This window comes from Coturnix japonica, chromosome 1, assembly GCF_054131305.1.
Source record: "Coturnix japonica strain WE chromosome 1, WE-NBRP24, whole genome shotgun sequence".
NCBI classification, from domain to species: domain Eukaryota; kingdom Metazoa; phylum Chordata; class Aves; order Galliformes; family Phasianidae; genus Coturnix; species Coturnix japonica.
The window spans coordinates 8749228-8821316 of record NC_140663.1 but is presented as its reverse complement, the minus strand read 5'-3'; the positions used below and the strand labels follow the sequence as shown (position 1 = coordinate 8821316).

Sequence of the window (72089 nt, the reverse complement as noted above, 5' to 3'; positions counted from 1 at the left end):
ATTAGAACTGCATTAATATAACATGCTTCCCTGTTGACAATTTCTATTATCACGACTGGCAGTAAAGGTAAATTCTGAAGGGAAACAGCAAACACAGGCAGATGTGAAAAGTAATTTTAAATAGATATCAGCTAATGTAATGCTTAGAAGTGATCTGGAGTTCTATCTGAAATTACACAATCTTCTTTTTCTACAGTCTTTTTATTTCACGAGATTCTGTATTTCCCTCTCAAAATTAGGTAAACCTGTGCAGAAGATCAGGCATGGTTGGTTGTGTATGAAACACTTTGGCAATACAGAAAGAAACAGATACAGGAGCTCAAGCACAGGGAAAGCACTGATTTAAAACCCCGGCTTTAAATCTTACTTTTATACGGTATGTCTTTATAAATAGCAAAATATTATTTTTTTAAGATAATTTTCCCTTCGACGAAAGGCTATATATATTCTGTTTAGAAGACCCGAAGTGGTTATTTTACACTTATCTTCGTATTCCTGTGTAGCAGAACCGAAACTCAGAACCGAATCCAATTATAACAACCTACCAGCAGTACTAATTGGAGAAAATGCATTGCTGGTAATTGCTGTAAACTCATCTTTCTGCACGGAGTGAACGAGGGTAATAAATTCCACCCAGCGTTAAACAATGGGGAAGACTCCCATCAGCACTGTTTTTCTTATGTAAAATGCATTAAAGTGAGTCATTCGCTTAAAAGTTCCCTACTGATAGCTTCAGCCCAGATTAGGCACTAAGGTAAGTGCTTCAACATAATAATAATAAGGAAAGCAAAGAAGGAGTGGAGGAAAAAATAAATAAAAGGAAGAAAACACGGTCATTAGTTCATAGAGCTTATTTTAATATGTAGCTGAAGCTCAAAGATGATGAATTGGATTATTTTTGCCCTTGTATTGCCTGCCTTCATTATGTGATCCCACACGGCTCTGGGCAGCAGTTTCATGCTAATAAGTGCACGGTGCTTTAAAGATTCCTGCCTCCCAGGCATGCCAAAACGAGCTCTGTTCGCACCGAGTACCACTTCCCCTCGCAAAGGTGCTTTTGGGAAGCGCTATTTCCAAGGCCGGCTCTCCGGCTCGTGGAAGGAAACAGTATCTTAGTTGTGTGGCTTTAAGCTCGCTACAAAAGCCGGGCTTGTGCACATGCGTGCGCACACACGAAACCACACGAACAAACACATACATAAAACAAACCCCGGAGCTGTCAAAACACTCCCGGTGCGCACTGGCATGCGGCCAGTTGTGAGTGAGCGGAGCTCTGGGCAGCGCCGTCCTTCTTCCCAACGGCAGGCAATATCGCCCCGTCGTTCATTTGTTTCTAAAATCCCTCAAGTTCTGATTCTATTTATTTATTTATTTATTTTATGAGCTCCCGAACTCCTGCCAGACCGAAATAACCCCGGTGGGAGGAGGGGGCGGGCTCCTCGTAACTCGAAACTTTCCTCCCGGCGCGGCTCGGCCGCCGGGTTGTGTATATTTAGCGATGTCGGAGGCTGAGCCTTCTCCTCCAGAAGTCCGACTGCCACCGGGTGACGGTCCCCCCGACTCCCCTCTTTGCCCATCCGAACCCTTGCTGCTTTCCCTTGTCGCCGCTTCCCACGCAGAGTTACTTTTAGCAGCGCTCGGTACCGCTGTCCCCATCGCCAGGAATGCCCCCGGCCCGGCGCTGCCTCCCACCCCGCTCCCGGCGCTGTCTCGGAGGCACTTACGTGGTGGGCGAAGGGAACGGGCCCTCCGAGGAGTGGTTCATCACCAGAGACTGGAAAAGTGTCAGGCTAAAGACCAGCAGCCAGCCAGCAGCCATCTTCCTGATCGAAGATCGATCCCTCGTTTTTTTGTTGTTTTTTTTTTTTTCCCCCAAGTCGGCGAGACGATAATAATAATAAATTCAATTATTGTGCGCGCTGGGTGTGGGGGGGCTTCTGGTTTTTAAAGGCTCCTCTGCTGCCCCCGCCCGCCCCCTGGCACAGCCCAGCGATGTGCAGGGAGTGCGGCCGAGGGTGGGGAGGAGGAGGAGAAACGATGGAGATCGGTGGGTGGAGAGGGGGAAAGAGAGAAGCGAGAGATAGAGGCACTCCACTCTCTGTTACTCCGGCAGCAGCTCCAGCTTCATCCGATCCGCCGCCATCAGCGCTACTTTTGTAACGGATCCCCGCTCACTCCATGCGTGTGTCCGCTTCCCTGATTTATCCCCCGATTGCGGAGCAGCGGTAGCAACGGGGGAGGAGGGGAGGAGGAAGAGGAGGTGGAGAGGGAGGCGGGGTGGGGGCTCCTGAAGGGAGAGGAGGGAAGGGAGAGTTGGCGGCGGGCGGCTTTCTCCCGGCTGCTGCCTTCCTCCCGGCAGCGGGGGCGGGCGGCGGGCGCTGTGCGGCCGCGCTCCTTACATGGAGCGTGGAGCTCCGGGCCGGGCCGGGCCCCCGGGCGGCGTGCCGCACCTCCGAGCCTCCCGCGTGCTATTTTTAACGGCGCTTCGTGCCTCTTTTAATCCCTCTCCCTCCTTCTGGAGGAGCAGCAGCCGCACGCCCAGCAGTTCGCCCAGTCTGGGGTGCATTCATATAATCGTATATAAATGGCTTTCTGGTGGCTCCCAGCAGCACCTCCCAGTGCGGGTCCCCGGGGTTCCTGCAAGTGCCCAGGCTCCGTCCTCCTCAGTCTCATCTCTAAAGCGTGTATTGTTTGCAGAGCTCTCGGACAACTCATAGTGCTGGCTGTCTTTCCTTTATGCTCACATACGCCCTTCTCTGTGGCAGTCATATGTTCTCTATACAAAGTAAACCAGAGAAAGATTGCTTAGGTAATTTAATAAAGCAATTAAAAGTTCACTAACAGCTTTTCACTAAAATTTTGTTCTTTCCTTCTTTCTTTCTGCATTTTTGGTAATTAGTCCAACAGGTGGAAATAAAAGAGCAGGCACTATTCATGCGATTCTCACATCCATTGTATCAGAGAGTACCATAATCTTGAGTGTATTAACTCACAACAGCCTCTGTAAAACAGGAAAGTATTCATCTCTCTTTTAAAGGTGGCAGAAAGACCAAAGCTGAGATCCACAAATGGAGAATTGAGTGTTTGCATTGCCCGGGCTGCACGCCAGCACGATATTTCAATTGCAATCTGTAAACCATGCAGTCACTCATCCACATTGTTTCTGGATTGGAACTGGCACTTCAGAGCTGGTGGGAAGAACTCCCAGTTGTCGTCACCTATCCACCTACCTGTAGGTATGTAGGATTTAGGGTTTGGATGCAAATCTAAAGTAGCAATTTCTAAAACAGTGCTGCAGCCTGTAAGCTGATATAGTTGGAGTAGTATCTACAGTCCAGCCTCAGGTCTCCATAGGCCTTGCTGCTTTGCCACATCATGTAGCAACACTTCAGATTCAGCTATAACTTCTTATCCAAGCACCTCGGCTGTCTTAACAGGGTGCAGGGACACCAACAATCTCTGCTGTAAGGTGCAGTGGGCAACTACAGAGCCACAGATATGGGGTACTTTCTCTGACAGATGTACTGCTTCATAGGGTTCACTGAGGTTAAATCCAAGATAGGGAAGAGACTTCACAAGCAAAGGGTTGGAAAAATTCATGGGGGAAAGTGTCTTAAATGTGGTGTGGTTCAGGTCATATGAGGCCATGGCAATTTCTTTGAGTGTAATTTGAGGCATCTTCTCCCTCTTGTGGCCCCACTCTGTTTAAGGTTAGTATTAGCCAGTATATAAAGGGCATCAGTTCATTTCTGAACATGAATATTCCTCCAAAATTGCTGGTTCTGCTATTTGCTAGAATCCTCAAGGTCAACAGGAGTTCATACCTGAACTCTACTAGGATCTTCTATGTTATCCTATTAGAACACCTACAGCCTATTCAGTGATGGATTAACACTCTAACCTTACCCATTCAGAATAGGAAATGGAAATGCCCCACATGGCACCTTGCCCAACTGAAGGACACAACATTCTCTCAGGTCAGCTCTGTCCAGCAGGAAAAGTGCTCACATCAATTCTCAGCTCTGCTCCCCATGTAGGCCCATATGCTGCTGGCCAAGCCATGGTTACAGGGCTGGCAATGAGGTGCACTGTGCTCCTCCCACTGAAGTGGGCGTGGATAAAGGGTTTGTGGATTGGTCAGAGCTGAGAGGATGCAAATGGCTGTGCCAGACCACATGGGAAATGGTTTGGATAGATGAGAGAGTAAGCAAGAGTGCTCCCACTTAGACATACTGTTTCAATATAAAAATACAGGAGGCAAAGAAAAAATCAAAGAACAGTAAAATATAATAATAAATACAAATCTATAAGGTTACACAGAACTCCTTTTTTTTTTAATTTAATTTAATTTAATTTAATTTTATTTTATTTTATTTTATTTTATCAGTAGTGATATTGCATCCATCATTTATAGAGCTCCTTAGGGCAGTAAGTATTGTGATTCATAACTCTAACAAGTTCTTTACAGAGAGAGTGGTGAGGCTGCCCAGAGAGTCTGTGGATGCCCCATCCCTGGAGATGTTCAAGGCCAGGTTGGATGGGGCCCTGGGCATCCTGGTTTAGTATTAGATATGGAAGTTGGTGGCCCTGCATATGGTAGGGGTTGGAGCTTGAGGATCCTTGGGGTTCCTTCCAATCCAAACCACTCTATGATTCTATGAACAACAGTAACATGTGGCTAGCAATGCAGCAATGCAATGAATGGGCGAATTGGCACCCAAAGGGAGCTGGAGACAAATATTGCTGTTTTTATTGTAGCACTGTTGGAAACATCAAACCTACAGTGTTCTTTACTGCTGAATAACAAGACTCCCTGCAAGGTACTAACCTCACAATGAACTCCACATAGGTGTAGGCGAATGCCTCCCCAGAGTATACCAAAACTCAGGTAAGAAGAAGGGTGTAAATGTGTAGCTGCAACATGGGCGAGGAATGTTCAGGTTAGCTCTGAGCAAGCTGACTGAGGCACAAGAAGAGGACAGAGATGGAGCACAGAGCTCAGCACCTGTATCACCTCTGTGGTATTCATGGGAAGGCTCAGATTTGTGAGACACGACTCAAGTTCAGCCTGCAGGCCTTACAGGATTTACAGGCAAGTGTGGACTGGAGCCCAATTTTGAGAAAAGCTGGAGTCAAATAATTATTTTGCTTCAAAATGAAGAGAGGCTTGAAGCTGGCTTTTGAATTTTTGTCTTTATTTTAATTTGAAAATCTGGAAATCAATGTCATATACAGAGAATAAAAGGGTATAGGAACTTCAATAATGTATTATTTACTATTTTCTCTTTTGTTCCATGTTATGTTTAAAATGCTTAAAATACATTTATTTGCCAGGTATTTAATGAAGATGCATAATGTTTAGAAATGCTGACCTCATCATGACCTCACCATGACTCATGGATATGAATAAATGTGCTCCAATGAGTTCCCTCTGGCTTTGACAGGAAACTGTGACTGACTTCATACACAATACTAGCAGCATTAACATTCTTGGTATCTCTTCATTATCCCATAATCTAGGAAAATAAAAAAGCAATTTTGTCATGAAATTTTGAAGTCATTAAAATCTCCTAAGTGATCAATATCTTAACATTTGGTTGTTAGAATATTTCCATGTGCAGACACTTTTTAACAGTATTTCATGTGTATGGTTTCTGCTTCACAATAGTGTTGCACAGGAGTTATTATTATAATTCATCTGGTTAAGGTTCCTAAAGATCTATTATGACTGACAAGTCTTCATTTATAAGCACTTAAATATAGACTTGAATGACAAACCACAAAAGTAAATCTTTCTTCATTCTTACTTCACCTCATTCTAAATTTATTACCTGTCATATCTGACCGAGACCTTTCTTAGAAGGAGCATAGGAATGACAAAGATTGATATAATGACAGGAATCTAACAAAAATTTTTCTTTGCATCTACTGGAATTACTGAGAATCTTTCAGTTGACCTTGATGGTTCTTATCCCAGAAATAGAAATTCCTATGGCAAAAATATGAAATTTATTTTGTATCAAAGTCTTCTCAGTTGTGTATCAGTAATAAGAATTAATTCATAAGGAAGTCTTTTTATTTAATTTCAGTTTCTGGATATATTATATATATTTTCATAAATGATTTACATCGTTACATATCCAGCATAAAAGATGAAACAGGTTTTCTGTCTGTGGACCATTTAGAAAACAAAGAAGCGAACAGCAATAAGAACAATAAAAAAGCAGATTCTATATTAGAACCAGATTCAGAGTCTTATTAGTCTGGTTTTCTGCTTCTATGTCAACTCTCTCCAGTAATCAGCACTGTCATAAAACTTCTGGATAAAAGTGCTGTTTCAGTTATCATATATATGAAGCAGTTATAGCACACAGTGATTCAGTATATATTTTTTTAATATTATGTTGTTCAGATCCAGCAAAACAGTAGTGGTTGTTACAAAATAAGCACACTTTACCTTCATGGTTGGGATAAATGTTTTGGTAGTTGGGCCTTCAGCTCTCACTCAGCTGAGTCAAACTTTGCTCACTGAAGTACTTTAAAATATAACAAGGCCTTAATCCCTGCCACAGTATCACCAGAATATCATCTTATTGGCACATGGTATCTTCTTTATAAACGTATGTTATGTGGGGCAAGAAGGGCTAATCTTTCTGAATAATTCTTACTCTGTTTGACTATGTGGGTGTGACAAAGAGAGTGCAGGCTGTCTGATCAAAAATTCTAATTTAAAGGAAAAAAAAAAATACTCCTGTTTAAATCTGCAGCAGATGGAAATGCAAGATCTGGTCTATTGCAAATGAGTGGAGTTATTTTACATAACTGAATTGAATAGAGTTCTTTATTAGAAAAACTTTGTGAGTTATGTTGAGTTGAAAAGTATTTTTTTTGTTGTTGCTTGACATTACTGTTGAACCAACAATAACTTGGGGATAACTCTACTCAGATTTGTAGCCATGCATCAGAAATATTCTCTCTCTGAATACTGAAAAATACTATCATAGAGCAATGTGTCAGGCATGTAAAGCTTCATCAATTGTCATTGATCCTGCTACGTCATCACATGGCACTGTAGCATAATGTGGAGATAGCTGTTAGATTCTGAAATCCTCTCTGTTCATCCAGGTGTTACAATGCCACTGAGTTGGGAAGGAAAATTAAATTTTTTTTCAAGCATTGCTGTATTGCATTTTACACTGTAATGTAGAAACGCTCATTGTAAATCTCGTGGTGCTGTTGTGACACTATTCACAGAGAACCATAAGTGTCAGTAATCTTGCTGGGGAAAAACCCTTAATTATAAATGTTAAAGTATAGTACGTTCTGGGTGTAACTATAACTGTAAGAACAGTCTTATACAAATAATATTCATGCTTTATAAGGAAGTGATTGAGTGACAAAATATTTCTCTACAACCCTGTCTGCCTTTCTCATAGCCAATTCCATTGTCTTTGAGCAGATAGATTTTGGTTCTTTTTAAAATTAAAATGTATACATATATTTCTTATTTTACTTTCAAAAGAGATTATTTCCCCTCAGATTTACTCACATGCAGATTTTCACCCTGTGAAATTCAGTTTACCCCAGTAGAGGCATTTATAAATGTAGGAATGCCACTGTCCTGAAACTTGGTATATCACAACTTCATAGAACTAAAAAGTTCTATAATCCTAAATCATAGGTCTAAAAAAGTCCCATCATCCCACTTGAAAGGGAGGACACCTGCCTACTGAGGTGGCAAACCAAATAATCATACTAAATCACTTTTAGCTAAATGAGGGGAATCCACCTCAGTATCTCAGACCTGCTTACCCTCTCTTACTTAATTAGCCAGCAGGTTATGAATGTTGCATTCTGAAGAATGGCTGAGATTTTAACTAGAAATATTTCTGCAAAAGAAAACCTTTATTCCTTGTGTCTTGCAGTACATTTGGACTGTCTTTTTATAGTAAATGTCCTTGTCCTGTATACTCATCTTTCATTTGTTACTAATCTCCTAAATTTAATAGTGGAAATTTTGATATATTGTCATTTAATAAATGTTAAATCTTAAGCTTTCATTTATACACATATATATTTTAGAAATGGCAAATAATTATATTGAAAAGAACCTTAATTGACATCTGTACACAGCTATTACCTAGGTATTTAAGTACCTAACTCTTAGCTTTTACAAATGTGTACTTCTGTGAGATGCTGAGTTAAGGAGAAAATTCTAGCAGATTTAGCTTGATAAAGCTTGATTAGCTTGAAAGATGTAAGTCCTAATCAAAAAGTCTCATTAGGAGTCTGACTGCGAGAACAACTGAGATTAAGCTCCAGAAGTCTGGAAGAACAACTGGAACCCTTTTCTTTGTTTTTTGTTGGGTTTTTTTGTTTGTTTGTTTTGGTTTGGTTTGGTTTTTGTTTTTGTTTTTGTTTTTTTTTTTTCCATGGCTCTGATAACCAGTGGGACCAAACACTCCCTTGCTGTTGTACTTTCGTGCAGTTCAGGAACAGATGCTGCTTTTAGAAGTTCAGCAGGGAGAGTTAAGGCTTAGTAGGCAAGTGGAAGCTGACTCCCTGCTTTTGGCATCAGTGTTTTCATTCTGCACATGGTGGCAGAATGAACCTGTCATAAGGAAACAAAGTTTCTTTTGTCTCAACCAATAATTAACAACAGTAAGTAGTGTGCTTTTAGTTAAATGACTCTTATATGATATATCCTCCCAGCTGAGAATGATAGCCTGAGAGCATGTGAGCACTGGTGTCTCGGAACAACGTTTTGAGCATGATCAAATAATGATATCTCTCAGAATATTTGTCTCCAAGAACATTTTACTGAATGGAGCTTGCATTCACTATTGGATCACCAGCCTTTTGGTGTATTTAACTTAAGCTAGTTAAGCTAGCTCAGTTAAGCTAGTCTAAACTAGTGGTAGGAGCTCCATTCATAGTGCATGGATGTTGATGAGCACCTCTAGAGAATGATACATCTCATCCTAAAATAGGTGGTTTGAGATGGTGTCATGTAAACTGCTTGGTCACTGATAGTGATGCAAAAATAACTCAGAAGCCATATGGGGCAGGGAAGAGATGGAGAAAAAAAGTAAGAATGACAGATAAATGAGGAAAATAAGGAGTTAAGAACAGGAAAGCATAAATGAAACAGGAAAGTTATGCATGTAGAAATAAAGACAAAACAGTCAATTCATGTGTCATAAAAGGAAGACTGAAAAAAAAATGGAAGTGGGGAAAAGTAAAGTGAAACAAGGAATCAGAAGAGAGGGCAAAGAAATGAATAGCAAGATGAAATGTCAAAGGGAAGGAAACCAGTGAGTGAAAGGTAGAGATGCAGGTAAGTGAGAGGGATAACAAGGGAAAGGGAAAAGGGAACTCTGGTAGAAGTTTGGTCCACCAATACTGCTGTGCATGTCCCTTTATTTTAATTCTAAAAGATAGTAAATTTGGAATCCTAATGGATGAGAAGACAGGTGGCCCCATTATCTGGGATTGGGACCGATTTAATGTGCTGGTTCGGAGCACAGGTAACAGTAGCTTTGAGTTTAGGAGCACAAGACTTGCTGCTTGTTCTCAGGATGAAAACAGCTCATTCACTGTTGTATGCAATGCAGTGCACCTCAGTCTGACAATACAGTGCTTGCTAGACATTTTACACCACCTGCGAAACATGTTTGAGTTAAACTTATATCCCTTGTTCTGTGCAGGTGCACATAGTTTCTAATGAGAGAAGCTGGCTACAAAGACTGTAGACATTAAGCTGAGGACCCTTATGAATAGGACCCTTTAGAATAAGAAATAGATATTTGTCATGGTTTTGTAATTTTGTAATTTTGCTATCAGTATTCCACATCATAACATCATGTAAAGCATGGATAATTTTACCAAATGTACAGTTCACAGAAGAAGACTACATATCCCAGAGAACATCATAGTCAGAGATAAGTCACGGAACTAGGACACTAAATAATCTCACTCCTAGGCTGGAGTTCTCTCTCTCTCGGACTTCTTGGAGAGTGGGAAGCATTCCAGCCATGTCACCTAGAGTTCACAGTAGGTCTCTCAGTTTTCGGGGACTCTCTCTGCTTTGTTCGATTTATTAGCCTCAATAAATCATATTGTATTATATTGTGTTATCTTGTATTCTGATATCATATTTAGTAAAATATGTTTTCCTCCTTTGATTGCTGCCACTGTTCTTTTTTTTTCCCATTCCCCTTTTCCCTTCCTTTCCAGGCCAAGGGACCCTATGGGGTGGCTCCCCCCTGTAACGGGCATAGGTAAATCTAGGTAACCCGTGACAATATTTATAATATTCCTTCTTGTACAAAGTGTGATGGCAGAGAAGCTCTCTCATCTTATTAAAAATCTTTAATTGGCTGTTCTTAAAAATCAAATTCAGCTTTTAAAGTGAAAAGGCAAAAGATAAAAGCAGTTCTGGGTAAATATGCACATCTGTTCAACTCCAGTCTGTAACTGAAACAAAGGAAGTGATTTTAAAGTTATGTTTCAAGCTCCTGCTGTCACTCTAATAGTGACTAGTTTTATGTTGTCAGAAAATGTAAAGTAAAATTTTTGCATGTGTCCATAATACCTATGCAAGTCTAATTCTCTTCATAATCATACCCCATTAAGCTCTGTAATAACAATGTCAGTTATTCATATGGGTTAATACTCCCTTTATTTTCCACACTGTTTCACAACCCGTAATATATTGGAATGGTAATGTTAAGCTCCTGTGTTATAATTGGCTCTGCAGAGTCTATGGCTCCATGCAAAACAAAAAGGGCAGCTCTGCATATTCCACTCCAAATGCTGGGATTAATTATGTTTAGACTTTGTATTACACTTGCAGATGTTACTAATTACTGCCACTCCCAGTTTAATAGCTGTTTCTATAGTAACCATGAGAATTTAAAGAAGGTGTGTGTGTGGGGGGGGGGAATTAAGTTTAGTGGCTTTGTTCTAAAGGAGAAAGGCAATCTGACCCAAAAAAATCACCAGACCCAAAGATCATCAAAAAGTAATCATGCACAGGAATATACAAGTTCTCAGATGATACGTATGAATTTAAATGATTAAGGTAGTAATCTGTTTTCACTTGATCCTTTTAGGCTTAATCCTAGCTTGCACTTTTTGGTGCAGTTTAGAAAGCCCTGTGAGGTCAGAGTGCACACAGTACATGCACTGATGTAGCTGTGTCCATTTCTGCCATTCAGAGATTTACTAAATACACACACACTACCAATGGTGCTGGTTTAGAATGAAAATATTTAGAAACCTAGATCTCTATTGCTTGAGATAAGTGAGTATTTATTATAGAATATTTTTTATGATTGTTGGGTTTTTGTGTGTGTGTGAATTATAAATTATCAAGTTACACCGTGTCCTAAAATTGAAATTCAGCTTTTTAAAATGACTACCCATACATTTACAAGAACTCTTGCAAAGTGCATCAGCTAATACACCAAACATGTGGTATTATTTTTGAATCAGTTCTAGATGTTGCCTTTAGACAACTTTTGCTATTGGCTAAAATATATTCTAAAAGCATCTAGCTGGATTATGTTAGTTAGTGAAGATAAGTTTATAACTATAAGATAACTATAAGAATAGTCTATATCTACTCATTTCCAAATGAAAATAAAGGCAATTACTGATAAATTGCAAAGCATTGCAACTTGAAACTATTGTTTGGAATGAAAAAAAAAAAAAAAAAAAAAAAAGAGAGAGAGAGATTATTTGGGTATTTCAAAACAATACGCTGAAACAACATTTTGAAATATTTTCAAAGAGGTTTTCGAAGAGCTTCTCAGGTATTTATACACATTTCTAATTGTTGGTTCTTAAAAATAATTAAACATATAAAAGAAAGCAGAGGATGTATGATTATTGATAAAATCCGCATTTTCTTATGAGAGAACTCCATTTACTTTGTGATAAACTACTAGCATTCTATAATTGTCAAACTATGCCTCAGATTTTCTTCTGAAAATATAACAGAGTGGGCTGCATGCATCAATAGCTGTGACAGAAAATGTGTCTTTAAATGAGTACTTGTGTGTCCATTTCTCCCTCCTTGAACTACAGAAAACATTTCCCTTTTAAATTCAGGTGATATCCCCCCTTTCTTTAACTAAAAAAAGCCCATTGTTGAGCCCCATGTGTACCCATCTGTGTTCTGTGAGAAAAATAAAACCTTTAGAAGGAGATAAACAGTACTCCTTGTGTTGCTTAATTCCCGCTGAAATCTGGCTTCGGAGCTTGAGTAGATCAGAAATGGTGCCCAGTTTGTGTCTAAACTTCTTCATAAGGGCATAGAACGCTGCAAATGTTTGTGTGTATGAATAGTCCAATATTTAAAATTGTCATCACAACATATAGATAGATGGCAAAGCACATGGTAAGTAATAGTAACCCTGGGCATAATAAAATAAGGAAAAATATGAGAAATAAAAGCTGCAAAAAAAAAGGACTCAGTGCTTAAGAGAATAAATCTGGTCTGAGAATTTTGTTTTTATAACACAGACCAACATTTTTGCAATGAGCTGGGAAATTCCTTTAGGATCAAAGTGTGTTCTGCTTCCCACACTGCTCCTTGCAGTAGAAATACTCTTTGAGGAGATAAAGTTCATCTCTACAAGAAGCTACTGCTATTTTTTTTTATTTTTTTTCATTTGGCACCTTGGACTGGTTGCTTGTGCACACTACCTCTAGGCCAGCTGAAGCGAGATTTGCTCTAGGTCCTACAGATCAGTCTCTCTGGGGGGCTGTCTGTGAGCACACTGAGGTACCTGCTGAGAAAAAAGGGGCACCACTGGTAGGCAGGAACCACTGCTTGTTCCTTCTTGGAAACAGAACTCCTTTCTTTCATTTTGACCTTGGAAACCACTGCTGCCCTTGTCTAGCTTTTTCTTCTGGCCAATCTCCTGAGATCTGCTTTCTAGGCATAAAAAGAGATGAGAAGGAGATCATTTCTGAAAACATGAAAAGTCTGAGAAAAACACTGAAAGGAGAACATAACCTTGAAGTACATGGGTAGAGGAAACAGAAAACCTAATGCAGGGTCAGAAAAATGAAAGGGAAAAGATTAATTAAAATGTTCTATAGCAGTTCTGAAGATGAAAAAGGCATATAAGTGCTAAGTATTTTTCTTTGTAACAGAAGCCCTGCTCAAAATCAATGGGGAAAGCATAGCTTTTATTTGAGTGGCAATTTGCATATTAATATTGTGATAGCATTATGCAATAGTATATAAGACAGATTGAGTAAATAAAGACTGTGACCAAACATTTAAGCTTTTCCCCCACGTCTATTCAAAATAAAACTGGCAGAATGTCACACTGTAGGCTTGTCCTTGATTTGTTTCCAGGAGAACATTAATTGATGTGCTCCCATGTTTTGATATGTGATTTACAAACTGTGTAACTTGAGGGGTGATTACAGCCAGGCTAGCAATCTGTATGCCAAGCCTGATTTCAGTGAACTGTCCTGGGTATTTCTCTCAAGAAATCATGGTTTTCTTTATGTGTGGGAGACAATATTAAGCAATGGCAATCAGCAGAACAGTTTTCTGTTAGTGTAGCAGGAGGGAGTATTCTGAAATAGCTAGTGCATCTGCTTGGTAGCTATTTTTTTCTCAAGCTGGAAAAATCTCCAGTGTTTCAAACAACATACTCACAAAATACCCAAAAGTGTAGAAATTTTCACAAAGAACATTCTGTATTTTTGTTAAAATCTGTTTTCTCAAAGCAACCAAAAGGAATGGAAGAAGAATATGTACAACCACAAAAAGTTAGTAAATGCATTTACTTCTTCCCTAATACTTTAAAAATTGCTTTGCAAAATTCTTGCTAACCCAGAATTTTTCAATTTATAGTTTAATTCCTAAGCACTTTGCAGTGGCTCAAGCATGACCCTAAATACTGAGGCTGGTCAGAAATTCTAGTTTATTATTCTACTGCCCTGTGTTCCAATAATATCTACCTTTTTCATATTTCATCTTGTTTTCTAATATTGTTTCATTTGCTGAAAAATGCTTGAGAGGACAAATTTTTAGAAACCTTCCTATTATTTTATTTATTTATTTATTTATTTATTTTAAAATAACTATGTTATTAAAAGAGCTGTGGAGAGTTTGTCTATCAAAATGAAAGCAACATGAATATTAATATTTTCAGCTGGAAGCTACATCTAGTACAACAGCTTTACAGGTTAATTTCCATTCAGTATAAATCATTTTAGCTCACACATAAAAATTAGATAGAAGATGTTTTTGGTACTGAGGAGCAGAGTAGTAGATGCTGAGTAAGCTAGATTACAATAATTGTTTGGAGTGGCACGTGTTGACCACAACAACGTGGAATCATTTTAAATGGAGCAATAGCAAAATATGTCATATGTATAAAAATACCAACTCTAGTTCACGTTTGTCCTCTTCTCTGAAAACCCTGGCTATACATTTTCAGATTTTTCTGAACTTCTAGGATTGTTGTGCTCTTCTTACTAAAGGGGTATGTTGTCATTTCAGTGAGGTCCTGTGCCAATACAATCCTCTAATTCGCATCATTTCAAGACTTGTTGACTCACTGGTTTTTGGAGACATTGTTTTACTAATGCATTTTGCAGTAAGTACTGTTGCATCTCTGAAGGAAATGAGTTGGATCTATTATTATTATTATTATTTTAAAATTCATATATTTTTATCCTCATCATAGCATTTGACTTATTTTTGAATTGGGCATTTGACAATGTAAAAAATACTTGTTCATATTATATTAACTTCCCCTCTCCCCCCCCCCCCCCCCCCCCTCCCCCATTAACTGTTGTTTTATCTATATAGGAGAATTTACTGAATTACATAGAATCATGGAATCATAGAATGGTTTTGGTTGGAACAGTCATTTCAGGACCACCTAGTGATCACCCCAGTGCTGTAGGCAGGAACACCTCTCTCTCTAGACCAGGTTTCTCATAGCCCCATCCAGACTGGCTTTGAATGCTCCCCAGGAGGTGGCATCCACAGCCTCTCTGGGCAGCCTGTTCCAATATCTCACCACCCTCACAGTAAAGCATTTCTTCCTAATATCAAGTCTAATTCTACTCTATTCCAGTCTGAAACCATTTCTCCTCATCCTGTCACTACAATGTCTTGTAAAAAGTCCCTACATGGCTTTCTTGTAGGCCCCCTTCAGGTAGTGGAAAGCTACTAAGCAATCCCACCGGAGCCTTCTCTTCTCCAGACTGAAGAGCTGCAGCCTGTCCCATTCAGGGAGGTGCTCCAGCCTTCTGATCTTCTTTGCAGTCCTCCCCTAGACATGCTCCAGCAGCTCCATGTCCTTGTGTTAAGGGGTTTAGAACTGGATGCAGTACTCCAGACGGGATTTCATGAGAGCAGAGTAGAGGGGCAGAATTATCTCCCCTGACTTGCTGATCATGCTTCTCTTGATTTTCAGTTATACATGCAACAGAAAAAATTGTTGTGGAAGGCATTCCACAGGACATTAAAGACCCCACGTGGGTTTCCCACAGGCTGAAGCTCTTCAAGCTCTGCTCTAACATGGCTCTTTACCATAGGGCCCACCCTTCAGGCATTGCTCCATCACAGGTCTCCAGGGCTGGCAACTCACCTAGATCTCCTGCCCCACCACAGGCTCCTACCCCTGGATAGGATGTCTCTTTTGGGTCTGGCTGTAACTGGCTCTTATCTGATATGGGGAGGCTTGTGCAGCACCCTACCACCACCAAAACTTTGCCATATGTGATCAATTTATCTTTCAAATTGATATACTGTCAGTTAAACTACTTGAGGGAAAGATAATTGTTTGGTATGCTTAAATGCTAACTCAGCTTCTGGTTTGTTTAAGTACAGGTCACTAAGATTCAGTTAAAATTTTTCTTTCTGCCTCAAGTCCGAATGTTAAACTCAATAATATTTGGTGTAATCTCTGTTTCATTTTGAAACTAATGTATTAAGTTATGCAAGACCAGATAAGAACAATGAATTATCTTTGCTTCAGAGGGATTAGATGGTCAGAGAGGAATTGCATGTTTACTCTGATTACCAAAGTTAAATAAATACACTGTGAGATACACGCTGTTCAGTTCTGGCTCTGTCAGAGCAAGTTCCCCTCTCAGGAGAGCAGAGTGGACTTGGATGTTTCCCTTCAGAAAGAACTTTCATATCTGTTTTTCTTCCAGGTAAACATGAAATCCCCAGTGCTACAAAATGTTCCAAATAAATATAACTGTAAGTTAGAGCCAGCTAACAATGGGTTTGATTTTACATTTCTAATGTTAACAATGCTGAAAAATGCAAATGCAGTACTGAAGCAGTTATCACAATCGGTTTGCATTTCTTAAGCGTTTGGGAATTTTTGCTAAAAAAAAAGAGCAGTAGATTTCTGAATGTGTAAATGTTAATTTCAATACTTCATTGCAAAACCACATTCTATTTTCATAGCAGCTGAAATAAAATTACAGTGATTCAACAGAAGACTTATGTAACTACCGTTTTTTATTTAGACTGAACAATTAAAAAAAAAATCTTAATGAGAACCCTCAAGCTTGGGTATTTTTCAGTTCATTCCCATCTAATTTCACTGTTAGCCAGTAGATACTCAAAATCCACCATTCACTTGTTTCTCCACTTCAAGTGATTTTTCATGGTGATGTACGGCAGAATTAGAAAAGGTGATACCTCTATTGTTCTGTAGGTGGAAGAATAAACTCAATAAACTCAAAATCCTGCAGTGAATGGAAGAATCAATGAGGAGAGGGGCGTAAAAAAACCAACATGAAATCTGAAGGTTTTAAAATATGTCATGCTGTCAAAATACGTTCTTGTTCAGATGATAACATTTTCAGTGATGGAAAGTCTTCAGGGCAGGGTATCCACACAAGTGGTGCATGTGCTGTTTGTACATTGGCCTGCCTGGGGCTGCCTGTGGTCGGAAAACTCTGGCCTGCTATCCCCTTTGCCCAGCTCATGGTAAAATTTGGCTCTCTCTGCAGGAATCAAGGAGAGAATTTGGAAGTAAAAGTGATTCTCACCAAACTTAAAGCCAAAAGATGAAAGTAGACTAAGAAGAATTGAAATACAGTCTGTTACTTACACAGCTGCAATGCCACAATAGTAGGGGAGATGGCTAATACTTTGTTTTCCTTGTTGCTTTCTCTCTTTTTCTGCTTTACATTCTTTATATTTATATATATTTTTTATATATATTTTTGACAGCCTGAGTCACTTGCTCAAGGGAAAATTACAGAATAATACTGGGTAAAATTTGGAAAGAAATAATGATAGATACATATTTTCTCATAAGTCAAAGGCATTGTATTTTGTGGGGGTTCCATACAACATTAATTAGTTTTGGAGTTTATTTTGTAATCTGTTATATTTTACATTTACAGTGGTAAAAAACCAAACAAACAAAACAACAACAGCAACAACAAAAAGCCAACTGTTGTAATTGATGGTTGTTTTATTTTATTTTATTTTATTTTATTTTATTTTATTTTATTTTATTTTATTTTATTTTATTGGTTTTGGTGATATTTAATTGTGATGCTCAGCAATCATAGGATAATATGTTATTAGTACTCATCCTTTCATACTTTTAAACAGGAACAAATGTGGGAAACACTGCAGTCATAAAGTGCAATTTGTTTAATGAAAATAATAATAATAATAACATGAGTTGGAACAGTTGTCCAGGTCTTTCATTTATGCATAATTTTTGTGTGTGTGTTTGTATTTGTACATTATCTATCATAATGGTCACCTGCTGATAGATAGTAGCCTACAGATAATGAATCATAATAAAAACTGGAATAACTAACAGATATATGTAAGGGAAAAGAAAAAGGTTGATAGCTCCAAGGGAAAACTCATTATAATCACCATGGAGATCTGCATTTACATTTTTATGTGTTGAACAATTTATTTATTGTTAATTACAATGTTAAATATCTGCTTTCAGAGTCCTGTGTATAATTCTTGAAGCCCTCAGTTATATAGACTGGCAGTTAAATAAATAAATAAACAAAATAAAATCCTCTGAATAAAAGCTAAAGTCATAAAGTCAATGTCTCTTATCCCTGCCTTTCCTGAATGCTGTTGCCATGTTGATATAAATCAGAAGTAAAAGTGGTTTGAACAGATACGAAGTTAGCAAAGTCTGTTGACAAAGAAGCTTTGGTATATAGCTATTAACATGCCTCCTCTCTTGGCTTTTGTATGTTGCTGTGGTTTGGGGGATTCTGTTTGCCTTTTGTTACAAAATTATTGTGACAATATATTTCTGCCTGTAAGTTATTCTCAGCCAACGCTTATGAGGATTAATGGGGTAAACATGACTTAAGGCCATTTTGGTTGCCAGAGTGACTAAACTTATTCCCAAACACAAAGCTCAGCATGGTGTAAGAGCTCAGCAGTGTCCCTTTGGCCCTGGCAATTTGGTAGGTAAGAGACTGAGTCTAAGAAAATCAGAGAAATTCAACCTATCCTAAAGAACACCAGATGTAAAACCCAGAGAAATGCAACCCTCAGCCCAGAACCTTCACAAATGTTGCTAATGTGCTGGTTTAGTGACTTTTTATTGCAACTTTCATCAGTTCTTGTGGCTTTTGATCAGAGCTTTCTCGTTCAAATATCAGTTGTGTTAGAGAAAGTTTAAGTACAAAAATTTATTAACACTGAGTTGAGAGAACCTGATCTGATGACAGAATCCTTCCCAGAAGTTATTACCAGGTGATTTCTAGCAAAGTTACTGACTTTTAGTGGAGTTGCCTGAGAGCAGCAAATATATAAATTAATACTATTGCAAGTAATGGCAAAACAAAAGTTTGATGAAGTAATAGTAGGTTCTAGTCAGTAGAGAGGCTCACTTTCTCGGTTGAATTCAGATTATTTTAGTTGATGTTTAGGCAATTTTTTTCACTGTTTATTTCTTATTTCTTGTCTTTACAGAAGAGATTCTCTGAGTTTAGAGACAGCTTCTTACTTCTGTCTTCCAGTAGCACGAATTACTTTTTCCAGTGCCAGAAATAACATATCCTCCTAATATGGGCAACCTCATCAAAACATCTGAAGTAATGTTGCATTACTCTGAGTCAGAGAGGGTTTCAGTCTGAGAAGTTTGCAGTAAATGTACCACATATTAAATCATGCAGATAAAGTAAATAACAAACAGTTCCTGTAAACATATATTTATACAGATCTTTCATACTCTGTATGTAATGCTTTCTAAAAGCTCTTGTCTCACTGCTGAAATACCATGAAAATCTACAAGATTTTCTACAGATCAAATATATGGCATAGAAAAATTAGCGACAATCGTGACAATGGAGAAAACATGATGGGGCTTGAATTAAGTTTTCAGAGCTTTTGAATTCTTGGCTCTTTAACCTTTCTAACTTTTATAATATAGTATGAATGCATACCGTATTTTTTTGTTTAATTCCTCAGAGAAGCTACACTGGGAATGAACTCAATCATTTTCACTAAAGTAAGAGACTCTGAGTCGTGCCCCAGGATGGCCTGCTGTGATCAGACTTTGTAAGGTCACGTGCATCACCCATAGTCCTGAGATGTGATGATAGGGTACAGAAAAGCTCTGTCCTCTCTTACATAGAAGCCTAATTGCTCACTCTGTCATGTTGATCTTGTAATGTCTCCTGTTCCTACTGCTTCTCAGTTACTTTCTGCACAGAAATACCCTGTGTACACTGTCACCATTCACTCCATGACATGGTAAAAGTACCACATAGGCTATTTCTGTTAGGTTTCACTAGGGAATAATATTTATCCCTGAAGCTGCCTCCGTTGGCTTCATGTTATTTCTGTCTCCAAAGAAACAATTTAGGCAGCACTCTTTCCACTGAAACCAATCCTTCCCCCACCTCCCTCTCAGAACTGACAGTCATAGTTGACCATGTGCCAAAATTCAAGAAGGTTACTGTCCAAAGTGCTTGATATATGCTAATGCATCAGGATCCTTTCACTGTAATGGCATCCTAGACTTGAGCGATTCATTGCCCTATTCCTGAATTCAGCCAATTCAGTCCAAAATCCTGAAGTGATGTGTTTGTGTTAGGGCAGCTCTGTCAATTATAATATCAGTCTGTAGCATGCTGCTATGACTTATGGTCCTATATGTCCTGATAGAGTACAGCTAGGGTTTAACAAGCTGCCTTTTGCTGCAGTCCTGTGGGCCATTTGTTTGAATGTAAAGAAGAGAGGGGTGATATGATCGATGATGAGAACAACACATTAAATTTCTCTATGCTTTGGGTAGCACTGAGCCACAACTCCAGTATGAACCTAAAGAAAGACTAACTTTTAATATTTATGATCTCCTCACCATTGCTTTAAAGGTCATTTTACTTAATAATAAAAATGCACCCAAATTATATCCAGATCACTGATGTCAGATGTTACCCCCAGTTGCCACACAGGAAGGGAAAACATCATTAAGTATAAACCCTCTTCACAAATGTAATCTTGCCGTCAATTATTTAATGCAATGTTATCTTCCCTTCCTCCCTATTTACTTAATGACTTAGCATTGTTATTTATAATACTTGTGTGTTGATTTATCCTACCACCATATGTTCACTCACACTGGATTTGATGATAATGATCATTTGTGATATGCACACTTTCATGCATTAATTATTGCCAAGATTCAGATGTTTTGCTTTAAGAAATAAAATTTAAAAAGAAAAGAAAAGAAAAGAAAAGAAAAGAAGAGAAGAGAAGAGAAGAGAAGAGAAGAGAAGAGAAGAGAAGAGAAGAGAAGAGAAGAGAAGAGAAGAGAAGAGAAGAGAAGAGAAGAGAAGAGAAGAGAAGAGAAGAGAAGAGAAGAGAAGAGAAGAGAAGAGAAGAGAAGAGAAGAGAAGAGAAGAGAAGAGAAGAGAAAGGAAAGGAAAGGAAAGGAAAGGAAAGGAAAGGAAAGGAAAGGAAAGGAAAGGAAAGGAAAGGAAAGGAAAGGAAAGGAAAGGAAAGGAAAGGAAAGGAAAGGAAAGGAAAGGAAAGGAAAGGAAAGGAAAGGAAAGGAAAGGAAAGGAAAGGAAAGGAAAGGAAAGGAAAGGAAAGGAAAGGAAAGGAAAGGAAAGGAAAGAAGAGAAAAGAAAAGAAGAGAAAAGGGGAAAAAAAACCCCACAAGCTTTTATACATATTTAATTGTTTATTTATTTGTCATTCTGAAACACAGACCTCTTTTGCTGAAGGAGGAGGAAAAAAGTTTCTGTTTTAAAAATTATTGTTTGGAAGAGGATTAAACTACAGAAGAAATAAAGAAAGTGAAGAAGAAAAAATCTGCTAAGCATTTCCAGTTTCTAAGAGTTTACTCTTGTGGTGCTTACTACTAAGTCTAACTGTCATATGATTTCAGAAGATATTTGAGTAAATTGATTACAGGACCTATGACAGGAGGAAAGCATCCAGGCAGGTCTGTATATACTTTATATATATTTAGAGCAGTAACTCTTCACTGATGTTAGCTGTTATAATTATTGTGTACTGGTGTATTCTAATATTTTAGGAATCATAAGTCAGCTGTCTGACATGATAGTCAAGGTGTTCTTTTGTGGGACGGAATTTCAAAACTGATGATATGATATTCAAGGGTTTTCTGTATTCTGTGTTCACTGTCTTTTTCTAGGATGGAATGCCAAAAAATGAAGATTTTGGCTCTAGAGATAAGGATGCTCTTAGAATTAATTCACTTTGTGGGAACACAGAAAAGCTTTTGGTCAATGTTTGTTTTAAGAAACCTATAAATCCTGTGCTTTAGCAGAACAACAAATCTGAGATGAAAGCCATAGGAAAACACTTCTGACTTTCCTTTGGAAAGAAGAAGGACATTTCATTTTGGCTGCTCACACATTTCTGAAGGATTTGATTTGTATTGATAACTTTGGCTCCTTATGACATTACCTGGGATTGCTCTGAATTAAAATTACTCTGAAGCAGACATCAGAACTGCTTGTCCTGCAGTATCCTTGACGCATCTCTTTCCCTTCAGTGAGTTAGCATTAGACAAGATTTCTTTTGTATAGAAGACTGCAGGCTGCATCAGAATATGTATGTTAATATTTCAGTGCTGGAAACTGCACCCTCAGAATATAGAGGAATCAAAGCTGCAAGGATTAATTGAGCAAATGAAACACCTGCCTCTGTTTTGTCTACAGAGGAAGTTTAGAGAAGAAAGAGTCTGTCAGTCAAATCCCAGTCAAATTCCATATTTAATCATGAAGCAATTTAGATTATTTAGTCTTGATCCACCAGCTGAGCAGAAAAAATGTGAGGAAATATTTTGATTTTACTTAACTGAAATAAAAATATTTTTTCTCTCCAAAAATGGAGTATTTAAAAACTGTTTTACTCCTCCAAAAGAACTCCAAAATAGCTTGAGAGCCCGGTAAGCATGAACAGGGAAAGAATGTCCACACCAAAATGGCTTTGAGAAATTGAATTATCATTGAAAAATACATATATTCAAGTCCTCACTAGATTAAAAGTCATATTATTTTAATAAATACCTGGGGTTTTGGAGGGTGGAGGGTCTGTTTGTAGGTTGGTTGCAATAATGTTTTTGAACCAATCTCTCAATGCCTCTTTCCTGCTATAAAACCTACAGTACAATTCTCCCAGCCTGTGCTAAGGACAGGGAGTTAAGAGGAGAAGATATACTTTAGTGAGCACAGTAGTGATGCATCAACAGTTGGACTACATGGTCTTTGTGTCCTTTCCAACCCCTATGATACTGTGATTCTATGATAAGACCCTTAGGTATGATAACCAGGATACTCATAAGTATTAATGTTCATAAAACAAGTCTTAATGTGCATAATATTTTACAGATATTTTAAACCAAGGGTGTCATGTTTTTACTTTTGAGCTATTGCCTTCATTTATCAGATTTTTTTCCCCTTCTTCACTTAACCAATTTAGGGAGGTGTTGAAAGATTTTTGTTAAAGTGTCATATCACTTAGATGTTAACACTGAATTTCTTCCAGAATATAATATAATGACTGCAGTTATAGCTCTGTGTAGCAGACCAACAAAAAAACACTTTATCTGTGGTATGCCTAGAATTTTCTCAAATGTTTGCAAGACAAGACCATTGTCATGACAACAGGCTAAAGGCTGAAGACATGGTTGGATGTGGGAGCCCTGTGTTGATGGTGATCTTGCTGATGAAGGACTTGTTGAGGTTGAACTTGTTGGTGGCAAACTTGTTGAGGGAATATCTCATTGTAAATATAGCAGGCATAAAAATATGCTTGAGTGAGGTTTGGGGAACCCAGGAACTTCTGGACAGTGGCTCTCACAAACCTAGGGTTTCCATCTCTCTGTTAGCTAGACCAGTGTTTTCACTTGCATTAATGATCTCTTTCCTTGTCCATCTCTCTTTCCCTCCTTCCACTCCATTTCTCTCTTTCTCTTGTAAAACTGTTAAGTAACACAAGACTTATTTCAGTTTCTTATAAAGCTGCACTGTTTGGTTTCTCAACTCAGATAAATTTAATTGTAAGATTGTCAATACTTTAAAGGTAACTGTAGTGCAGAGATTCTCCCTAAAATCAATGATCGTGTTTGAACTTTGCATATTAGTTTCACCTTAATCTAACGAGAAGAGATTTAAGAATCTTGCCTCCCCTCCCTCCTATCATGGACCAGATATGACCATGTTCATTATCTGAATAGAAAATAAGCATAACCATTGGCCATCACTACTTTTACAGATCTGAAAGACACGTATTGGTGGTAAAACAACTCAGAATACTCAGAATGAGTAAAAAAAGCCTGATTGAAAAAGTGGGTGGCATCCTGTTCACTGAGGTGTTACAAGTACATAATCAATAGGGCATGGAGGAGGGAGGTCATTTCTTTTTCCAAAATTAACTTGTTAATTTATATGTGAATCAGACATCCATTAGCATTTAAATACATTCTGACATTTAAGACACTCCCCTCTTTCCGTGAGGCTTTGACACAGTTTCACTGAATATCTTTTTATAACTTGAATCTAGAAAATTGTTTTAACCATTTCTACATATGCTGTCAGCTGTGGGTGAACTGTCAAGGATTTTGAGGCCTCATTTTATCTATCACTCAAATGTGCACTTTTACAAGCAGCATGTGACCTGGTTTGGGCCTGAATAAGACATTTGTGGTTACATTTTTTTTAGATGCAGTTAAGAAACACTCTGGAGTGGATTGTATGAAAATTTCTGGCTGCCATCAGCCCTGTAGTAGAGACAGAAAGGATGGAAAAATACAATACTGTGTCTGCCTTAAAGGCTAGAAGCTGAAGGAAAGTTTTGAGTCCCCAGAGATCAGGGAGGAAGCCTGCAGTAGACTACTTGCATGTTAAAACTTCTATTTCTAGATGTCTCATCCCAGCTGTGAAACCACTTTTTATGCTGATTTGAATTTTACTAGGAGAGCTGGAATTGATAATAGAATGCAAGTAAAGCTACAAATAGAATAATGACAGGTTCCATCTTTTCATCTGGATGGACCTGTACATTTTCGACCTGATTTCTGTTTTCCCCAATCAAGAATGTTTTTTCTGGATATCTCAGTAGGACTTGAACAGAGGCACAGATGTACCAAGAATTCTGTTAATATCTGGGTTTCTGAAGAACTGAGAAATGTCTAGATGTTCTTAAGACAACCTTGGAGTTCTTCCTGCTATTTCAGTTTGCTGAATTAAGACCCTCCTGTTTTAATTCAGCAGACTGAAATATGACCCCATGAATACTTAAAGCCTTATCTAAATAAATACGAGCAGCTCTGTTAGGGTTAGTTCAAGACATGTAGTGTTTGGATTATAGGAGCAGAGTCAAAGGTCTCCTGTCACATCCCTGTTATTAGGATTCGGACTGTTCTCAGGAGAAGAAAAAAAGGCAGTAGGAGCATATCTCTCTTTTTTATAGGGAGAACAAAGAAAATAGCTATGATGTAATGGACTTTGAAGTGCCTCAGTTGCACCATCTCTTGAGAGAGACTTCAGCATGTTTCCTCTACTCAGCTACAGCTCTCCCTCTCTGCCTTGCTACATCTATGTGAATAAAGGATTTTTTTCCCCTGAATCTTCTAAAAATGGGAAAAATCAAAGCACCTTTTGAAGTCAAGCCAAGATTTATTTTAGCTTCCTTACTAATCAAGAGGGTTTCTTTGTTGGTGGTGTTTTTTTGTTTCTTTGTTTGTTTGCTTGTTTTTAATTTATTTTGAACTTGAGCTTAAACAAAATGTTACTTATGACTAGAAGTAAAACATTTTATTTCCAAGCCTTCTCTTTGGAATTTTAATGACAAACATTTTGAATAAGCAGGAAAAGAAAAGAAAAGAAAAGAAAAGAAAAGAAAAGAAAAGAAAAGAAAAGAAAAGAAAAGAAAAGAAAAGAAAAGAAAAGAAAAGAAAAGAAAAGAAAAGAAAAGAAAAGAAAAGAAAAGAAAAGAAAAGAAAAGAAAAGAAAAGAAAGAAAAGAAAAAAAGAAAAGAGTTTTCCTTTTTATTCCCCCTCACTGACATTTTCAGTCTCGGACCCATTCGAAGTTTTTGAGATGTGTGGAGAGTGTTTATGCAGAATGGCTTCATGAGAAAGGACATGAAGAGATTCCTCTAGTTAAATTGTAAAAGAATGAATGTGATTAAAGACAAAGACGGTTTATCCTAGGGACGGTCACGAGCTAAGCAGCTGTGGGGAAATCAGTATGTGAAAAGACAGGGTATGTAGCTAAAGATGAAATATGTATCTAGAAGCAAGGACGGCCTAAGGGAAAAGCAAGATGTGTAGCAAGGTGTAGACAGAGCTGCAAAGAAAAAGTATCCATAAGACTAACCACAAAGGTCAGATGAAGTAATGTCTAATTCACCAATCCTGAGCTTAACTTTTGCAATATGCATGAACTTATTACTGATTGTATAAATGAGATGCTGTAACACCTAATAAACGAGGCTTGTTGACCATGATAGCATGAGACTTGTCTCCCGCGGTTACTTCCAACAAATGGTGACCCCGACGTGATAAGGAAAAAAGGGTGCCACGGGTGAAGAACTGCGTTGGGTTCGGGTCCGGATTTCACAGCCCGACGGACGACGAAAGAGCTAAAATTGGAGCTCCGCGTCTCGAGTGACCACACAGGTGGGCTCGACCGACACGTGCTGCCGAAGCCTGGAGGGCTGCAACGGTACCGACGTGAGTAAAAATGGACAGGCAAGCAGCATATGATTTATTTTCCGCTTTTCTTAAGCGGAGACAGTTTAAGGGGGTAGACTTGGAAAAGGAACTCCCTAAGTTATTAGTGTATGGGTATGCTAAAGGGTTATTTCAGAATCCGCATTTAGTGCATGATCTTGCTGAATGGTGTAAATTTGGAGATGCAATTTTTCAGGGAATGATAGATGGGGAGAAAATGGCTAAAAAATGCGGGAAGTGGTGGCGTGTAGTTTATAATGATTTGTTGCAATATCAGGCAGAAAAGGAAGCGGTAGAGCAAGCTAGTGCTGCGCAGGGGAGGAATAAGAATTATAATGAATGGTCAGATTGCCCGGGGCCCCCTGCAGTGTCCACCGTAAAGTTGCCGCCGGCCGCCGAGCCTGCGTTGCCAGCGGTTGTGGAGCCGAGTGCCCCGTCTCCGTCTCCCTGCACGTCTGTATCAGACGAGCCGCCTGCATCGACCATGGCGCTACAGCCGGCCCCCTCGACCCCCCTTTGCAATGAGCCGCTCCCTGGGGCACAGAGTGACCTGGCGGAGGCCATCGCGCGGGAGCGGGGGGAGGCTTGGGCTGCGCTGGCGCGGGCTTGTTTAGAGGCGGGAGACGGTGAGGCGTTGGAAGCGGTGCAACAGACGGTGCTGTCGGTGGGGTATTCGCGTAATGCTGCAGGCGGGACACAGGCTGCTATCAGTGCTTTAGATTGGAAGTTGTTGTTACAATTGCGGTCTACGGTCAGTCAGTTTGGAGTAAAAAGTGAGCCAGCGAGACAGATACTGGATTATATCTGGAGTACTCAGGTTTTGTTGCCATCTGATCGTCGGGCTATAGCTAGGTTGATTTTTTCGCAGCACCAACAATTGCTATTTAATGCTTATTGGGAAGAGATGTGCCAACAGAGAGTTGCGATAGTTAGGCAGCCCGGAGATCCCTTGTATAATGTCACTGTTGAAGAACTTTTAGGGGTGGGTCCTTTCATCCGGACGGAGGCCCAGGCTTTATTAGGACCAGCTAAATGTAGGGAGTCAATGCATCTGGCCAGGCAGGCTATGGATAAGATCAAGGCACCAGGTGGGTTGTTGTCTTATATGGGAATCCGGCAGGGAAGAAATAAGGATTTTGGAGCGTTTCTAGATAAGGTAGCTGGAGCCATAGAGAAGGCTGGAGTACCAGAGTACATGAGGGAAATAATGCTAAAACATTGTGCACTTCAGAATTGTAATGCTACAGCTCGTGGCATTCTAAGTACTTTGAGGAGTAACTGGACAATAGAGGAGGCGTTAGACAGAGTATCGAGCGTGCCCACCGGGGCTCAGGCTTTCATAGTTGAGGCTTGTTGACCATGATAGCATGAGACTTGTCTCCCGCGGTTACTTCCAACAGAGATGTTTTAAGGCATTTAAGAACTCTGTGAAATCTTGTCAACGTTCCCACAGTTGTGTTTTTCTACAGAAATAATGCAGGATGTCAGCCAAATGTCGCACCTACTCTTAGTCCTTGGTTTGCTTATCTATGCTTTACTGAAATGATTTGTCAAAATGAATCCCCTTCCTCTCCCCCCACCCCCCTACCCCCTCCCCCCACCCCGTCACTTTTTCAGTAGTGAAACAAAGAAAGAAACAAAACAGCACCAAACCTTTTAGCTTTCAGTTCCTTAAAAAAAACCATTAAGACTTTTGCTTTACAGTAACAGGCAATTTTCAACCTTTCTCCTGACCTTTTACCTCCTGTAAATGAAATTTTCTGGCGCTGAACTTTTTGCAGTGCCTTGATGGATTTCTATTCTATGACTCTCTCTTATTGTCAGTCTCAGACCTAGCTGCTAAGAAAGGCTGGGATTATTGATGTAGGCAGGCAAATTATCTTATAATGTGATTATAAGAATACAGATATAATCTAGACACTGTGAGGTGGCACTGAAGACTTTCAAGCTTCAAACAACAAAGCAAACAAGCAAAAACAACAAAAAGAAACAAAGAAAATCTGGCTAAAATAGATCTAGGAGCTAAATCTTTTCTGATTCTCCATAAAGGAGTCAGGATTTCCTTCCAGTCCTGTTAGCAGTACTGTTTCTTGAGGTTCAAATACTGGCTTCATTGCCCATTTTCTTCAGTTGGGGAGCTGTTCATGCCAGTGTAGACTTTTCTATCATCCCTACTAGTCTTATACGAAGCAGCTGTTACCTCTTTCTCAGTAGCGAGCAGGTTGCCAGACAACCTGAGGGCTAACCATCTGACATCCATATTTTGTTCTCAATAGGTCCGTGACTCATGCTTTCAGGGGAATACAGAGGTAGGTAGTCTTTGCCTCCTTTTGTGCAGATGATAGATGCAGTTTCATTTCCTACCACAGCTGGACAGCTGCGGTGGTTGCTATTCTTTTTTAAACAAACCCCAAGCTAAACTATTTTGCTACACTGTTTTGGTTTTTGGTATTATGTGACCAAGGAAGATTACACAAATAACACTATAACACTGCTCTACACATTCTTTAATGAAATAAATTACAACTAGTTTAATCCAGAAATAAGGGGGGAAAAGAAAAAAAAAAAAAAAAAGAAAAAAGAAAAAAAAAAAAAAGCTAAGGAAGGTGTCTCCTAGTAAAGGTGTAAAGCAGATTTTTAACATAATTGTTCATGCTACCATGAACATGATCCTCATGTCTGGGGAGAATATTTATGTTTATACACCCAAATTATCTCCTAATTTACTGATTTCTTATTCACTACTAAAACTTTTCCTGTGTTTTCACTTTATCTACTTTATGCTATCAATGTTCCTTGGCCTTGGAACAGTCCTTTATGTTTTGAGTTATAGAAGGTATGTATTATCACACTTTGACATCTCTTCCTTGATTAATGAACTATGTACATCAAAACAGAGACTAAGAATTGTCTTTGACACAGCCTGCTGTGAGATGATGAGGACAACTCTGTTACACAGATTGCACTGAAAGTAATGAAGCCTATTTATTTCTATGAGAATTACAACAGATAAGATACATTAACACTAGTTGATAGAACAAGTTCTCAGTTACAAAACATTTAATTTTTTTTCAACATAGTTGCAACCTTTAACTATGCAGCTTCACCTAAGAAGGACAAGAGCCTGGGTGCCACACCAATAAAAAACTGCACCTGTGGAAGTGACCCACTATTGCTGTTACCACTGCTGAAATGCACCCACCACCCATCACCTCACTGTGCTCACGTCCACTGTTTGGTCTCCATAAATGTTCTGCAAGTGTTGATGAATGTTAATGGGAGAAAACTTTTTCCAGTGTAGAAATTTAATTACACATTTCCATGTCAGACACCATTTTGTTAGACCATCTCTCTTCTGCCTTCTGTCACACAATGACCAAATGTAATAAGATTTGGTGGGAAGGTTCAACATCTATAGCCATACAGCCTTATACTAATGTCATGGGCCACCATAATAAAGATAGGAGACATTACTTTTGGAGTATCCCTGGTAAACTGAAAATGAACCAGTAAGCAGCCTCATCAGTTCATTTCTAATCTAAATTAGCACATAAGAAATAAATCATATTAAACAAATGACTGTAAATAATGACATATTTTAAGGTGCTGTCAGGTCCATTAGATTTTTATTAATTTATTTATTTTTAGTGTGTTAATTGCTAAACAAGAACTTAATGATGACTGCTATTTTATAAAAGATTTACATTTACATTTTCTCCCTGCTTCAGTGTGTCTCCCACTCTACCACCTATTCAGAAGAGTGAGTGTGTTTATTTGGAGCCCTAGGGCAGAAAAATAGATATTTTTCTTCTTTTCTCCACATTCTAGCTATTTATTTGTACTTGGAGTAATTTTTTTGAGCTTCAGTGAAGCAGATATTCAGCAAATAGGTACTTCACTCCCTGTATCATAATAGTCTCTGAGCAGATAGTCAATCTCTGCCCTTTTTTGAGTTATGATTAATATATTTGTTTAACAATATTGAGTGTCTCCTTCTTTCACTCTCTCAATTGTAATTTCCTCTTCTCCATTTCAGGCAATGATGTTTAATATGACATTGACACAAATTTTTGTAAAACAGTGGAGTTTTAAAATATATCTTTCTGCAGCAAAAATCCTGATTTTTTTTTTTTTGAATGTTCTGATCAAAACCATCACTTATTTTTCAGTCAAAATGTAACCTATCATCGATTCTATATAGCTTACTTTCAAATTTTGTAATTGAAGTCTGCAGTATTTCATCTAGAAATGTAATGTAACTAAAGATTCCCATTTTGATCTATGCCACAAATGGATACCATAAAAACAAACCACAACTATGAAGTTTCCAGTCAAAATTTGCTTTCCTATTTTTTTTTTTCCTTCTTCTCATTTTTCAAACTGCAGCTGTTAGTCTACTGTAGCACAGTTGGGAAAAGAAAACAAATAAATAAATAAATCCCCCCTCAGGATATGACTCTATGTGAGATATATTTATTTTCTTTCTTGCTGTTTAATTTTAGGGGAGGATCTGACATTTTGTCACAGTGTAACATATAAAAGAAGTCCAACGTTTGTCATTCTGAGCACTTGATATACGATGTAGGTGGTAACACTGGTGCTCTACAATATATGTTACTTAGCATTTTCTGAGAAAGTGCATTATACTCTCCTAGTAGCCTTTGTTATTAAATTTTTGGTAACATTTACAGTAGTTCAGATGAAAGAAAATGTGTGTCTTGTAATGCCCTGGAAATGAATACAAGTGAAAAAGACAAAAGTAGCAGCTGTGAGCTGTGGTCTCTGGGTTGCTGGGGTCTTCTCAAGACATGACATGGAGACGTGCCAGAAAAGATTTATTCTTCCCCCCCCCCATACACACACAACCACCAAAAAAAAAATAATCCAAAGAATGAAATTCTGGGATCCAGACAGAGATTCTTAATATGTTTCATTCTCAATAAGTGTACATAAGGAGTTCTGTATTAAGCTAATAAGTGAAGTTAAAATTATAACACCGGGCAGAACCATATTATTTTCATTGTTCAGCACAGAGCTCAAAACTATAAACTGAGTGATTAGCACATCAGTGAGAAAAAAGATAACAGTAAATGCAAATGTACTTAGAGCTCAAGTAGCAACAACTGTGGGTTAGTGCCTTTGTTTTCCTTATGAAAAGCACCATCCAAGTATATTCATTGGCATGTAAATACATTCATGATATTACTATAATGACATTCTGTGACAGTTTGTTTGTCTGGAATTGCTGAATACAGCATTTTAAAAGCTCATTAAAGAGATAATATGACAGCTCTCCCCCTTGCATGATAGTCAGCGAACTGTTCCTGTTCTGGGAAACCTTAGTTGTAGCAAAGTAGGTAGACATTCATTATGAACCTCTGAGACAGGTTCTCGTCTTCACTTTATCAGGCTGTGCAGTAGAGTGAAACAGGTCTTGTTTAAGTACTCTTAAATTTAAAACACAAAAATATTCATTGATGGTGTAAGAAAATGGCCTCATGGCTTTGTCTTCAACAACGAACCTGAGGAAAGGTTTTTATGGAGTACCATTCCCTTTACCATTTTATATTTCTACAAATAGAGCACCCCAGCCTACTCTGAATGCTAGCACAACTACACAAAAGCTATAGATTTAAATTTCCTTATTCTGGATTTCTCCAGGGAAATTAACAACCAGACTTTTCAAAAGAATGATATGCTTCCTCTTCATTCCTTTTATTTATTTAAAATACATAATGATTTAGTTATTAATTAAAAAAAAAAGAAGAAGAAAAAGAAAAGGAAAAACAAAGAAAAAGAAAAAGAAAAAGAAAAAGAAAAAGAAAAAGAAAAAGAAAAAGAAAAAGAAAAAGAAAAAGAAAAAGAAAAAGAAAAAGAAAAAGAAAAAGAAAAAGAAAAAGAAAAGGAAAAAGAAAATGTATAACCTGACAGAATAATTATGGTTTTCGATTTGGAATTTTTATAGAGTAGATTTATTCCTCTCTGTTCTTCTCAAATTTCAGGTCAGACTGAGCTTAAATTTTTCTGATTTCTCTTAATCAAGTTGAGGTTGGATTAAGAAATCATAAATCTATCCTATTTCTATTATTTTTATTTCTCTTTGATTCTATTCAGTTCTATTCTTCTTGAGGACTGCTCTGAAAGCAGTGCCTCCTATTTTAATATATTGACCCATGATGTTGGTGGATATTGGTGGTACTGTAGTAAGGACTGAACCACCTCACCAATATTTAGTTACATTTTGCTGCCATAAGACAGATGGCAGAAGGGAGAGTCATGCAGGCTCTTGTTCATCAGTGGTGAAAATGCGTAGCTAATAGTGCTGACTATGCTGAAAAATAGTGTTCTGTAGTTGAGAATTTCTTCTTTCACCTAGTGTTATTGTGCTCTTTGTATCTGTTGCACTTCCCATGGAAATAAACAGAAGACCTTAATTTCAGAGTGATCTAGGAGGCATTCTATTCTATTCTATTCTATTCTATTCTATTCTATTCTATTCTATTCTATTCTATTCTATTCTATTCTATTCTATTCTATCCTATCCTATCCTATCCTATCCTATCCTATCCTATCCTATCCTATCCTATTCGACGCTACACTACACTATGCTATGCTATTCTAAAATTTCCTGCTCTGATTATCTTTTCAATTTATAATGGTGCTATGTATGTCTTTTGTTTGCTTCTCTGGTTTCTTTGATTGTAAGGGAAGCTGTTTGCATGGAATCATACAGATTGTGAAAGTACTTTTCATTTGCCATGTAAGTTCTCTGCTTTGGGTTTGTTAATTAAGGAATATATTCTTTCATTATCTGATATAATATTTTTCTCTGGGGAAACAATATCTCTCTTTCTGACACAGTTTACTAACACTATTTTCCCTTTGATGCAATAGCGCTTACAACTACTACGATCCTTCGTGTACTTTCTGCTATCCAGGTATGTTTTAGAGAGGTTCTTTATGTCCTTTTTGTACCTTCCTAGATACATAAAAAAGATCAGATCATCCTGAATTTGTCATAAATTTAAGTCCAATCGAGGATTTCTCAACATAAATGCCAGGGTCCGCCAGCATTGTTTTTTCTCTGAAGAGATGAATGTCTTAAAGGTAAAATAGAAACATGAGTTTTCTCACCCTAGAGGGGTCTCAGGGAGAGATTCAGTTAGCCTAACTGTAATCTGTATCTAAATCTTTACTCGCTGCAGAAGGTAGGCACATACTATTTTATTACATGCCTAAATTTTCCTACGTATTTCACACCCGAATAGATGCGACAAACACCAAAAGTGACAACCATACAATTTGAACATTCTTGTTTAGGATTCAAGATGCCTTAAAATAGCATCTTGAATACATGCACACTGTGAGCTGCTTTGTTAATTTCTACACACCATGTATGAACATTTCCTTTTAAAATTCATCACCTAATTCTATCTATGTACGTGATATAATACTGTGAGCTACACGATACAGATAATTTTCAACATTACAAAAAAAAGCTCTCAAAATAGTACACTGAAAAGAAAGAGGGGCTTAAAATCATTCTATTGTCAATATATAAGTGACGCCACTTGCAATAATGCCAAGATATTTCTAAACAATTGAAATGTAATCTAAAATGCTACAGAGAGAAATCATACTTGAAGAAAATAGAGACCTGATGCACCTTGGTATAACTTTCAGACAAACAAGTATTTACAGGCATTATATTGGCAAGGATATGTTATTATTTTGTTAGAATTTGTATAAAGCATAAATGAACAGTGTTTCCAGAAAATGTATGCTGATTAGACAGCTTGATTCTCTGATTCGTGTTATCTCTAAAATTAATGTGAAAGTTACTGAGGTTATTGTGCATCAATATTTGATTAACCTTAAAATTCTGAAATCACTCTTTCTTCTTGCTTATTCTATTAGAGTATTTGTGAGACCTTTGGATTTGATGTCTGTATTCATTCACGTAGACAGAAGGCAAGGTGCAAATCCACCAGCACTGAAAGTTGTTGTTTGCTTAGTTTTTACATATATAAAGGAATACTCTTTCAAAGAAATGATTAATATAAAATTATAAATTTTATAAATGGGATCCTACAAATGCTACACATGAAAAGGATAGTATGTGTAAGGTGCTTGATTTGTGTGAACAGGATCTTCCACTGGAAGTCTCCATAGACTCTTATTTCTCCTTCTTCACCTTTACAGAAAAAGGAAGCATTTAAATTAGGAATTTAGGACTAAGGACCTACATTTGACTATGAAAGCTGGAAAGTTAGTAACAGCTAGGAGCTATGTTGGTGGTTTCTGATATAGTTCTGAACTTATTTCTTACCCCAATAAAATCAAGCCACAATACTGCCTTATGAAAATAAGTAGTAAATGCCACTATTTTATATTTTGCTATATTATAGCAAAAACCAAACAAATAATCAAAAAAAGAAATGGTTTGGTGGCCATTCTGTCTCATGGGAATGTTATGTGAGGAAGTTGTGAACAGACTGGCATGATTTGGTCAGAAAAGATGCTCATAGATTATGTTGATTTTAAGTACAGGGAGGGCCAGAAAGCATCTCTTATGAGGATAATCTAAGAACACGTGGGTCTAATCTGGCAAAAAGAAGGCTGATAATTGACTTCATGGCACTCTACAGTTTCTTGAGGAGGGGTAGTTGAGATGGAGGTTCTGTCCTCTGCCCTCTGGTAACCAGTGATAGAATGGGTCAGAATAGCACAAAGGCATACAAGGGGAGGTTCAGAAAAGGTTTCTGGATGTAATGAAAAATATCTTTACCATGAGGGTGATCAAATACTGGAACAGACATCCTAGACAGGTGGCTGATACCCCATACCTGTTGATATTCAAGGAAGTACTTGGGTAATAATCCATTATACAGAAATCCCTCAATAATATACTTTTCTTTAGCCCTAAAGTGATTAGGCTGTTGGATTTGACAGCAATAGTTCAGTTTCCAATTTAACTATTTTATTCTACAATTGGATCATTCAGTTGAATTTTCTAAAAAATAAATATTTAATTTCAATTTACATCTTTTTTTCCAGTGATGTATGTTTGCTTAAACCATATATTGAGCTTTTCATTCCTGCTGTAAATTAATATAATTATGTGGTTATTAAAGTCAGGTTGTCTCTGGAACAGAGACAGTGTACAGTAGTAAGTACTTGAAAAGAAGGGCTGAAAGAGAGAAAAACATAGATATCTAACTTCCAAGCCTGTTAATTGAACAGTGTGGTCATTCTTAAGAAGATACAATAAATATGAATGACATGCAAAGCAGAACAGCCTCAAGAGGTGGAATTGGACACAAAAGAAAATGCTCATTCTTGTGGTGGCAAAGTATTTTTCAGGACAGATGTTTCAGTGACTTCTACATGAAGGAATAGATTGAATTTGGAGCATTTGTGTGTTAGGTAAGAACATATGGTACATATATACTTTCCTAATTAACACATCACACTAGACTTAACAATTATTTTCCAATTTTCTCTGCCTTATATTTTGTAGGCAACTCATCTGCAGCCCTGGAACTAAAACATGAAGGGAAGTGGGTTCTTTCCTTTCTGCCAGGAAAGTTTGGCCTGGGCACAGAAATCCTGCTGTGTGTGCAGAAAGGTCTGCTCTCACACACATGACTTTTAAGGCAATACTATTTCTTTGCTAAAGTGCAGGCTTCTTTAGACAATACCTTACCAAGGTAACACGTATTTTTAATACAGTGGTGAGCTCACAGGCTGTTATTAATTGACTATGATGAAAGGTAACTTGTTATCAAATGATAGCTAACAAGCCTCTCTTGGGTTAGAAGCAATGATTTTTGCAAGGGAAAGTAGCTAGAGTTTCATTTTTAAATTTCAGTGTATGTAAAATATGTACATACCTCAAAACTAATCCTCAAAGTAACTTTACTTCATTTTTTCATGCTATGTACTTACTGTTATAGATACTTTTCCAGTACTGAGACTGAAAGAACGTAGGACAAAATTCCAAAAATAGACTATTGATAAAATAGGACACACAGCTGAAAATCACAATTTTATTATATTTAAATACAGGAAAAATAAATGTCTCACCACATACAGACAATTCATTTTGATTTTGATAAAGGCTGTGTTCAGGTAGTATCTCTGGAAGCAACTACTCATGGATACTTACATGGTTTCCCAAGCACCACAGTCTCTGTGTACCTTGCATACACTAATGAGTGCTGAAATCATCCTAATTTGCAGAGCCTCTGAACTGTCATTATTATCTTCATCCTAATGAAATTTTCAACCTACACTTTCTGTTGTTTTTTTTTTTTGTTTGCTTGTTTTCCCCACCCCAATAACCGATCTTGAGTCCTTGTTCAAGATTTCTTTAATTAATTTGGTATTCATCCAGTCTGCTCACAAACTGACCTCACAAAGTGCTAAATCAGAAGTGAACTCATTAGCATTCATAACCACCACAAACAAACAAAGGAGGAACAGTGCAGAAAATAAAATGAAAGATATTAGAAGAAGAGCACTATGGGGAAGAGAATGAGTAAAATAATTTTCTAAGTGGACTGGAGAGAAGAAATAGGTTAGGGAGGACACTTTGTATCAGAACATTTTTGCAATGATCCATCATTTGGGGGGTAAAATGAGATTGCCTGTAATTTATTATTATTAATATTCTAGCTTGAATGCAAGGTGTCATTGAGAAGCATATTTAAACAGGATGAAAATTGTACACAACAATGCATGTAGCTGATACCATCATCTTAATGGGCACATGATGAACAGGAAAAGTTTACTTCAGCACAACATTGACAATATTTTGATTTTTTTTAACTTTTTCCCTAGTGGTTCTTCCTTGACTAAACAGCCTAGTACCCTTTCACTTCAATGAGTTTAACAGTTCCCATTATTAAAACAGTAGGTCGTTCTGCTTATTATCGTTCCTGCAATGTTCTATGGAATGCCTAGAACCGTACAGTCTTGATCTTGTTTATTTGCCTAGAAAATAAGAGTGTGTGAAGTTAATCAACGCATATAATACTTTGTGGTATTAAATGAATTAATTAATTAATTAATAAGGACTGTTTTCAAATGAGTAAGAGAACATTGCACTGTACACAAAGTATTCTATCCCATCTAAGTTAAGGACTGGAGTTCATTTAAAAATGAGAGAGCCTAGTTGCTAAGATATTCATCAAGGAGGTGATGGGGAGACTGAATTCTGTTTTACTGATTTAATAAAAATCAGAATTATTTTTACTTTAATTCAATATCTTCATAATATAAAGTGCATAAACAGTGTTGGGAATAGTTATCAGAGTTCAGGACTGTCCTGCTGAGGTGAATGACCAAAAGGCTATAGAGAGCCTGGGTTTTGTTTGCTTGTTTGTCTTGTTTTTGTTTTTCTTCTTTCCATTCTGTTCCTACAAATCTTAATTAGTTTGTTAGTCAGTAGGTTCAGTTTCAGCAGGAAGAGTGGAAAGTGATACGTGGAAGGCATGTAGTCAGTAAGGAAAATTCCATCTGACACTATTGATTCATAACGCCTTTGATTTGAATGAAGGTGACTCTGGCTACTGTATAACTTGTGTATTGCTTGATATTGTTATATTTTCGTAGAATCAGATAATTGTTTGAGTTGGAAATAACACTTAAAGGTCATCTAGTCCAACTCCTCTGAAATGAACAGGAACACCTGCTTCTAAAACAGGTTGCTCAGAGCTCAGTCCATTCTGACCTTGGATGTCTCCAAGGACAGAGCATCCACCAACTCTCTGGGCAACCTATTCCAGTGCCTAACCACTCTTATCATAAAACGCATTCTCCTTATATCCAATCTAAGTATCCCTTCTTTCAGTCTGAAACCATTTCCCCTTGTCCTATTACAACAGGCTCTGACAGTCTTTTTAGTTGCACCTATTTGAATAAGTCCTTTTTAATTAGATTAATTTATCTTCGTGGCAAATTTACTCATCTAGTTGACCAATTTGGCAAATTTACTCATCTAGTTGACTTCTAGGTGAAGCAGTGACCAGTGCTGTGGGGTCTGGAGGTCAAGATATATGAGAAATGGCTGATGTCACTTGGTTTGTTCAGCCCAGAGAAGAAGAGGCTGAGGGGAGCTTCCTCACAAGGAAGGTAGAGGGGCAGATGCCGATAGTGACAGTGACAGGACTGGAACAGGCTTCTCAGAACAATGGTCATGGTACCAAGGCTGCCAGAGTTCAAGAAGACAAAACTCTCAGATATATGGTGAGAATTTTGGGTGATCTGGTGTGGATCCATGAGTTGGATTTAATAATGCCATGACCCCTTCCAACTTGAGATATCCTATTTAATAAGATAAAGTGGTCATGCTTTTTCCTTTAAACCATTTAACAGGTGATACCACATGGCTCGTTTCTACAGACATATTCCCTTTCTCTCCTAGACCATGTCAATTTCATCAACTCTGCTTGTGAGGAACACTGCAAAGGTTATGCTATTAATTACACTGCACCTAAATAACAAGCATTTTTAGAAGTTAAAAATTATATCTTTTTGCATACCTATTGCCTGCCTCTATTGTTTTATTTTTAAAGATTTCCCCTTTATGGGAAATGCTTTATCATCAAAAAAATGTGTCTACTAGGATTGATGCTGTTTTTGATGGGATCTTCTTATATGGCTGTTTGTAGCACAGTGCTTGTTATGTATTGGAGATAAAGTTGCAGATAGTAATTACTGAAGATAAACATACTGATTTCCTTGGGCAACCTGCTCTAGGTGTTCCTGCCAAGTAGAGGATTTGGACCTCAACCATTCTCTGATTCTGTGATACTGTGAGATCATTCACTTAAATTAGTCTTCTTAGTCTCCCTGTACATCTTGAAGACAATGAGTACTGTGTTGTTTTTATTTTGTTTCACTTCATTTTGTTCAGGGTTTAGATACTGCAAGATGCATTTCCATACCTAAGGCCTTCTTTATATCTGGCTTCTGGACAAATACAATCCTAAAACTGAATTCTCATGGTAACTCTTTCTTAGAAGTGCATGATTTTCTGCTCTGGTTAGGAAAAGTTTTCTAACATTCCAAAATATATTGTTTTCTAAGAAACCACCAGTAGTTGCTGGGTAGAGGAAAAAACAAGGACCAGATTAACTAAAATTCTAATTGTAATAAGATAAGTTATCCCTGAGTGTTGTAGGTGTTTTTCTTTATACCATATATTTCCAAACATAAAACTGAATTGGGATAGATTTTCAATCTGGACTTTATATCAAGTGAAGTTCTCAGGGTGGATGTTTTCTTTATTCCCAGAGGAAAAATCCTCAAGCTACATTTTGGAATTTATTTTTCAGGGCCAATTATGTAAAGGGCATTTACTGTATGCTTCAGAAGCCACAATTATCAGTTCCTAAGCTTACGCACATGTTCAAAGGAGGCTCTGCACATGTGTTCATGTTAATTTTCAGCACTGATGAGTACACTAATTCAAAGTAGGGCTGAGTCACATTTAAAGTTAAATCCTTTGTCCTGAACATGAAGCAGATTGGCTTTGTAACTCAAGCAGGCACTCTAAGTCTCCTCAAAGTGCAAAGCAGATGATAAACATTAAAAAATGTCTGTGGTAGCCTAACACACTGAAAAAGGATATAAGAAAATGGACCAGTGTGAAAAAGGAGTCTGAGAGAAAAAGACTAAACAGTATTCTCTGTACTGATTTGGCATACTTAGAGTGTATACGGCTGTCATTATCTCTCTTGAAGAAAATAAGCATTAAATAAAAACAGCTGGCAATTATTTCTCAGCATCTTATTTATAGTACATGGAGATTTTTTAAAAACCACTGCTGCTCTTTCTTCAAAACATTTTGTTACATTTGTATATTAGCTTTTGAAAAATCTCAGGAAAGCACCATAATTGCTAATTAGAAAATGTTAAAGAGAATTAATGAAACTTCTACATTTATTTATTTTTATGAAGAGAATTGATGAGTTTTTTTCCCTAAGCAGACACAATTCTTAGACAGACACATCACTTAGTCCCTAACATGCACAAGAAAGTTTATGAGAAGAACATAAATACCATTTATTCAGTATATAAAGTGATATTCACCCATCTAAGGAAAAATCTACATGTTAGATATAGTTATTATATGATCTGAATATTCTCTATTTTTAGTAGTTGGAAATAAAATTTTTTAAGAGATTGTCAGCTTGTTTCATAAATTCACCATCTTTTCACAAGTTCTTCATCATTTGACTTAAAAAAATAAAATAAAATAAAATAAAATAAAATAAAATAAAATAAAATAAAATAAAGTTTAAAAAAAAAAAAAAAAAAAGCTTTCTTGTCCTTAAGTCTAAGTTCAGTGTACTATATATTTGGGAAAAATCACTGTTTCCTGCTACTTTGCATGTCAAACTGCATGATCATAATTGTGGCTTCAGACCTTTGCAAATTCAAGTAAATAGTAAACATTCTGATGAGCATTACTATACTATTAACAGATCTTAGAAAGATTGTGACATATATGCTGTAACATTTGGGCTTATAAGCCCAAAATTGACATGGTAGGTTAAGCATTAAAAGTTGTAAAAGTTGTAATAAAAATAAATTAAATTTCACCAGCCAGGATATTGCTCTGTTTTTCTTTACACTCATTTTCACTTTTTATGCTTTGGCAAATCTTCATTGTGGTGCATATAAATCAGATGTACTATGCAGATTTATGTTTAGTGTTTTGTGCTCACTAACAAACTTACAACTATATATTGTTTTAATGAATACAGTAAGTTATTTTCAGTTTTTGTCCAAAAAAGGGCTGCTAAGGGATTCAGCCGGGAGAAAGATAGTCCCAGTAAAGGATATCGCAACATCACCACAGCACAAAAACCTGTGGTGCATCCATGAAGACCATGCTTTTGATCCTCATTCCTAGAGATATAGCTGTTTTGCAAAGTAAACAAGAAGAGATTAAAGGGAATGTAAGCTGGGTGCTGGAAAAAGAAGAGGATAAAGGAAAGTGTTCAGGCTTTCAAGGCAAGAGGAGGAGTAAAAAAGAAACTGAACTGTTAGAGTCATGTGAATATAACATATTGATGGATGGGAAGTTTCTGTGGCTCTTTGTGGTTTGGGAAGTTGAGAGGCTGAACTTGTTTTCCTGGGGGACATACAGCTTACAGCTGGCAAGGACTGAACAGAAACACACACAGCACCCTCAAAAATGTGAATAGTGGAGATAGTCTGATGCTGGTATTCCTTTTTGTTTGATGGAGTGAAAGTCCAAATAGATATGAGGACAATAACAATCCCCCAGGAACTGGCCACAGACAGTCTGTATAACAGAAACAGGTCCCCAGTCCCCACAGCTCCATTCCAGCTGCTATGCCACAAACCTCTCACTGCAGACACAGACAAACAGCTTTATCTGTTTGCTTGTTCAGAATTATGGTCTCCAAGTTGTAGCCTCTCATCATGTGGTCAACTCAGTATCTAGACCTAGCAACTCTCCAGTACCAGCCTCATAGACATTTATGCTGCTTGCCAGCTACTCTGGCTTGAAGTTTGCCTGCAGATTGCATTCACGCTTATGGCTCTGCAGTTCCTTAGGAAGATACACCCACCTCACTCTGGTTACTCCCATCCAGACCTAAAGGGCCCTGTGACCTCTACTCACTTCTACAAGGAGCAAACATACACACACAAGACAATGTGAAATGTCACTGAAAAAGGATCAGGATTTAGCAATTCTTTGTGATGATTAAGCACAGGGCTAGGCCAGACAAGGCAACAATCCAGCAACCCATTTGACTCAGCCAGCTCTATTATTCCATTTCTGCTTTGTTTTCTCATGTCTGTTCTCCTCTCATCCATTCTTACCCATCTTTTGTTTCTTCCCTCTCACATATTATCCCAATTCCCTTAAAATATGTTATACATTTCCTGTAATCTCCAAATGCCCTTCCTCCTGCATCACAAAAAGTGTCCTAAAACTCTCTAGACAATAATCCTCTTCTCTCTGAACTTATTATGGTAAAGTTATTTCTAATAGAATCGTAGAATCATAAAATCATTTAGTTGAGATTCTTAAAGATCACCTAGTCAATCTCCCCTGCAATGAACAGAGACACCTACAGCTAGATCAGGCTGCTTAGTCCCTGATACAGTCTGGCCTAGAATGTCTCCAGGGAAAGGATATCCATCAAGTTTTTGTGTAACGTGTTCCAATGCCTCACCACCATCATTGTAAAAAACATCTTCTTTATACCCAGTCTAAATCTCCCCTCACTAGTAGGAGTGTGCTCACTTGTGGGGGTGTGTCCTCCATTCGGCAATAGACAAAGGATAGATCTTAAAGTTATCTCACCCCATACAATCCTAGAATCAGCTCATCATATCTCTATTGAGCCAGGCCCACCATTTTAATGTTCTGGCTGGACTTTAGGAACCTGAAATTGTTAGCACACTAGTAAGTAGCTTTAATGAATCAACAAAACCTGAAATAACTACTTAAGGGAAATTCTATTAAAAAAACCTATATATTTTTAGATGAATGTCACAGCGACATCCAGCAAGATTCATCAAAAAATTAATGCTGTATAAAACAAAGGTAGCTGGATAGTTTTAAACATCTTGCTTTGGTTCCAGTAGCTGCCTAAATGTTTTAGAATGTTCTCCATATATTTGTGCCTTTTGGAGCACAAAATCTCAGATGTTGTGCAAGAAACCTTTCATGCAAGTGAAGTTACCTATATGTTTCTACTTGAGGTCACTGTAACAGACATATGCACTTCTTTATTTTATGTTTTTAGCTTGATCAAATGAGGTCTATACAATTCACAACAACTCAGCACAGATCAAGGGAAGCAGCTTAGCTAAAAATACCATAAGTCCTGGAAACGCAAACATTTGACTCTGAAAGGTGTGAATTCAAAGTCTGTCTGGTGAATCAAATTAATTCTTAAGGTTAGTGAACTTGCTTTGCACTGTTCTTAAATGAAAGTTAAAAGTACATAAAAAGACATTACTAAGAACTGGAGTATAATGTGTTCAGTGTTTCACCCAGAGTTTCTTGCTGATGATAAAAATGAGTTATATTTTCAAAGGCAACTGCTAATTTAAACTTTGCAAATTTTGATCACATAATTTTTAGACTTTATTGATACTTATTCTTTACAGAATGTACTGGAGATTTGCTTTCTAATAATCTGGCTACTGTTAGAAATATGGCGATACCTACACTTGTTTACATATTATTTTCTTTCCCATATAGACGTTTCCTTGTAGAGGAAAAGTCATCACATTTTGTGATTTGATCTACATGACTGTGATGAGATGCATGTGCTGTTAGATATGTCTATCAGACGTTCAGATCTCTCTTCTAATACAAGCTAATGGCCAGATAGTACCATTGATTACTAAGTAGAGTTGCCCATTGATTTCACTAGACTGCTGGAAAATCAATAAAATTATGTGGCCCAAACTTCACTGAAAAAAATCTAGGGCCAATTTTATCTGGAATTTAACTGTTACTTTATGGCACACTTCGTGGTGTTCTCCACATCAGTATATTTTGTATGCCTGCTCACTATGAAATGACTAAAAGTGAAATCCATTAGAATTCATAAATAGAAAATAATGCAACACAGGGGAGTTATTACACTTTCTCCTCCTGCCTTGTGTCACCAGTTATGTTGGTGTAAACTGGGTATGAAAAACTACTACTCTTCTGTTGTTCTTTTTTATCCCATTGGCCCACAGGGTCAGAGGCAGATGTTGGTGGTATGGCAGTAGAATTTGAACCTTTCCAACAACATTCCACTACATGTTTTTGCTCTGTGACAGATGGCAGCTGAGGGGCAGTCTTACAAAATGGCATTTGACATGGAAGTGTGTACAAAGCAAAGAGGTGTCATTGAATTCCTCCATACAGAAAAAAATGTACCCACTGACATTCACTGACACTTGCTGAGCATTTATGGAGACCAAACAGTGGATGTGAGCACTGTAAAATGGTAGGTGGTGCATCTCAGAAGTGGAGACAGTGACAGTTGATCACCTCTGTTGGTGCAGGTTTTTACAAGTGTGACACACAGGCTTTTAAGCTAATAAGGCTGTTGGAAATCCTTGGAATATGTATTTGTGCTAATTAGTTATATTAACTTGATATAACAATTTAATTCAATATAAAACATCTTCTCTCTGCATCCCTATGAGGATGGGCTGAATTTAGTGTACTGAAATTCTAGAAAGCAATTATCAGATATTTTGCTTGCCAAAAGCCAGAAAGGATGTGTGATCTACATCCTCCAGCCTGTGCTTTCCTCTCTCCCAGGTACAAAGTTCAGGAGGGTTTGCGAGGCCAAGAGCAGAAAGAGAGAGTGTTTTGCTGTTAGTGCAACAAAAAATAACACTGTAAATCTCACAGCCTGCTAGGATTGAAATCCATTGAGTGATTCCGATATTCCAGAAATGCTGAAGCACTCACTATGGGTAATTTGTTTTGTTTTGTTTGACCCCAAATTCTCATTGATTTTTTTTTTAACCTTACCAGAAATACTTGGCAGAGCAGGCGAGTCAAACTCATTTTTCCAAGACAAAATAGGGAAAAGTAAAGATGAAAAAAGTCAGTGAGATTAAAAAATAAACAAATTAATTCCTACAGAGAAAGTGAGATGGGGTGATTATAGAAAGGAAGAGGAGATTGGAATAGAGAAGGGTGGTGCCAGAAATTGTAGATACATCTTTCTCTTTGGTAGGAGAATTTTCATGTGCTGCCAACGGCTTAGGCTGGAGCAGGGTAACCTTCTATTGTGTTCAGCAGAGTGGAGGAAATCATTCAATCTCTGGGACTTGTGCAGTCTGTAGACTGCATCTGCTATGGACCTGGTCCACAGAATTTCAATCAGTTTTGAAAACTGTCCTTTGCCTTCATTCTACAAGCAGTCAGAAGTGATTCGGCACTGAAGATACTGTCACAGCATATGATGAGAGTTATTTGTAGCAGTAGGTAAATACCAAAGGTGATGCACAGTTCCACACTTTGATGCTACCAATTAGTCAGTGAGTTATTTAAAAATTAGCCTCTAGCAAAATATTTAAAATGTCTTTAGCAATGTTGGAGACGTCTTCAGATTCAGACTCAGACAATGAATAAGTAAACTTAGCCTTAGGCTCAAAAAAGCAACATATTTTCTTAATTTTATAGTCATTAGTGGATGAAAATTTCTCTGTGCACCCCTGATTGAATAGGGTTTGTTATGCTTTTTTTTTCTGGGCCACACTTTAATAATCTTTTTAGAATTCTAGCAGTTGTCAATAAAGGCACACATATGACATACCTCTTCTACCAGCATAATGCTTCTGTTATTACTGGGACTGCTTTTTTACTACATTAGAGGAAAGGAAGTAGAGCTCAGTAGTGTATTCTATCACTCTAATCTGGACACTTCAGATAAACAGCTTCCCAGTCTACAGAAACCAAACTGAAAACTACAATTTTTTTTCAGTTATTGACTATTTTAAAGAATCTCATGAGACTTTTTATCTATCTATTTATTTATTTATTTGTTTGTTTATTTTCCCCCATAGAGTCACAGAATGATTTGGACTGGAAAAGACCTAGTTCATCTAGTTCCAACCACTCTGCTGTAAACAGGGATACCTCCTTCTAGACCAGGTTGCTCAGTGCCCCATCCAGCCTAGCCTTGAGTGCCCCCAGGGTGGGGACATCCGCAGATTCTCTGGGCAGTATTTTCCTGATAGAAAAACCAAAAGTGGAAATTATTGAATTGCCTTGAATTGCAAAAATATCAATGCATGTGGTAAAATCTGAAAAACAAACAAACAACAACAACAAAAAATAGTAGTGAAAACAACAGTATTTCCATTGAAAAACAGTGTTATCAAGGATGAGAGCTGTTTTGTATAAATAAAATTATGATTTTCACAGAATCACAGAATTGCAGGAATTAGAAGGGGCCTCGAGAGGTCATTGAGTCCAACCTCCCTGATAGAGTATGTACCTTACATTAAGTAGCACAGGTAGACATCAAAATGAGTATTGAGTATCTCCATAGAAGGAGACTCCACAATCTCTCTGGACAACCTATTCCATTGCTCCATCACCCTTACTGTAAAGAAGTTCTTCCACATTCTTGCATGGAACTTCCTGTATACAAGTTTTAGGCCATTGCTCCTTGTCTTATTGCTGTGCACCACCAAGAAGAGCCCGGCTTCACCCACTTGCCTCCCACTTTCCTTCAAATATTTGTAAACATTTATCAGATCCCCCCTCTGTTTTCTTCTCTGCAGCCGAAGAGATCCAGGTTACTCAGCCCTCTGACACACTCCTTGTAGGAGATCCCTCTATTTTTTCAATTGGGGAGCCCAGAACTGGACATGACAATGAGCAGAACAGAGTGTTCTCCAGGCCACACTCTTTTTAATCTCCCCCAGGATACCACTGGTCTTCTTGGCCACAAGGGCACACTGCTGGCTCATGGCCAATCTGTTGTCTACCAGAACAACCAGGTTCTTCTTTGCAGAAAGCCTTTCCAGTGAGTCATCCCCTAACCTGTACCAATGAAAAATAATGTGAACACTAACAATAAAGAATAGTTCCTTTTAGCTGTGGGGTAAGATTCAGAAAGCAAATGATAGCCAGCAAAGCCTTGCAGATAAATGTGCGTGACATTTATAATGGTTGTCTCACCTTGTATTTCCTTTTGCTAGTTTTAATCCCGTATTCATTATTGGTTTTGAACATCTTTACATCCATCTACTCTTTCTAATATTAAAGCATAAATCTATTGCTTTCCTTGTTATGAGTTGACCCTGTGAAGTCAAATTTATATTTGTGATAAAATCAAGTTTTTGGTTTAAGAACTTTCTTTTAACACAATGTCTTACTTAAGTGTGTTTGTAAGTAAGTACATTGACTCTAGTTAAAAGTCAATTGCCATTATAAAGAAATGTCACCTTTTTTCTCTCTTTGAAAAATCAGCAAACTCCCAGCACTGTATTCAACACTGGTGACAGTGTCAGCCATGAACACAGGTTAGACTACATTCTATATGACTCTTTTTCACCTTTCACAAAATCAGAAGAAGAGAAAGCTGCAAGCTCACAGATGTTTTGTTTTGTTTTTATCTGCTGCTGTCGCAGTTATTTTCAAATTAATCCTTAGATCACGAATCCCTTAGGGAAAGTCCTTTTGTCAGATAGCAGAAAGCTGATTGCTTTGCTGCTGTCCTTTTGATTTACAGAGAAAAATACCATGTCTGATGTATAACTTTGATTTCCTACTAATTAAAATTGCAGTGTAGGATCTCATCACTCCTCCTCTCTATCCTGCTGAGGTTCAAGGCTACCTTTGGAAAACACCCCCCGATGAGTTAATACTGAAGAGAAGTCCTTATTGCTGTTTACATAGTTCTACCAGATTTACTAATCACTTTGTGTCTGTAGAAGCAGGTGAGATAATTTAAAGCATGAACTACAGATAAAAAAAATACATTATTGTACTGTCTAGGGTTAGTCTGTCACATTTCTATGAAAAATGTGGGGTTTGATTTTTCCGTCTTTCAAAAGGACATTGTCATGGGAACTTCTAGTGCTACAAAGATCAACAGCAAATTTCCAGTTATGTGTTAGCTTTTGAGAAGTGAATTACACCGGTTAGATCTGTAGCATTATTATTACTGAACTGAAACCACTCCAAATATAATTCACAGAAACTTTTCCTTGGGCAAAAAGACTTATACATATTGCAGCAATATAAAAATAAAAATCATAATATAAAGGAAAATATTTCTCTGAAATTTTTAGAGCTTGAAGCAAACGAAAAAAACCTTTACTTCCTTTTCCTTTGTTTTAAACTTTTTATCTCTCTCTGTGTGTAAAGGGATTTTATTATTATTACTATTTTTTGTTTGCTTGTATAAACTCATCATTCTGCTAAAACTGAAATTAACTTTTCCTTCTTGTGTCTTTCTACACAAGCTCTTGGCAGTTTCACATATCAGAACAAAACTCAAAGTGAAATTAGTGCAGAAACAGGCTGCCAAACATAATCTGCTTCCGCAGGGGGACTGTCCATGAGCCAGGAAGGCTGCTGGTCAAATAAAGCCAAAGCATTCAATTCAAATGATTTCTCTCCAGTACTGGGAGCTAGCTATATGCATCTTGGTTCAAAACCTTTTCTCAGTTTCACTTTTTGTCTACAAACAAATAACAACAACAACAACAAAAAAAGCATCTATCCAGGTGCCATCTGTTTCTTCAAAACACTGCTCTAATACAGAATCATGAGAAAAAGAGACGGCAGCATTTTATTAGTATGATGTATGAACAAACATTCATTGTTAAATAGAAGTCTGCCTTACAACAAAACACTGATTTGAATGATTTATGTAGTACTGCCTGTGTTATACTCATGCTTCTCTGCTTCTCACTGTGGAACAACCACATCATCAAGCCTCAAGGAGGCAAATAAAAGCACTGAAGTTTATTAATCACTCGTTTTCCGCAGTGTATCAGCACTGACTAATTTAGCACAGTCAGTTCTCATATTTTGACACATTTGGGAAGATTCACAGTGCCTAACTTGCTTTCAAACTCCCAGTTCTACCTATGTGGTTTTTTAATCTCTTGTTAGTACACATGGGATATAAAACACAGAGCACAGGAGTACTGACTGGCACAAGAGCTGCTAAAAGACTTCAATTTGCGCTGCATGTACTTTAATACCTTATTTTCTTTTCTTACCTGACAGTGCTGTCACTGATCACTGCCAACACAGGTTCATGAGGGGAAGGTCCTGTTTAACTAACTTCATTTCCTTTTATGACAAGCTCACCTATCTAGTTAGTTATCTTTTTTTTTTTTTTTTTTTTTATTTTGGTAAAGCTTTTGATATATATATATATTTGATATATATATATTTTTTTTCCAAATATACAGCTCGAGAAAAACAATACTAGATGTGAGGAAGTGATGATGGGTCAGCCCCAAGAATTACAATAATGTTAGGCTGGGCTCCAGTCACTACTGAGATTCTTCAGTGCTCAGTTTTAGAGACAGTTCTCTTCAGTGTTTTCATTACATGACTTGGACACAGGACTAGAGGGTATTTTGAGCAAGTTTGATGATGATATTAAATTGGAGGAGCTGTTGGTTCCAGTGAGGGTGGAAAGGCCTTGCAGAGAGATCTAGAGAAATTAGAGAGCTGGCCAATCACCAACCAAATGAAGTTTAAGTACCCCATTTTGCACCTGGGAAGGTGCAACCCTGGCTATAGATACAGACTGGGGGATGAGGCGCAGGAGAGCAACCCTGCTGAAAGAGGTCTGGGAGTCTTGGTCTACAACAAGATTAACATGAGTCAGCAGTATGCCCAGGTAGCCAGGAAGGCCAAACATATCATGGGATGCATCAAGAATGACATTACTAGCAGGTCAAGAAAACTGATTGTCCCACTCTACATTGCACTGGTGCAGCCCCACCTCATGTACTGTGTACAGTGGATGTCACAGTACAAGAAGGAAATAAAACTATTAACAGACTGTGCAAAGGAGGTCTGCAAAGATGATAGAAGATCTAGAGGGGAAGGCATATGAGAAGTAGCTCAAGTCCCTTGGTTTGTTCATCCCGGAGGGGACTGAGAGGAAACCTCATCACACCCTATGTCTTCCTTACAAGGGGTGCAGAGGGGCAGGCACTGATCTCTGCTCTCTGGTGACAGCAACAGGATGCAAGGGAATAGCATGCAGCTGCATCAGAGGAGGGTCAAGTTGGAGGGGTTCTTCAGGAAAAATTTCTTTACTGAGAGAGTGGTCAAGCAATCACACTGCCTCCCCAAGGCAGTTGTCATGACACTGTGCATGCCAGAGATTCAAGAAGCATCTGGACAGTGCTCTCAGACATGGTCTGATTCTTTGTGTGGTGCTGTGTGAAGTCAGGAGTTGGACTCGATGATTCTCATGAGTCCCTTCCAGATTGGGGTATGAGATTCAACAATGCCAAGTGCAAGGCGCTGCATTTGGGGCAGAGCAATCCTAAGTATTTATAGAAACTGGGAGAAGAAACTCTTGAGAGTAGCCCTGTGGAGAAGGACTTGGGGGTCCTGGTGAACAAGAAGCTGGACATGAGACAACAGTGTGCACTTCCATCCTGGAAGGCCAACTGTATTCTGGACTGCATTAAAAGAGGGGTGGCCAGCAGGGAGAGGGAGGTGATTGTCCCACTCTACTCAACTCTTGTGAGGCTCCATCTGAAGGACTGCATCCAGCACAAGAAGGGTGTGGAGCTCTTGGAATGGGTCCAGAGGAGGACCACTAAGATGATCAGAGGGCTGCAGCACCTATGAAGAAAGGTCAAGGTTGACGGAACTGGGCTTGTCTAACTTGGAGAAGAGAAGGCTCTGGGGAGACCTCATTGTGGCCTTCCAGTATTTGAAAGGAGTGAATAGTAGAGAGAACGACTGTTCATGAGGGTGGATAGTGATAGGACAAGGTGTAAAGGTTTAAAAATAATATAGGGGAGATTTAGATTAAGTGGGCATTTTTCACACAGAGGGTGGTGAAGTGCTGGAACAGGAGGTTGTGAATGCCCCATCCCTGGAGGCATTCAGGACCAGGCTGGCTGTGGCTCTGGGCAGCCTAGTCTGGTGGTTGGCAACCCTGCACATAGCAGGGGGGTTGAAACTAGATGGTCATTGTGGTCCTTTTCAACCCATGCCATTTTATGAATCTATGACTCTATGATTCTACAAAATCTACACTGCCAGGACAAAAATAGTGGCAGGTACAGAAGTTTAGTGTAATGTTTACTGTAAAACATATTGTGGATATGTAGAAATGAAATGACAAAATTCTGTGCCTATTTAGACTTCTGACATCTTATGTGAATTCAGTGGAATTGTCCATATGAGAACAATGTTCAGAATATTGTGGGTTTTTTGTTGTTGTTTGGTAATTGTGTACAGAATGAAAAACATAACTATTGGAGAAAAGTAATAAGGCTAATTTTTAGTTTCTTAGAAAAAAAGAGTTAATGCAAAGCTTACCAGAAACCTATCAGCAGTAATCCTGAAACTGGTGGCATAGAATTCTGAAGAACGGAATTGCAACAGAGTAGTAAACAGAGTGGATCTAGTGTATGAAGAACTGAGGATGATGATAGTACAGTGCAAGACCCAGAACTGAGGATGATGATAGTACAGTGCAAGACCCATATCCAGGCAGCTGGTCTGAACTGAGACTTAGGTACCATATTCAGAATTCTTTTTTTCCCCCATGATGTACTTTTTTTGAGCATCTCATCTCAGATGCTTATTTATTTGAACAAATGAAGTTTTGTTTTGTTTTGTTTTGTTTTGTTTTAGCAGTTTTCTTTTCCAGTTCTGCTTTAAGCCGCTACAGGAATTCCTATAAAGGACCTAGCTTTTGAAGTGTGTGCAGAATCCTCTGACAATGCTGACATTATCACACTTATCATAAAATGCAGAATCAATGAGCATTTTCTTAAAATCATGTGATTCTTTTGGAGATTGAAGTCAGTCCTATTTCTGACAAGTTATTAGAGCTCCCTGAACAGAGCAGGAATCCTGCTTTCAATTATTCTTACAGACCATCCAGTCCCATTGTCAAGGTACATGGCTCAAGAAGACAGTGAGAAGAAAGAACACCCATCCTTACTGTTCAGGATCTTGTTTCAGGGTTTTTACACAGTTTACATTGGTTAAGCACTGCATAAAAAACACAGTTTACAAACTAGTCATGTTTCCCTTTCAAAGAGCAGGGATTTGACTGACAATGATTAGAGCTAGATACACTGTTGTATGGTTCCTGTGAAGTACCTTGCGTGTTTCTAGGAGAAGTGGCAGTCTGTTATCAACAAAAGAAACATAAGTCATTGTAAAGGTCTCCGCTGTGCTAAATTGTGCAGTTCCTGGATGTGACTGATAGGAATTTGATTCTTGTAACATTAAGAAGGTTGCTGAATCATCTGTCTTGTTGCCTGGGTTTGTTAGTGCTATGATTCTGCCAGGTGATTGGCAGCCACGTCACCGGCTGGAGCAACCAGAGATCTGATTAGCATCAGTCCCTATGTAAAACCTGCTGTCTAGAATCTCAGATGGGTAGAAGTGATTGATCTGCTGATGCACATGTGGTATAAATATCAACTTATTACTGAAATTTGAGTTTTTAAGATTCATGGAAAATTAGGCAGAATTGTCAGTGTTTCCTACTAGGTAGCACCAGAAAATTTCCTTGGAAGAGTGAATAAACATTAAATGACTTTTGGGAAATGACATTTCCTTATACTTTTCAAGGAAGAAGGAAATTCAAAGTTCAAACACCCCAAATTTTTCCTTGAAGATGCTATTGGTTATACAGACATTAAATGAGCAGTTTGGGATCTCCAAGAGTCTTCCAGGACAACATGCCAGCTTTTTCAGGTATTGCTGTTCCTAAATTGAATGTCCAACATAATTCAGAACCTTTACCAGTTCAGCAGTGAGCAACAGAGCACCACTGTTATAGCTCTGGTACAAGTGTTCACAGAGATCTTCTTAATGTTTTTGAAGCATAAATTCTGTTACTGTACACTGAGACATTCAGTAACATCCTCATGCTTCTGGAAAGTAAAAATTTACATGTCAACTCAATAAAGTTTGGTACTTTGAAGGCTTTTTTATTTAATGGCAAAAGCGAGTTGCTTTAGCAAGGTAAGTTGTCATAGCTAATTAGAGTTAATTTCTGCGTCATTCACTCCTGAGAAAACATGATCTAATTCCTAGTTTCACAATTAATATGCAAACACTGTGCCTGCTCCAGTAAAAAATCCCATAACATGTCTTTTTAAAACACTAAAACAAAAATAAATAAATAAATAACTTTAAAATCTTTTGTTGAACAAATCCACAGTTACAGGCTATTAAAAATTCTTGGTCTTCCTCCAGTACCTCACTGGTATATTACTGACTTGCTTTTCTTTCTTTTATATACATAGGTGACAATAGGTTGCAACAAAAGTAATGCCTCCTATTTATTCCCATGGAAACAGCACAGATACAAAGAGCACAATAACGCTGTTTAATAGAGCAAATTCTCAGCTAAAAAACGTTGTTTTTTCAGAACAGTTATGACCATTATCTATGCATTTTTTTAGTGATGAACAAGAGCCTGCATGCCATGCTTATTAAAATTTGCACCAGCAGAGGTGAACCACTGCCACCATCACCACTACTGAAATGCACCACCCACTGCCTCATTGTGCTCACATTCATTTAGTCTCAGTTAGTAAAGCAGTGTTCAGATAGCATTATCAAATGTCAGTGGGTGCCATTTTTTCCATAAGGAGGAATTCAGTTCCACACCTTTGCTTCACAAACACTTCCATATCAAATGCCATTTTGTCGGACAGCCCCTCTGCTGCTATCTGTCACACAGCAACAAAATGTAAAAGAATATTAGTGGGTGGGTTCAATCTCTACTTCCACATTACCAACATCCAATCATGGACCAAGATAATAAAATAGTAGGCATTACTTTCAGTGCAGCCGTCATACTTTCATGGCAGAGACTGTGCAAATAATTAATGCAGCAAGGTTATAATGTGCTTCTCTAGACTTCCTATGCATATGATTATCTTTCCTTATTATCACTGTTGTCACACATCATAATTTTATCAAGCCCTTAATATTGTTCCCATAAGTTTTCATTTTCTAGACTTGTTGCTTGCATAAGGATGTGCTGTGTTCTGCTGCATAAGGAAAACAAGCATGATTTAGTAGCAGTATTTTAAGATAACCTATTTTGAAGGATAAGAGAATGTTAAAAGCAAGCTCTATTTATCATATGCCACAAAAGTTTTTCTCATCTAGCTATAAGTGATTATGTTTCTGGTAACTATGGAAGGGGAAGACAAGATAAAAGATCATGTCTTAAGCTTGAAATGTCGAAAAATCCTTGATGAAAAACATCTTGGCCACATCAGTCTTCAGACATCTTAATTAGACAGAAGGATTACGGTTCTACCATCAGTAAGTACCTGAGCTGAATGGAAAGGCTAAACCCCTCAGCTTTATACCTATAAAGGGGAATTAAGCGGCCTTAAGCTTTCTGCCATTTAGAGCACTCTGCTGCACTGTAATAGTTCTCTCTCCTTAGATATAATTAAATTTCCTGACTCCTGCATCTGCATATAAAATTCTTCATTCTCTCTCTTCTTTGCAGAGGACTTTACAGTAGACATACTTAAGACAGAAATGGCTATGGTAGATGCTATGAAATTAACTGTCAAAATGAAGAACAACAACCTGCTTGGAGCAGGCAGTATTCGTTTTTTAAGATCCAAAGGAACTCAAGTTCTCTGGTATCTAAATTAGTAACTCTGGTATTTAATGTTTAATTTAAAACGGCTTTACTAACTGAAGACTAACTGAAGGGGGGTTTTCAAGCACGATACCAATGCAAAGAAATAAATAATCTAGAACACATGATCAGAGTGGCAAGCTAGTGAGCCTGGTGTCTACACTGGGCAAATGAGGACAAACTGTTACTAGGAATGGAGTTTGTGTACATAGGAGTAGATGTACGATAACTTGGAAAATTCAGCATGGCTTTTGCAAAGGGAAATGCAACTGTGGAAGTTTATTGAATGCATTTTCAAGTGTTAGTGAGCATTCAGATAAAACCGATCTTAGTGACATCATCTGCTTGGATTTAGACTTTAAGCAAGGCCATAATTTGGATATAGAATTGTTTATAAACAGTCAACAGAGAGTGGGAACAAATAATTATTTCTCCCAGTGAAAGGAGGTCAGCAGTAGAATTTCAAGGGAGTAGGTGAGGGGGATTCTTCTGCTTAATGTAGTCATCAGTGACCTGCACAATAGAGTGAACAGTGACATAAGAAAGTTGGATGATGATTCTAAATTATTCAGGGATCTGGTTATGAAAAAAACACAGAACTGGTTAAGTGAAAGAGCAAAAAAGAAAAAAAAAAAAAGCAAAAAAAAAGCAGAATGGGCAAATGGAAAATGATGTAAAATGATAAGGAGTAGAAAATGCAATCCTACTTACATATGAAATGATGTACATTGAGCTGACAACTGTCTGGCATTCCAGAGCAAGTTTTTGTGGCTGAGAAAGTGGTTCCTATCAAAATGTCTGCTGATCCTGGGTAGCTGTCATAAAATAATTTTTAGGAATTATTAAAAAAGTAATAGGGGGCAAAATAGAGATCAGTGTCCCACTATACAAATTCATTGGTTCACCCACATACTGTAATATTGTATGTAATTCTGGTCCTCATCTGAAATGCATGAAGCAGAGCTAGAAAAAGTGCAGAGAAAAGTGGCAAGAATGATCAAAGGTCTGTAACAGATTTTGTATAGAGAACCTCTGAGTAAGCCAGGAGCCTTCTGTCTGAAAAGAAAATGACATGGGGGAAGGATGTGCTAGAAACATACAGAATTATGAAGAGAATATGTGAAGATTAAATTGTTCACAGTCTCTTCTAGTTGAAGAACAAGGCAAAGTCAGATTAAAGTCATAGAAATCACCTTTCTGTCTCAGAGCAACTGAGTAGATAGTTGACCATAGAAGAATGGAGGCCTGAGCAGGTTCGTGCTGACAAACATCATGTATTGCTACCATTCTGGTTTGTATCCTGTCTCCACAGAATTATGTCCATTGTTTGAATTGGGTTACAGGAGTTAACTCCATTTAGTCTGTCTTAATATGGTTATTCTTACATTCATGTATTCTGTAGTAACCAAGTTTCCTTGTCAGGACATCAATTGGTGTATGCCAAAGCTAAATTGCATAGCATGCCAAAACATAGGCAGTGTGGTGGATGTAGGATCTAGGACTTTAGTACGAAGTAAATAAACTAGCATATTAACAAATATAAATATCCATTATCATGCTCGTTGAGGTTGGATCAAGTGCATCTTGAAATGTAGAACATCTTTGTATTCCATTGCACTCTTCTGTTCTCCTACTTATAAAAGCTTGGTGTGGGCTTAAAAAAGGACAAAAATGCAGTTGAAGAGAGAGACTGCAGATGGAAGGAGGATGATCAGTGGTATGCAGCAGGAGTATACAAGGAATTATCCATCTGCCTGTTTGGCTCCTGGTAAACCCTGAGCACTTGTGAGTATATGTAGGCAGTTATTACAAGTGATGAGGATTACAACTACTTAAGTTCTTTGGAGATTATGAATATGAAGCTTCATTGTAATTGTATTTTCAATGGATTTTTGCATTGTAGACTCCTTTTATCATCACTACAATGCACCAATTAAAAATAAAAGCCTTTGAATATATGGGGCTTTCTTCTTAAAACAGAAAAAAAACCTGTATGAACTCACTTTGTTCCTTTTTTTTCTTTTGTGAAATTCATGATGACTGGTACATATGTCTGGGAGACTAGCATCTGCTGTAGTATCTATCCATTAACAACTTAGTTTAAGTTGCATTATCTAACCACAATTCTTTTATAACAAACTTGCCTCATTCGTACCATTATTACTAATCTTTTTCTTTATCAGAGGTTATTGATCTCTGATGTTGTCTTAATGTCTTTTCTGAAATGTGTGCCCATGTACCCTCCATATGTATGTTAGCTTGCGGTAAGAGCTGCACAGTGACATCACTCTAGAGAATGTTTGCAACATTAATTGAGACTCCAAGATTAGACTTGAAATTACATAACTGGACTTAAGACACAGGTAGTGAAGGGAACCCTTGCTGGCTTTGCCACTGACATCTCAGTTATGATTTTTTTTTTTTTTTTTTTTCCCATCTTTTCCTCGTATATGTAATGACAACAAAGAAATTTTCTAAACCAAAACGGAAGAAAAGTATACTTCACCCACATATTTTCAGTGAAATGGCTAAAACTATGGAGGACAGAAGAGGCTGCAATTTACAGTAAAAAAAATCTGAAATGCCATCACTGTAACATTGTTGTGTATGGAGCTAGTTCCTGCTTGTGGATTAATTGGGAGCAAAGTGCACTGTCCACATAGTGAGATTATTTTATGAGCAAGTACTCAGAGAAAATTTTTTCATTCTCCTTACTGATCCAGGCAAGCACTTGGAAATGACCAAAAAGAAAACAAATTGAAAAGAACGTGACACTGACACACTAATAAAATGCACTGAGTACTCACCTAAGTATATGCAAGAAGAAGGTTCAAAAACCATCTTTGGTGGAAAAGAGTTGTACTGCTGATGCTTACAATAGCCATAATACACCAGGGTGACAGTAGTGTTTTTTATTTTTATTTATTTTAAAAAACAGCCAATGAATCTAATGAAAATAGAGTCCATTTTCAGTTAACTGTACAACAAGAACTTAGATGCTGAGTAGTCTAAGTATCTGTGGTATTTTATGACCTTTGAATGAAGAGTAGAGCTCCTGTATTTTGCCTATGGCAGCATTAGTTATAAAGACACTTCAGAAAGACAAGAAAATCTCATGTCCTTTAAGATCTGTATTATTCTGCACACAGATACTTCATAATCTACATATAGAAAATGCAAATCAAGAAGAAATGTAAAGCAAAACACAATCATGTATACATACACATACCCATATTTATGGAAAAATATGTACACATATACAAACAGATATACAAATATTACATTTCTATATTTAAGACAAAGTTCCTCAATGTCAGTGGAAAAAATCCATATATATATTTATATGTGTGTATTCACATATATATTTGTTTACTAATTAAAAGGCAAATGGTGTCTGTGGAGAAGGAAAACTAAGAAATCTTGGAAGAGGGAGAAGGGAAAGGATAATATTTATTCAACAATAACAGCTAGAGATAAGATGGTTCAGTGACTCTTGATTTAATGCTTCTAGACAACTCCCCACTGGAAATCAAAAATTGGAAATCAGTGATATGTGCTTTGTTTATCTCCTCATCAATGTGCTGAGCATGAAAAAAGGATCTAATTTAATGAAACAAACTGCTCACTGTATGAGCTGATTACATGATGTGCACGCAGAGTACTTACATATATTAGCAAACAGGACCGAATATGAAAACAATATAGACCTTAGCTCTTTTAGTACGACTTTTTCTCTTCCTATAGACTCTGCCTTGTATTTGAAATTTCACATTTGCAGCACACAATTCCACTAGTTCCATGTTTCCAATCCCAAAAAATGACAGATACAATAAGAATGAGATTTCTGAGGGTTATTTTTCAAAATAATCAGGAAAAGATTATTATTATTATTATTATTATTATTTCTGGTATGTCAGAAGCATTAAATGACATAATGCATTTTGGAAATTTGATTTCTTTGAAAGTAAAATTTGCTAAAAGGATAATTAAGACTAAGGCCTGATAGACTGCTTTAACTGTTCAGAAGGAAAGAACAAAGTGGTCTTGTGAATGAAAATCTCTTAAATTTTGTTAAATAGATGATATTTTTTTTTACTTAGAGCAGCTATATCTGGAGAGACAGAGATGAAAATTCTGAGTGAAATTTCATGCACATGGCTACCAAAAAATAAAAATTCTGCCCATTGCTACAGATTCAACTTGCTCATATTTCTTCATAAGTGACTTCTCTACGTACTTAATATTCAGATTAAAACAGAAAACAAATCTAAATTAAGTGCTGGGTGGAGAGAAAAGAAACTATATAATTTTCTTAGACTAAACCTTGTCTTCATGAGTGAACAGAGAAATGCCTGTATATTTTCATCTGTTCTCTGCTGCTTAGAAATAAAGAGCAGTGGTACAAAGCTGTAGTGCTGTTTCTGTCTATTTAAAATAGGCTATTTACACCAGCTGAGGAACTGGCTCATAATGTTTAAATATGATGACAAACTAGAAAATTTTCTGATGAATGAGTCACCCAGTTCTGGAATGAGAATTCATTCCTGACCTATTGTAGCTACTATATTTATATTATAAAAGTCACAGGTGATTTATGTTTAATATGGTAACCTGATGATTTAATTAAATTGGATTTAAAATTATGAATACCAAAGCCAGACAGGTCATACTGGATAATCCAGTTTTATTTTACTGTAATTGGTTAAAAAAGTCATTATTATTATATTATTTATAACATCCTGATTCTCAGTGGAAGTCCTTGTGCTTAATTAACCATGAGCACAAAATGACGTTAATAAACTGATACCATTAGACCCTCCTTATATATTCTTTTCAAATAGAAATTGACTATGTTAATGTTTAAATTCTTAGAATGTTGTAGTTTTTAATTAAGAGGAAAGGTTTAAAATGTTGGTTTAATTACTGTTTTAGTGATTCATTTAATTTACTAGTTTTGGATTGATAATTCAGATTTTAATCCAAGGGTGTTTTTTTTTGTTTTTTTTGTCACTTGATTTTTGCATGCTCTGACTTTGTAGATGCCTGACCTTCACTTTGCTAAAGTTTGCAGAACTTTAAGTTTCTAATCACAAGAACTGCTAGCTACTGTTCCTGTGTCTTTGCTGAGGTCTACAGATTTTGATGCATTTTTAAAAAAGGTGAAAGTCTGCAGTGATGGTAAATCTTAAGGACAAGAGCAGATTTAATCTTTACTTAACTGAAAGGTCAGAAGACTGCCTTATTAGTGTGTACCTCAGCATGATATTTAAACGTGGTGTACTCAGTAACTTCCTCTGGACAAAGCCAATGTTTTTTTTTGTTGTTGTTGTTTTGTTTTGTTTTGTTTTTGTTGTTGTTTTGTTGTTGTTGTTTTATTTAAAGTTGCTGTTAACAGTACCTTTCTGGGGGAAAGAGTATATTCCAACTGACCGTTATGCAGATCTAACTCATAGAGACTTAACCAGGAGTACAAGAGAATGACAAATCTATGGCAAAGCTTACTTCCCTGCTGTTCTGTGAACCATATGGTCCATAGACAGCTGATAGTCAAGCCAGTAAGGACCTCCTTTCAGCAATTCTTTAACTGTATTCTGCTTCTGCCTGTTTGGCTAAGAAATGCTTCATCCAGGATGCCATTAAAAACACGATACTATAGAAGTGTTCTGTGGCACATCAAAGATGCGTAATATTAAACAGTGTTTACTCACTTGTTCACATTGCAGATCTGGGCAACTATGAAATACAAGCATAATCAAACCTAAATACAGTAGTGACCATAATAGGTAAGGCTGCTGCATGTACTGGTTTGTTAATTGTTCTATACGACTGAGAAATAGATGAGAATTCACTGGAGTCTATGGTATTCAGTGTTTCTGTGTACACTGAGAATAATGAACAGGACATTCACTTGGAGTGGAGAACAGTAGTTTTCTTACCCAAGACACAAGGAAGCCAGCTGGAGAGGAGAAAATTGCCAAGCAGACTATCAATATAAAGGCAAAGTTAACATGCTGATAATAACCAGGGGAAGTATGAAGATAATAACAGAGGATGATAACAACCCAGCTGAGAAGAAGAAGGGGGATCTAGAAGATCAAGTGGTGCCAAGCTGTGCACAGCTATTATGCATGTGGAGGGGCACTTCCACTCAGGCAGAAGGGAGCTTGTTTATTTCTCAAGCAGCTGAACATGTTAACTCCAGTCTTGTGCTAAACAAGATTAGGCCTTGCTTTCCCCCTATTATCAAGAGTATGTATTTCTTGACAGATTTCCACACTGCTGCCTTGTTACTGTAGATGTAGCATTATTTATCCCACTTTGCCCTCCCTTCTCCTTCCCCTTGGCTGTACAGCTCTGCAAGTTGCAGGCAAGTGTCATGTCAGGTATATGTGAATCTGTCAAATGCATGATGAGGAAAGATGGAATGATCACTTCTTTCTGCAGTGTTCGGTCTGTTTTCTGTCTTCTGCGGCCAGTTCGCAACAAGAAGCTTTCCAGAGTGCTTCCTGTCAAGGATCCCAGGAGGAGCAAGGGTAGCTGAGGTAGCAGTGCTGCTGCCCAGCAATAATGAATACCTTGGAAAATCTCCCTGCCTCCAGCAGCTCATCATTCCCTCTCTAACATACTTACACCTTGCAGGCTGTCCCAGCTCCTCATAACCATCTGCCACCACTGGCAGGTGAGGAGCGAGGAAGAGGAGCCAAGCAGGGACAGAAGAAGAAGGTTGCAGTGGGGGTGGCAGGGAATATGTCTGTGGTAAAAGGGATGGAGGCAATTTGTTCTGCTCAGGTTGCTTTTCACGTTTCCATTCTTTGCTGTTTACCTGATTTTCCAAGAGTAGTGGCTAAACAAATATTTTTGTCCATTTCCTTTCCAAGAAAACTAAGACTAATCTTCAAGGGAGAAATTTCCCACACTATATTTTGTCTGTTTTGTCTTAATCTTCATCTTCTAATACTTTGTCTACTTCTTTTTTTTCTCTCTCTTTTTAATTTTATTTTATTTTATTTTATTTTATTTTATTTTATTTTATTTTATTTTATTTTATTTTATTTTGTTTTATTTTATTTTATTTTATTTTATTTTATTTATTTTTATTTTTTAATAGCCTCACTGGGATCAGGATTCACACTCAAGAATTGAGACTTACAGATAAGGCCCCTATGGGAAAGAAACTAGACTTGGGCTAGACTTAGATATTGTCCTAACTTGAACTTGAATTACTCATAGTCTCTTGTGACTTAATGCTTGCCTTGGAGAGAAGAAATAACATTCTTTGAACTGTGATAAATGTCATTAGGCATTATATTGTATATTTATGAATGACTCAGAGAATATTGAGAGTCTCAGAAACAGCAAGGGTGTGCAGAAGACAAAATAATATACCAAGTGTTTTTATTAATTTTTGTGCTAAATATAGAGACCTGATGTCACACTGGTATTTTGCTTTACACATGCTTCACAAAGCTTTGCTTTTGCCAACATCTCTTTAATTATTATTATTTTTAATTCTCTCTCCTTTTTTTTTTTTTTTTTTTTTTTTTTTTCCCCCCAAGCTCTAAAATAGGCTCTTTCTTCAAGATGAAGTTTGCATTGACGCAAGAATACAACTATTTTACCTGATCAGTTTTCCATTACAAGATACGCACTGATGAAATTGTCAAAAAAAGATGGTGAAGTTTGAGAAAATACAAAGGTATTTTGATTTTACAAAGAAGACTTTGGAAAAATTTGGGTGATTGATATTGTAATGATAAGCTTGTCTCCTCCTGCACAACTCCTGGCTGTCAGAAGGGATGATTCAGGAATGGTAGTCTCTGCTCTGGACTCCTGAGGTAATGAGAAAGATAACCTTAATGGCAGCAGCATGGAAATGGTCACAGATCACAGGCACTGAAAATGTTTTTGATCTTAGTACCCATGTATTGCTTTTCCTTTTCCTTCTACTAGCTTAGCCACAAAAATTTAGGGGATGACATAATTTTCTGATTACTTCAGTGGATCTTTTAGCTCAGACAGTACAAGTGCTTAATATTTAATACGGGGTTCTGTCCAGGCTCTCTCTACCAACCCTTGTTATTTATATAATCTGGTTATAGAAATTCTGTCAGCACCATCCCTTTCTGTCATGTTAAGCTCTCTAACTGTGAGAGCATATTAACTTGTGTTTTATTATTTTCTGTGCCTTTACATCCATGTCATTAGACACAGCCATTATCCTCGTCTCCTTTCATTTCTGTCTCAAGATCTGACTTCACTGCAGTGCCCGTTCTTAATGAGAGTCCTTAAGTAGACAGGCTGCAAGTGATTCATTTGTATCTCTTGTCCACTTGTTTTATGGAAGAAAAAAGATATCTTTAAAGCTTCCAGTTGAATGCTCAGCCAATAGTTTTTGCAGTCTTGTGTTCCAATTTGTTGCCCTCAGGTTCAGCATCCTTCCACATAGCCTTCTGAGAGCCCCGTGGTGTGGTGCTGTTGTCTAGATTACAGTGATTTTGAGGCAAGGGATGTTTCCTGTTTATTTTCCTACAATAAGCAGCGCAGTGAGTGAACTAATTGAAGCCTCTGGGTGATACCTGCTTACTACTAATATGGAACATATATACATACAAGTGGTTTAAAAATATTAGTGAGGAAATTTTGGTTTTGTGTTGTACCTTATTTTTACATATCTGCTTTCTATTATCTGAATTATGAGGCAAGTGCTACGCTCAGTTCAGGTTTAATATGTGATGAGTACTCACACTTTAATAGAACTCCACATCATAGACACAGCTAGTTCAGAAATTTTCTTCAGAAAAAAAGTCACAGGAATGAATCCCACCAGACTAGGCTGCCCAGAAACACATCCAGCCTAATACTCTGATCTCTCTCTGATATCACACTCAAAAAGCTTAACAGTTTTACAAGGATTGTATTCAGATATGTGTAAAATGGTGAAGACTGACCTAAAAATAATTCTTGAATTGTTCTTTTTCTGCTTCTATTCCATCTGACTGTCTTTACTGAAGCTCTTCAACTTAGTCTGGCAGGTTAGACTACACCAATAAAACCCTCTCAGAGGACAAGTGAAATAGGGCCTAATATATTAACAACATAGTTTTATGCTGGTGATTTTGTGCACTCAGTCCTGGTTAAGAAATCATTCACACCAATAGTAATGCTTCTGGAAATTAGTAAAATTTATTGGTACATGAAATCCTACTTTAGAAGTTGTGCCTTACAGATATTAAAAATGAATCTGTCATAGAACCATGAGTAGAGCTTTTTGCAAAGCATTTGTTTGATGTATAGTTACTCCCTAGAGAAAGGCATATCCAAGAATGATCTCTGAGTAAATGAGTGCACTTGGCACATCTTCGAATAATGTCAAAGCTTCTCTGGCTCCAAGGGGGAGTTTTGCTTTGACAAACCTAGTTCCACTGCCTTTTGCTTACAATGAATTCAGGAAATTTGGAAGTATATGAAAGGAATATATCAATGGAATGATACCTACAATGAACAGATAGCATTTATTAGCAGACAATGTAAAAAGAACAAACAAGCAGTTATTACAGTTTTCTTAGAAATCTGCTTTGTCTTTCACCTGAATGTATTTCACGCATCAGTCTCTCCAGCAAACAAAGAAGAATACTGCAGTTGAACTCCATCAATATGAGATGACCCAGACGATTATTTTCAGAGGAAACTATGTTATTATTTATATTAGCTGTGTAGATGCAAGATGCTCTGCCTAAGGTGCTTTTGTGGTGGAGAGAGACAGGTCTGACAGCTCGCTTTCAAGTCCTGCAGCATTCAATGGCAATCAGTTCATATTTTGCTCTCAGATACCTTCTACTAAGTCAACCACAACAAACACTTCTCCAGAGATGCATGTTTATATCTCATTGAAATACTAAATGAAAACACCTGGTGGGTAGGTTATTTAATTGATTGGTGGGGGTGACACATGGCTGAACTTACTTGTGCAGAAGCTGATCATTAATTAAGCAGCCAGGCCAGGGGCTGCAAGCAAGCATGTATGTTTAGCTGCTTGGGGATTTGTTTCTTTGGAGCTGCCTGACAATGTGATGCAGATTTCTGTACTCCCATGGCACTCCCAGCTTCCTCACAACTCACAAGAAGCCACTGGAAAATACGGATAATTCTCTCAGGATGCAAGGCAGACCGGTGGTGGTATGAGACAACAAATAGCCACAGGAAGATTGAGTATTGTTGCTCTTGCATGTAGGAACATTCTGTTTATATGGGCATTCGGTGCAAGTTCTGGTTGGTTCTGCTGCATAAAAATATGTGGATTAAAATTACACAGTCTGATTGTGATAAGGGGGGAGAATGGTTTTAAACCAAAAGAGGGGAGATTCAGATTAGGTAGATTAAAAGGATTTATTTATTTATTTATACTCAGAGGGTGCAGAGGCACTGGAACCCTCTGCCCAGAGAGGCTGTGGATGCCCCATCCCTGGAGGTGTTCAAGGCCAGGCTAGATGGGGTGCTGGGCAGCTGGATCTGTTTGGAGGTGTCCCTACTAAAATCGGGAGAACTAGTTGGGCTGTAAGGTCAATTCCAACCCAAGCTATTCAATGGTTTCAGGATTGTATGTTTCCAAGTATGAAGTTCAACTCAGAGTTCTGGATGTCTTCGTTCCCTGTTGAGTTCTCTTACCCAACAGTGCCATTCATGGAGTTTTGCAGGAAGCAGCCAACAGTGAACTTCTGCCAAGAACTTCTAGGAAAACACTCCTAAAAGACACCACAGGGATATAACACACCATAATTGCACTGAAGTGAGAAGACCTTCAAAGTTGTTTAGCTCCAGTCTGTGATAGGAGTTAACTCATTTTCTGGTGTGAGGGCACTCTTATTAACAGTAATCCTGCTGCCTGAACAGGTTAGCAGTAGAACTAGGATACAAACTGTAGGGAAGTTCTGGTAGAGTTCCCTGAGAGATTCAGTCTCATAAAAGTGATAGTTCATCATATAGCAAAAAGTAAGTATGCTACCCTGGGAGAAAGAAACTCAGTTTTCTTCACTTGAATATGTTCTAGCTATTTGCAGAATCACAGAATTTTAAAGGTTGGAAAGGACCTCTGAAGATCATCTAGAACAAGCCTTCTGCTAATGAAAGTTTCTTAGAATGGGTTGCAATGGAAAACCTCCAGGTGGGTTTTTAAAAAAAATTAAAAAATATATATTATATATTATTATATATATGTACATATATATATATATATATATACAAGTTTAGAATATTGAAATCTCAATGTTTGGGGGGAGGGGAGAGGGCTCCTGCTAAAGCTTTGGTTCCCAGCCCTGAGGCCAGAAAGGGACCAGTGCTAACATTCAAACACTGGCAGCTAGCTACCTACCTTCAGCTAGATGTATTTTTTTTTGCAAGTAGATCAGAAATACCTTTTCAGATGCTTGCATTGGACAAAAGTTACATGCTGGTGTGAGCTCATTACGGTCCTGAAGTTTTCACAGTTCTTTAATAAAGCTAGTTTAAATGTCAGTTACTTTCATCCTAGTGGATTTGTGAACCATTGGGGAATTCAAGGTTCATTTGAGCAGCTGGATGTTGCAGTACATCTCATGTTCGTGGAATTGGTATTTGTGGAAAGACTGCAGAAACAGAACTAGTACACAGTATTTGCTTATGCTGCAACTAAAAGCACAGTGATGAGATCCCAAAGATAGCTGTAGCTAAGACAGTCATAATATATTCTCCTAGTATTTGATCACTGCATACATATCTATGGCTTTTTCTGCACCATAAAATATATGTGCAATTATTTTTATAGCCATGGTACTTGGAGAATATAATATATGCACTTTTTTATTATTTTCTTGCAGTTAAATGAACTGTTCAAGCAAATTAAAAACACTGAAAGGATTAGCTGAATTCTGTCACTCAAAAATGAGTCTCAAGTTAACTTTGCATATCATGAAAATAGTTGTAACACCCAAAGCTTAAATTCTTGCACTATTTTCTTTTGCAAAAATATTTTCTTTCAAAAGTACATAGACAGTTTTTATGGTCTTACTAATAGCATTGCTCTGTTGTAAAATGGTTAGTTAGTATTCAGGAGTGGATCTGATCAAAAAATAAGGACGAGAGTAGAGAGAGCCTGTTAGGCTTCAGAGAAGAAAACCAATTTTGCAATACACCTTTTAGAGGAAAGTTGTTCTTCTAAGATTCAACAATGAAAATTGGAGTCTAACTATCAACAATAAACTGCAGATTGTAAATTCAGATTCTTCCAAATGTTGCATTCTAAAATTTGGTCCAGCTTAGTAGCTACTTAATTTTATTCTCAGTGGGACACGTGGATTTTCTCATTCTGAAGATTTCTGTATGCTTAATCTTAAACTTTTGCATGAGGGTATGTTATACTTCACATTTTTTAAAAAAAGATCTGAGTTGTAATGGACAATATCCATTCTGTATGTTGTATTTACTACTAAAACAGCATTTTTACACTACAACAGTGTTTGGCCATTGCAGTATCACTGCATGGGCAATTTCTTGTTCTAACCCACGTGTGAACAAGAGTTTGCAAATATAAATTTTAAAGGTAATTTAATACCACACACAGATACTTGTATGTAATGTTCATTTATTCCTGAAGCATTTCCAGTCAAAAAGAATACTTTAATCCTACAGCATCCTTATAAAGTTGAATAATTAGTCTATTACAGCTGGGTGAAGAAATTGTAACACTGTACCAAAATAAGTTTTTTTCTGCATATCTGAAGAAAAGTGTCAAATTCTACATTGTGTATCTGCACACACTACTTACAGACATGAATGCTGCTATGAAAAACTGTATTCCTTGTTCAGATTTGTACTTCCTTGATTCCTCTTCCTTGAGCCATTTTCTAAAGTCTTACGAAATCAGTATTACTAGTGATTCTGACTTTGAATCAGCTGCTTTTTGTCTTTGCTTGTCATTGAACCTAAAGACTTAAGAAACAATCAACCCTTTCTCACTAGCCAGCCTGAGCTGAGCAGGTGCTGAAATGTTCTACTCCTGTAACTGCTGTTGTTTCTGTTTTCTGTTAATTAGGCCACATAAAAATGTATTGCTTTTTTTTTTTTTTTTAACAGGAATGGAGCAGAATGATGCATTTGTTCTCAAGGGATGTGTCCATTTTCTATGCATGAATGCACTATCTAAAGCGTTGCCTAGCACGTGTCAAACACATTTGTCTTATCTGGTAAAATAATTAAATCACAGAAACTTGTATTATAGAAAAAATGAATGCCTCTTTTTTTTTTTTTTATCAACTAGGTTATTTTCTTGAAGGAAAAGGTTATAAAAATGATATATATAGAAGAAGCTTATCACTATCTTATGTTTTCTAAAATAGAGCTGATTTTGATTTTATTTAGAGGAGATGCCTAGCAAGCATCAAACATTTCAGATTTTTACTGAAAACTAAAAGATGTGCCCAAAGATTCATGAATGTATTAATTAAAATGATGTCAGGAAACCTACATATTTGAAGGGCCAAACCATAAGTATACAATGTTCATTCCTATGACAGTTTGAAAGTATACTAGTTAGTTTCTGACAACAATGGAAATATCACTGTACATTTATTAATAATATTTTTCATAGTCTGAATTTCTCTGCTAATTTATTTTTGCTAGTGCTAGAAAAATATATATACATAACTTAGCAAATTTGCAGGTAGTAAGGAGATTTGACTTTAATGCAGCTTCAGGCAATAGTTATATATAAACAGTGCATGATGCATTCATATTTTCAGCTGAAAATCAGATTGCTGACATCAGTAGTTGTTGAAATTGAAACTTTTGCAAGAAAAGAAAAAAACAAACTACAGTACAATGGTGCAAAAGTACTGCACAGTGAGATGGAGGAAAACATGAATTACTCAGTTTGATGCCGGCCACTTCTGAAACTTCTGAAAAGGCATCCACTGATCACAAGGGGGTGCTGGATCAAGCACTGAGGAAAAGATTTTGGGTAAAAAGAGGAGCAAAAATCAAGGTAGTTTGTAAGGATGTGACATCAGACCTTTCACTGCCTCCAGTGGTTTACTTGTATGCGTCTTTCAGTATGTGCATGTGATTGTGGGTTATTTTTGATTCAATGTAATTTTTTAATCTTTATTTATTCAATTATTTATTACACTTTTGAAGACATACACAGAATTTTGCATTTCAGATGTAGTTTTCAGTACATTTATTGCAAATACTGACTTCCTATACATTGTTTTTTCTTTGTCAGTTTAGAATAACATTAACTAGATTTTCAGATTCTTGTTCTATTTGGTTGACTGATGCTACCTGTTTGCCAGCGAACCTTAAAAAAAGTAAAAGCTCTGGATTCTAAGCCCTTGTTGAGGATGGCTGATATGTAGAAAGGGTTGTCATTGCTGTAGGGGATGCAGGCTAATAAATAACCTAATTCTGGGAGCTGTGCAAAATTTCTGTGTCCTCCAGCATGTTTTATGCAGTTATGATGTAGACGATAGTTTTATGTCTGCATGGAGACAAGGTTTTAATGTAGATGATTCTTTCCTTTATTAATCAGTTCATGATCTTACCTACCTGAGCAGGAAAATGGTGTGAGAGGATTTTTGGTGGGTTTGCAGATGAGAGGCAGTGGAAGACTGGAATAACACACACAAAAGGAAGCTGCAGAGCTGTTTCTACATCTTGATGTTTTTACATGAATTGAGTCCAAGAAAGCTTTGATACCGTGGGAACTGAGAACATGGATTATTTTCCATAGATTTAAGAACATTGAAATTCCCCACTTGATGCACAGAAGAGGTTGAACTATAATGATGTAGACTATATTTTTGCTATGTCTTATGTAGCATGTGCTGTATTCTGACTGAAAATGAAAAAAACACTGAGCATTTTTGAGCCTACAAGTAAGAATTTGAGAAATACATCTGCAATTGTCTCAAGGTAGTTTAAATGCAAACTGTATAAGGAAAAGAATCAAACCACCAAATTAATCATCTCTTAAGTACTGAAAAATGTTTACTGGAAATGGAAATATTTTTATGCAATTCAATATACTTTAACTTTGAAATATGTATGTCAGATTTTTTAATTTTTTTTTTCTAAAGAAAAATCAGGGTTATCTTTGAAAGGTATTTTTCACAGCTAAGGCAATAAAATGGAAATCTCCCAGATCTTCATAAATAAAGGAGTTTAATTGAAGCATTTTACATATCTTATAACCTTGATTACAAAACAAATAAACAAACTGATTGTATTTATATTTTTAATGGTGTTGTATCTCTCTCTGCAGCTGCCTGGAATACTGGTTTCAAATTCACTTTGTTTGGTTTGGCTACCTAGAAAACACAGCTGATGAAATACAAAACCAATCTGACTTGAAAATGTTCTTGAGTTCACTGATCACTGGAAGTATTACAAACACCACACATTTGAGAAAATATTCCTTGTTGGTTTGCTTTGCTTTACTGGTTTTTACTATGTATTTCAATGTTAGTTGCAGTAAGTGAACCAATCAGTTTGTTTTGAGACAGGAGAGACCTCCAAGATATTTTTATGTGTTGATGACCAAAAGAGAGATTAGAAAGGGCCTTGTTGCCAGTGCTTTTGAGAAACAGTCTCTGGTGTTATTTCATTCTATATCTATGATGGTTACAAACACTGCAACAACAGTGCCTACTCCAGCTGATCAGCTGAAGAGAAACTGAGCCTTCATCTTTATTAATACTGTTATTAATACAGGATAATTACAACTACTCTTTCTGAAAATACTTTATTTGGTTAATGAAATCCAGGAATGGAGTTCCTGAACTATGAAGGTATAGTTGTGCTTGGAAGGGATACACTTTCATTCTGAGGAACTTAATATTTTTCAGTATGAAATGCTGTGCCAAAAACGGATCTGAATGTAAACAAACAAACAAACAAAATAAATAGATAAATATATAAATTAAATATATATATATTTCTTCAAAAAGGGGATCAAGAAGTTATTCAGAACCTTAGGTGTGGTGTTTTTCAAAACTGATATTTGAACTACTGGACTATTAAATCAAGGGTGTCAGGGGAGGTCATCTAATTCTCATCCTGTTGCAGCCCAAACTGGTGAGCATACTCTAGGAGCATCAGCTATGAGGGGAAAAAAAAAAATAAAAATAATCTAATCTATCTATCTATCTATCTATCTATCTATCTATCTATCTATCTAATCTAGTGTTTATTCACTCTATTAGGTCTAGGAAGCAATTCAGTGTTCAGCTACTTTGCATACTGAGTGCATTCATTACTGAATACAGATATCATGGCTGAAACAAGTATATGGAGCTAGGGCATTCAGGTACCTCCTATGTCAGGGGTCATCTGCTTAGGGATTTCATACAGAATACCTTTATTTACACTCAGAAAGCATTTGGATGTGTGAGAGAAATAGGAGTAAAACAAAATAAGACATTCTCTGATTAATAATGCTCTTATAGAAAGAAGGAAGTCTTAAACCTGGGTCTTACAATCCAAGGTCTTTTGTTACCCTTTCTGGTGAAAAGTGAGACAAGAGAGCTGAAAAATCACAGAACTACTCCAAACAAGAGTCACATATAGTACAAACCCTGTAATCTCTGATCATGCTGGTATGCCAGAAATGAGCAGAGTAATAGCAGCTTTTATCTCACAGAGGAACTAGAAGAGCACATCGAAGATTAAAAAGACCTGAAATCTCAAGTTAATAATGGGAATTTAAAACTGCCTACAATTACAACTGTGTCATTTGGCAAATATGAAATGGTGAGATGACTGAGGAAATGGTAGTACCTGATAATGTTTAAAGTGACCAACAGAAGTAGATAAAAAGTAAGGCAAGGCTAGAATTAGACATTTTATTTATGTATTGAGGTTTAAATATCTGGTTAGCCTGAAATCATCTGAGCAGCTCTTTACAAAATTCCTCATCTTAAACTATCTGGTCCTGCCTTCCTATATGAATACATTTTGTCTCAGCCAAATTTTTTCACTATGGCTATATATTCTTTTTCAGAAAGCATGTGGCCCTGAAAGGGAAAACAAAAAGTTGATGTAGAAGAAAGAAATGAAATGCAAAGGTGAAGATGTGAGTGAAACAGAGAAATTCTCCAGCTGTGAAAGGCTTTGTATGCGTAGCAGTGGTGCTGACCTGCTAAACAAGTCCATAAAAAGTTCCAGTGTGCTTATATCCATGTCTGCTTAATACAGAAAACACAGCCTCACTGAAGATCCACTTTTGACTTGTTTTTAAATCAGCTGGGTCTGGAAACTACATTGCCTTACTAACGTTGTTACAAGCAACAAAAGCACCAAAAAAACCTCACAAGTTAATGGTTTCCAGAGAGGGTCTGCCCAACAAAATTTGTACCTGCCTGTAAATCCAGTGTTGCTGTATTGTATGTGTCTATACATGAGCTGGTCACTTGAGATTTTCTTCAAAAGGGAGAAATAAACTTTGAGGGTGGGATATAGTCAGTTAATTATGAGTAGACATACT

General features: G+C 37.3%; 1 protein-coding gene and 1 long non-coding RNA gene across 17 annotated transcripts in view; one reads left to right on the top strand and one right to left on the bottom strand.

Annotated features, from left to right (window-relative positions):
- Positions 1–2214, bottom strand: part of CACNA2D1 (calcium voltage-gated channel auxiliary subunit alpha2delta 1) — a 326739-nt gene extending 324525 nt beyond the window's left edge. For all 12 annotated transcript variants that reach the window (XM_015878850.3, XM_032442202.2, XM_015879288.3 and 9 more), the window contains exon 1: positions 1725–2214. In XM_015878850.3, coding sequence (XP_015734336.1) covers positions 1725–1819 — 95 coding nt within the window. In that variant the 5' untranslated portion in view covers positions 1820–2214. The remainder of the gene's footprint in view (positions 1–1724) is intronic.
- A 23370-nt stretch (positions 2215–25584) lies between these two features.
- On the top strand, positions 25585–69839 carry LOC116652779 (uncharacterized). Of its 5 annotated transcripts, XR_014948235.1 has the most exons (6): positions 25585–26213; positions 28490–28522; positions 33108–33151; positions 62134–62273; positions 65625–65738; positions 67685–69839. It is a non-coding gene; the product is annotated as an uncharacterized LOC116652779 (long non-coding RNA). The 5 variants fall into 5 exon arrangements; XR_014948223.1 differs by lacking the exon at positions 33108–33151; XR_014948214.1 differs by lacking the exons at positions 28490–28522; positions 33108–33151.
- The last annotated feature ends 2250 nt before the right edge of the window (positions 69840–72089 follow it).